This window comes from Coptis chinensis, chromosome 8 (genome assembly GCF_015680905.1).
Source record: "Coptis chinensis isolate HL-2020 chromosome 8, ASM1568090v1, whole genome shotgun sequence".
Classification (NCBI taxonomy): domain Eukaryota; kingdom Viridiplantae; phylum Streptophyta; class Magnoliopsida; order Ranunculales; family Ranunculaceae; genus Coptis; species Coptis chinensis.
This window is the reverse complement of record NC_141463.1, coordinates 48,723,260-48,795,348: the sequence shown is the minus strand read 5'-3', so window position 1 is coordinate 48,795,348 and position 72,089 is coordinate 48,723,260. Positions and strand designations below refer to the sequence as shown.

Below are 72,089 nucleotides of genomic sequence, written 5' to 3'. Positions count from 1 at the left end.
ACCCCCAAATAGAAATATGTTTTGTCCTCAAAGTATGAAGAAATAAGGAAAGAGATTACCATAGAAACATGAGCAAAAACGGCGATACACCTGTATTATGTTCTTCATGATGAAAATATACCACCCCCAAATAAGTTTGGGGCATGGGTTGTTTGATATAGAACGAGAAATACATGGTTTATTGTACTAGGGATAATTATTCTACTATGAAATTTTTGGGTTTTTGTATTTTTGAAAACATATGGAATGCAGAAAAATAATAAATGGAAAATTTTTGTATGATGTATTTGTATTACCTTCTACTCATATACCAAATTCCACATAAGAAACAAATAAAACAAGCAGACAATATTAAAATTACACTACTAGTCAAAATTATACATAAATGCGAAAAGAAAACAAACTAAAAAATAAAACATAACTATAACTATCTATACGGACAATAGGAAGTTGCCTAGTCAGAATCCGTTTGTGACTCGTCATGACGTCGAGAAGATCCTTCTCCTGGCTGAATTCAGGTCCTAGCGAGTCTATCACTATGCAGGAGTGCATCTTTAATGCTTTGCAGTGTTCTAGTAACACTGTGCTAGAAACAACGTTACTCCTGCTGGAAAGACTGCTGCTCCTCTCTGAGGTTTTGCTTAGCCTCTCTAATAACTTGCTGACCTTGCCTGAGGTGGTGGAAGTACTAGTGCAAAATCCTCTTGCCCTCATGGGGGAAATGAATTCCGTAAGTGAACTGTTGAGTGGCACCTTCATTGAAGTAGTCCACTAGCTCGGTAGGGCGTGCATGCTCGGCTGCACCGGCGGCAAGTGGATGCAAGAGTTTCTAGATGGAGTAGGCATATATAAGACCTATAGTAGTGTCTCTTACCTCCACTAGGGCGTCTATAGCATCGAACCACCAGTGCTACATAATCCTGGTGACTAGCACTAGTAGAGAGTGTTTTGTTGTGGTATAGTGGTGTATTAGGTGTGTTGTTCATCTTAGATCATTTGTTAGGATGAAAGGTTTTGATTGTTGGAAATCCTTTTTCTAAACTTTTCTAATCTTTCGTTAACTTGTTCTTGATGTTTAAATGGTGGAAAGTGAAGTTGTAGATTGTGGTGTGTAACTTCAAAAAGTATTGTAAGAAGTGAGGTTCATCATAAATTGTTTAGAGTTTGAGTGTGGGTGTTAAGAAGAAGAAGAAAGGTAGACTCTTGGTAAAGACTTGTTTAGTTTAAGCTAATGAAAACATTAAAACTCAAGTTGTTTGGTATGTAAATGACATGAAAACATTAAAATAAGTATTGATTAAAGATTGAAACAAGAACAACAAGATAAAATTGATTTTGATTGAAACAAATAAAGCAAAATAACAAGATTTAAATAAAAGGAGATGAAGAACAATAAAGTAAAAGACTTGAATTGAAAAACAAGACTAATTGCTACAAACCAAATGGGCTCCCTAGCTCTTAGATTATATACCCCTACTTTTGCATTTTACTGATTCGCCATCCTCCATCACTTTTGAGACACCTCACATTTCACTTTCACTTTTGTTTTTTCTTTTGCTTTTTCATTCCTTCTTGACCAAGGTAGGTTTTTGAGAATGCCATATTTTCAGATAAGGGCATCCATCTTTGGTCTTCTGAGTTGAAGGATTTTACCTTTGACTTTGACCATTGAATTTGACCATTAGCTTTGACTTTTTTTAGCACTCTTTCATAGCAGCTTCTGGTCTTCATAATAAGCGTGATTAAGGCTCTTTTAGGTGCTAAGATGTAGCTTTTTTGATAAGTGGCCTGAAATTCTCCGTAACCTGAAAAAGGCAATAAAAGTTATGAGTTATCTTTTCATTAAATATAAGACAGGCTGTAATACAGTAATATAAGGATAATAAAATGCACATTTAGGAGCTGATCACCACCCCCCAAATAGCATCTTGCTTGCCCTAAAGTAAGGATGAGAGAAAAAGTAAGTTCACAAATGAGTGATTTATTATAAGTTAAACTAATCTCGTTTCGCAAAGTGCAATTGCATTGACCATATACAACAAGGCCTTAAACCACTAGGAATTCCCTAGTGGATGAGCTTAAGCCTCGTGAGAGTTTTCTAGTAAAGGTACTCACAAACTTCTTCTATTTAGTATAAAGGGTCTTGTTTCCTTATTTATTCTCAAAAGTTCATACATCTCATTAGCAGAGAATACGGACAAGCTCCTTTGAACTTAGAATAACATATGTACACTAATTTAATCATCAAAAGATAAATGTGCAAAACATGAGCAATGAAATGTAAAAGCAGAGTTATTTCCGACACTTTTAGAAAGCGTCCTTAAGGTGGGTTCTCACAGGGGTGTGTTGCAATCACAACTCTCTGATAGATTCACTCAAGGTTCATTCTCTTAAGTGCAGTGGGCACTTATATTCCTTGCAAAATCAAATGACGTCAAAACAAACCGGGGTCGATTGATCACACTTGCCACTTACTATCACACCATCCTATTCCTAATCGAGCTAGAGGTCTTTTATTAGAAGTTACGGGGCTAGGGTGATGGTTTAGAAAGAAAAAGGAAGGGAAAAATAAAATATGATAAGTAGATAAACTAGGTCTTCAAGATACTTGTAACCAGAGAAGGACCTCGTTTTGTTCTTTTGTTTTTGAATTATGATACATTCTTTTTGGCTTTGTGACTCCATATAATTTTGAATTTTTAGGAGTTCTAACCTTACTTTTGTTTCTTTTTGTTTCTGATATCGTCTCCTTTTGATTTTGACTTTTGGGAGATTCGATTTTTTACTCTTTTGAATTTTTTTAGAGTTTTGGTTTTTGTTGGGTCTTTCTTTTCTTCTCTTTCTTTTCTTTTCTTTTTAAAGCAACTAACTGTTCTATTTTTGTACAAGGTCTTCTCTTTCTTTATTTTTTCTAATATCCATCTAGTTCTCAACTTGTCAGCTGGGTAAGTTTTTTATTGTGTGTTATAACGGGTTAGGAGTTTTTGGTGAAGAATAAAAAGACTTTTTAGAAAAGGGTTGAAAGCTCAATAGGGGTAACTAGAGGAAAACTATCTTTTTGGGTTTATAATATTTATTTGGCTATATCGATCCAAAAAGGGCCTAAATTCTTTCATCGGATATGGCGTGGTGATCAAGCAAGTGGACGTGTGGTCTTTCTATCCAGACATCCTTTGTGTCATCACTCAATAATCATTCAGATGAGGCTTTTGGCTAGATTCTCATAGGATATGAAACTTAATTGTTCTAACCTTGGCTTCGGAAACTCACTGCTATATACAAACAAATGTTAATGCATGCCATTTATGAAAAAATGCAGAAACTATTATACGTATATTACTTTAAGTACGAAGAATGAATCTTTACTCTATTGATATAATGAAACTTCTAAACTTTTTATTCATCATAGAAAAAAGAAACAAGACTTTTTAATACTAAACAGAAAAATATTTTTGGTCTTTTTCGAAAAAAATTTAGAAAGGAAGAAATATACTATTATATCTATTATATAGAAAATGTCTAGTTTTTGCAAAATATTACTATACCACCCCCAAATAGAACTATGCTTTGTCCTCAAAGTATGAAGAAATAAGAAAAGAGATTACCATAGAAATATGAGCAAAAAAGGTGATACACCTATATTCTGTTCTTCATGATGAAAATATGTCACCCCCAAATAAGTTTGGGGCGTGGGTTGTTTGATATAGAACGAGAAATACATGGTTTATTATACTATGGATAATTATTCTACTATGAATTATATTTTTGGGTTTTTGTATTTTTGAAAACATATATGAAATACAGAAAATCTAACATGCATGCATGATTATTATTACACTAAAAAGTTAGAAATGTAATGTATGTAAATAATTGTCTATACAGACATATATGAAATGTGTGTGTGTGTGTGTGTGTGTGTGTGTTTTTTTGAAATAATTGTTTTTCTCAATCTGAAGGTATCTCTAACCATATAGAGGTTTTGACAAGAAAATAAAATTATACGTTGATCCGATATCATTTTGTTTACTCCGGGGCGTATAATTTTCATTTTTATATCCTCTAGTTTTGAAAACTGTATAGAGATGTTATAAAGATACTCGTACTCAAAAGTCGTGATTCTAGACGCTAATTTTTGAAAACAAGCCATAACAGGTGATCTTATGCAACTTTCGTGTCGGCTCTTTATTGAACCCAATCCAGTCAGACTATGGCTTCAGTTATGTGTGTTGGGGGATTTACTGCGCAAAACATAATGGAAAGGTTTAGCTAATTGGACACTAGTGGGTACTGGAACTAGGTCTCTTTGGTGGATTTTGGTAGTTAAGGTTAAACTGGGATGGAACCAATGCTTTGTTCTGATTGTTATAGGTACCTTGTCCTTGTTTGAATGTATTTGGTGGTTTGGCCCTGGAGGTGGTTGGCTTTGTGAAATTTGGGTGTTGCCTCCATGGTGCATTTGGTACATTGAACGTGCAAACTTCTTCTGGTTGAAGTGATAATAGGTTTGTGATCATGGGACAAGTGGTATCTATATGATTTAAGCTTAAATAGAAATTGCATGGTGATATGTAACACATAACTAATCCTCAAACCGCCCTTAAAAGAATGGAGATTACGTATTTCTAAGGGTTGGTCTATGTTGAATCCATTGCCCGTGTTCTTGATTTTAGAAAATCACAAAACTCTTGGTGTATCGAGAACCTTTCATAATGAGAACGGAGAAAAACAACTATTTTGACAAAGAAATGTAAAATAAAGAAAAAGAAAATTGTATACTCGCTCCACAGGATCATACTTACTCAAACAACGATTAAAAAGTGTTTTACAAAGAACATGCGAGATATATTATGGACTAAGGCTCTGGCACTTACAATCACACCCTCTAAGTGGAGAGGTCTGGTTACCTTAAGGATGCACTCCCATGGAATGCATCGAGAAAACATAACATGAATCTTTTATAATCAGATATTCTAGACTATATGTAGGGTCGTTTTAAGTCAGATTCCCCAAGACTATGCATACGATGGATGATATGATGTTAACTATATACTAATAGTCTAAACAGTTGGGGATCTTTATGGAAAAATATATGAAAGCATACACCCTCAAAAAGAATGAAATGATGTATTTGGAGTGTAAGATGCAGAATGATAAGAGACTGCTTGTGCAACCCATCATGGAACTTATGCAATAACCCGTCATAGTTGACTTGTCCAAGAAAGTGAGAGGTTGGTAGTATACGTCCTTCCTGAGGCTTAATTGATGGGGAATTGGACATACCAGGTTTCTCAACTACTGAAATGATTGACTCTTGTGTTTGTATATTGGACAAAGTCTCTTTACTGGGAAGGTTTAGAAAATTATGAATGATCTCAAAGGCAATTGGCTTAAGCGCGAATTTGAGGTTTTTTTGAAATGGTTTTGTGGTGCTGTCCTCAGAAATTAGTGGATTTTTTATGAATGGAGGATGGATTTCAAGAGGTGTTGAATTAGGGTGGTGATGGTTAGGTAGTGGTTCTTCACATGATCTCGAGGACTCATGGAATTCTTCATTTAGTTTTGGCATTTCCACAAGATTGTGGTTCATATCTGCAATAGTAAGGATGTCACAAAGTTGTTCCATCGATAAATCTTTAACGGCCAAACTAATTTGAAGTCCACTTTCCACCAAATAATTTATTCCCTCTTTTCCAAGCACTTCATTTTCTTTGTCCTCTCTGCATAGATCTTCATAAATTTTCTCAATGTCATTTTCCAAGTGTGGCGAGTCTAATACATGCTCTTGAGTTTCTTCTACCAGAGTTTCCTCATTTATGGGTGATGATGTATTAAGGCATGTGAGAGAAATTGTGACTTCGGGCATATAGTCATCATCATAAAATCTAGAATTCTCACGATAGTCAGGTGGAGGTTGATGGGGTTTTGATTGGTCATGAGTATCAAGATGGGCTTTAGCAATGAACTTTGTTATAGTAACACCTTCTTTCTCTTATTGGATGGGTTCTGGACTGGTAGGAGGAATAATAGTCTCAGATGTAGCCTCTTTTGAACTAGATTGGAGAAAACACAAGGTAGCCACTATTTGCTGAGTTAGTATTGTTCGCTTGGTCATTTCCTGGTAGAGTTGGTCTGTGATGGATGGTGAAGTGGAATATAAATTTGATATGGATGGTGATATGAATGGTAATGGGTTTTGGGTGAAACTGTACTCTGACTAGTTATATGGATAATGGAATGGTGGTTGACTATTTATGGTGGAACTCCATGAATTGTCGGCATGACTAAAAAACTCTTGAGTGTATTGCGTACTCGGTAAGTTTTAAAATTGAAGTTCGTAATAATAAGGATTTCCCGTAGTAGACTCGAATTCGGTATATGATGGACAATGGGATAACCAGTGATAAGGACTACCGCAAAAAAAAACAAGGTTTTGGGTTTGCATTGTAATTCCATGATGGTTGCGATGCATATTGATAAGACATGAATGCTCAATCAATGATGGCGCACAAACAATAGAAATTTATTTTTTTGGATATTTGAAAGCTTTGTTTGGTCTATAATTATTATGCCCTGTTCAAGGGAACAATTGGGTGCGAGACTAGGATGGCTCTATTACAAGTCTTAGAAGAGTATGCAGTCACTTCACCATATGGTGTGCTACCAAGAATCTCACTCACGATAAATCTGTGGGAGGGGAGTGAGGAAGGTAGTTGGTCGAACGGAATCTGATAACTGATTACTCTAAATCCTTATGGCTATATTTTTGTCCTTTTCTTGAGGAGCGTGACTACTTTGGGCTCTAGTTGATTGATTTTAATTAATTTTTTTGGTCTAGGGCTTCAAGAATCAAGCAATGTCCAATTTACCTACATTGGGGAATGACTTCCCAATGGTTGTTATATGGCTCGGGTTTAGCCTTATGCATGAATGTAAATTGCAGAGTGGAAATTAAAATTCAAACAATCATGTAAGCATGCTTGAACACACAAGGTATCCTCTTACTTGGGCTTCGTGGAGGTTTAGAATTTACCTCTAAAGCCGTGCTTGCATACTGCTTAAGGAGAAGGCGACGTCGGTTGGCGCGTGATCTGAGAATCAGGCCCAATTTTTCGAGCTTTACCCTATTTTAAGTTATAATAAAGGGCCACTTAAAAAGCCCACAAGTTAGGTTTTTGATAATTTATACAACTTTGCCTTCAAGGGCCTTAGAGTGTTGATAACTAAACTAATATTATACTAATCTATTAGATTAACTAGTTTTAGATTGATAATCTAGATTAACTAAAGTCAAATGGACTTAGAGTGTTGATTACCAAGTTGATTCAAAGTGTGTGAGCTATGATTCACAGCTTGCCTCACACACTTGAACTTCCCAAGGTAATGAAAACTCTAATCCCTTGGTAAGTATTCGACTCCAACCAAGTTCAGCTCATGTTCATCCATAAAAATCAATCAAAACCAATTTTTTTTTTTCATTTTTCTTTTTATCTTTAACTATTACAAACAAGTTCCACTAATTTATCATACTCATTACAAAATTGGAGCCTGGTGTTCAACTATTCATCAAAAAACAACTGAACTGCCAAAAATCTGGATCCTTATGCCTGGAGGTGACTGGGCGGTCGCCCCGGACTAGGCCACGGTTGCCTGCTAAAGCTTTTAGATTGTATTGCGTATACTTCAAAAGAGTTTGTTTTAGAAGTTGAGGTTCATCCTAAGTTGTTTAGAGTTTAAGTGAGGGAGATGTAAAGAAGAAAGGTAGACTCTTGTAGGATTAGAATGGTTCTAAGCTAATGAAAACTTGAAAGCTTTGATTGTTGTATTGAAAACATGAAGGGGAAGATTGATTAAAACATTTAAAAAAACAAGCAAATAAAATTGAAGATTGAAACAAAGAACAAGTAAACAAGATTGAAGATTAAAACAAAGAACAAGTAAACAAGATTGAATATTAAAACAAAGAACAAGTAAACAAGATTTGCCAATGAAATAAAATAAAATAATAAGAAAGTAAAAACATGAATTGAAAAACAAGACAAGAAACTAAACAACCCAAATAGTTTGGATCCTAAGACAATGGATGGGTTCTCTCTCTCTTGCTTTTTTCTTATATGCCCCTACTTTTGCCTTTTGTAGATTTGCCATTCTCTATTACAAACTAGACACCTCACACTTTCACTTTTGCTTTTGCGTTTGGTTTTACATTTTGGCTTCTTCATGACCAAGGTAGATTTAGAGAGAAAGTCCTCATATTTTGAGATAAGGGCCTCCATCTCTGGTCTTCTGATTTGAGGGCTTTGACTTTTAACTTTGATCGTTGACTTGACCGGTTGACTTTGACTTTTTCAGCATTTTTTCATAGCAGCTACTGGTCTTCATAATAAACGTGATTAAGGCTCCTTTCGGTGCTAAGATGCAGCTTTTATGATAAGTGGTATGAAATACTCCTTAACCTGAAAAATGTAATAAAAGCTATGAGTTGTCTTTTCATTAAGCGTAAGAGGGACTGTAATGTAGCAATATACGGATAATAAAATGCACATTTGGGAGCTAATCACCCACTGGCTCCGGTAAAGTTTGGTCGTCTTCCGGTTGTAACTTCAGCTCCTCTCCAGCTTGTTGGTCTTGAACCCTAATTTTCAAAAAAGTAAATCAGTACTGAAAAACAACAAAATAAAACAACGAATTTTTTTTAAAATAATAGAATTTGAAAGATGGAAATGGTGTTTCCTCCTTATATTTTCAACCAAACACTCTTGCTCCTTCAATCCATGATGGAGGTGCCATTTGAAGCTGTTTATTGTGGTGTGTAACTTCATAGAGTATTGTAAGAAGTGAGGTTTATCCTAAATTGTTTAGAGTTTGAGTGTGGGAGTTAAAAAGATGAAAGGTAGACTCTTAATAAAGACTTGTTTAGTTTAAGCTAATGAAAACATTAAAACTCAAGTTGTTTGGTGTGTAAATGACATGAAAATATTGAAATAAGTATTAATTGAAGATTGAAACAAGAACAACAAGATAAGATTGATTCATTGAAACAAACAAACCAAAATAACAAGAATAATAAAAGGAAATGAAGAATAATTGAAAAACAAGACTAATTCCTACAAACCAAATGGTTTTGACTCTAAAACAATGGATGTCTTCTCTCTCTCTAGATTTTAGATTATATACCCTTACTTTTGCCTTTTACTTATTTGCCCTCCTCCATCACTTTTGAGACACCTCACACTTCACTTTTGATTTTGCTTTTTCTTTTGCTTTTTTATTTCTTCTTGACCAAGGTAGGTTTTTAAGAATGCCATATTTTCAAATAAGGGCCTCCATCTCTGGTCTTCTGAGTTAAGGGCTTTGACCTTTGACCTTTGACTTTGACTGTTTTAGCACTCTTTCATAGCAGATTCTGGTCTTCATAATAAACGTGATTAAGGCTCCTTTAGGTGTTAAGACACAGCTTTTATGATAAGTGGCTTGAAATTCTTCGTAACCTGAAAAATGCAATAAAAGCTATGAGTTGTATTCTCATTAAATGTAAGACGGGTGTTGTATCACACTCCTCACTCTTTCTCTCTCCTTTTCCTTCACCCCAAATGCGGCCCCCTCTTTTCTCCCCTCTCTTTCTCTTTATACCCCTTCCCACCTTCATCTTGGTCGTCTATCTGTCTTCCAATCCCTCGGTCCCCCTCCTTTCTGTACACATGCCACATCCGCGGTACGGGTTGTCGCTGCTCCAATCCTCTACTCCTCGAATTTCCTTGTTATGTTGCCTCCCAAACCTTTCCCTGTTGTCCCAATCCACTCTCCATTCTTTGGCCACTACAGATGTCCCTTCTTGACTCTGCGGTCATCTATTTGGCCCGAAGTCAAGAACGCCCGCCGCTCCTTTCTTTTTGCATCTGGTATTCCTCTGCATTGGTATGCACATGCTGTTAAGTGCAGTTATCACGCACATTTTCAGCAATTCTTCGTTCTCCGAGCTCCCACGTGTTATCCTTTGGTTGGATCACCTGACGACTTTGATTTTCCCACCTCCCCAAAATTACCTTTTTGCCCTTCCCTTATTTAAATCCTGCTCCGTCTCTTTCCTTCCTCATTTTATTTCCTCTCTCTCTCTCTCGCTTTCCTCTTACTTTGCCAGCTCTCCTTTTTCAGGTCACTCTCTGACGCACGTGCTCTCTAGTGCTTTCTCCGGTGCCCTTCTTCTCTTCCAGCCACTCTCCTCAAGATCATCACCTCCCTCTTCCCTTCATTGTGGTACTTATTCTTTCCTCCACTTTCTTTTGTTCAATAATTGTTCTTGAGTTTTTCCCCTCCTTCGAGTCTGTTCATCTTTTCTCTCCGATGTCGGACTCCAAATCTGGTGACTCCTCCTCTTCCCGGTCGGCTAGGATAGCGTCCCCACCTCCTCTTGCCCCGGCTGTGATCCCATCCACCTCTGGGCGCCTTACCGCCTTACTACCACTCCCTTCTCGGTGTCGCAGACCTAATTTGGACGCAATTAGGGCTGCCTATGGGATTCTAGCCGATATAATATTAGAACATGTGCCCTCCGTTACCCACTACCCTCATCTAGTTCCCCGCCCACCGGGGTATCTGGTTGTCACAATAGGCCTAATTGTTGCCAATCTACAGCTTCCCCTCACTCTATTAGACGTCGAGGTGTGTAACCATTTCAACATCCCTCATTGTCAAGGCATAGGAAACTTTTGGAGGATTATGTATGCTGCTTACTCTTACAATAAGTCTCGAGAACCCAAAATTCTAAGTCGCGATATCTTCTCCCACTACTATATAAAGACAAGTACCAAAGATGTCAGCATAGGGTATCAGTCCTTTTATGTTTGCCCTAAGAAGCAATCTTTTGTCCTCCATATCACCACCTCAGACAAAGTGTGACATCACTATCCGCTGTATGTATCTGGGAATTTTCTGTTTGCAAACCTTCCTTCCAATTTAATTCTTAATCATCTCGCCTTCCAAACCCGTGGTGAGTCTTTTAGTCTTTTATTTCGTGATTGATATACTCTCCCCATTATCAACTGACCAGTGGTTATTTTCCCTTGTAGGTTGGCAGCCGAACTCCAAGTCCAGCATCTATTCCAACATCTCTTGCCCTATTTTTGAAAGACTCCGCAACCTAGGCCGTGCTCAAGCTGATCACCTGGGTATCCATCCCACCCAAGGTACTCCACTTCTACAAGTCCCGACACTACATTCTATCAGCAGATATTCTGCCCCCTTTTATAGGCCTCTGCCGCCCAAGGAAAGGAAACCCCGGGCCTCACCTCCCCCCAAGAAAAGAACTCACACTAAATCATCCCGCCGCAACCGCCCCTGGACCTCGTCTCATTCCCTCGCCTCCTTTGAATTCTACGACCCTCCTACCCCCTCAGCACCAGAAGACGTCCCCTCTTACTGCTCCATCTCCACCTGGGAAGACCAATATACCTCCCCCCACTCTCCCACCGACAACATGGATGTCAGCAAGGTAAAACTGTTCGATAGTGATACTGATGAAGATGATGAAATGATGGAGGTGCCTGCCCCGGAGGTACGGGCTCCTGCTGACGATCCTCCATCCAAGAGGCAGGGGACCTTGGTGTCCGAGGAACCGGCCTCCTCCACCCTTGTTGTCCATTCAGCAGCCTCTTCTCCCCACATATGCCGCGAAGGCAAAGGTCTAGTTCTGCCTGCCAGTTTGTCCGTGATTGCAGTCCCTGAAGAATTTTGTCCCACATTTAAGGTGCACAATCGCAAGGTAAATACCGCAATTCAGCTTTGGAAAACCCAGCTGTGGCCTCTTCCTTATTCTATGGCGCCCATCTGCCCAAAGATCTGGCTTATACGGAAGGGGGGTCATTTGAGCAACACTGGACTTCTCTGTACACCAATTAAGAGAAGGTACGATTCTTTCTTCCTACTTTTCTTTACTTTGCCCCATCCCCCTCTTGACCCACCCTTCCCCCTGATCTCAGGTGAGCTTGGACATCTCTTACATGATCCGCGGCCTTTTTGGTGCCAAATCTAAAGTGGAGTCCTTGGAAAAGGAACTCCGCAGCCCTAACATTCTACGGTCTGTCTGTGCCCGCCGCCACCAAGAACTGGAACCTGGCAATCTGGACAAGCTCAAGGCTCAAGACAAACTGAAGTCCACCGAATCCTCCCACCAACAATACATGGATGGGGTCAACGACCACCTGAGTCGCCAACGGGAAGTGCTCCTCCAGCAGCACCAAGAAAATCTGGATGCCCTCACTCAGCGGCATCAAGATGCATCTGTGGGTCTTCTGTAGCAACACCAGGTGGACATGGGCAAGCTTTAAGAATGCTTCAAACTACTAGCAAGCAAGAGGGTGGCCAAGAAGATCCAAGAAGAACATGCACGACCCCTCCAAGAAGGGCGCCTTCTTCCCGAGAAGCCAGCTACCTTCGCACCTGAAGCCCCAGATACCGCTATGGAAGATGTGCCTGGAATGGAGGTGGCAGATGAGACCACCGTGATGGAGATACTAGCGGACAAGGAGGCGGCAGCTGAGCCCACAGTGACAGAGAGGTCAGTGGACCAGGAGGCGGCCGATGTTATTGAACTCGCTGAGTTAGTCTAGGAACACTGTTCTTGGCTTTGAGCCTTGTATTTTTTTTTTGTGTGTCTCTCTCAGTTGTTCTCTGTTGCTATTGTACTTTTGCGAAAACTCATGACCCGCTGTCTGTTATGAATGCTTTGCTTAATGGTGCTTGAATTTACTCCGCATATTGCGTAATTATGCTTAAATTTACAACTTGCCTTTCCCCAATGATTTGCATGCCCCTATTAATCCTCTTAGATCCTTTTTAATCATGTAGGTTTGGATGCATCCTTGATTAAGTTCCTAACATGGTGTTCTACCATATTCTTCTTATGCCTTAAGTTCCTGAAGTTCTCCTACCCCTCCTACCTCTTTTTGGTTTGTTATGCCACTTGCCGGGGACAACTCTCTTTGCCCCATGTGTAGTTTACATCTCCCATCCGCAAAGGGATCATCCCACTCTGCAGTGTTTAGTAGTCCATGGAGCCGATTGGGGGCAACTCATTTTGCCCCTGGTTCGATTTGGAACTTGTGTCAGCGAAGGGCTCGTCTCCTCCATTGCCTCTCTCTTTCATTAGCTGTACAACCTGATGGGGACAACTCCCTTTGCTCCCGGTGTACTTTGTATATCCCATCCGCGAAGGGCTCCTCCCACTCTACGGGCTCTGTTAGGCCATGAGGCCGGTTGGGGGCAACTCACCTTGCCCCAAGTTTGATTCAGACCTCTCATCTGTGAAGGGCTCGTCCCCCCTGCTGCCCCTCCCTTAGATTAGTTTGCATCGTGCTGGGGAAACTCTCTTTGCCTCCATGTGCTACTTGTAATTTCCGCCCGTGAAGGGCTCTACTAGGCCATGAGGCCGGTTGGGGCAACTCATCTTGCCCCAAGTTAGATTCGAACCTCTTGTCTGCGAAGGGCTCATCCCCTCCACTGCCTCAAGTCTAATTTGGAAACCTTTCGTTATAGGTGGTATTCTCATCTCAAAAGTATCGTTGTATTATATATTTACAAACAGCTCCAGTCTCTTGCTCTAGATCTCCATTACATTCAAGTGTAATTTTTTTTTAACATTCTCACATTCCACGGTTTCTCTATTAACTTTCCCCCCATCGTTCGTAGCTTGTAAGTGCCTGCACCTCCCATGTCCACCACTGTGTAGGGCCCTTCCCAATTTGGGCCAGCTTTCTGTCATTGTCTTTATTGGTGCTAGGGGTCACCCGGCAAAGTACGGAATCTCCTATTTGAAATTGTCACTGCTTGACTCTCCTGTTATACTGTCTTTGCAGGCGCCTGTGGTACTCCTCCAATCTGAAACGGGTGGAGTCCCTTCTTTCTTTGGCCAAATTCAAATCCTTAGCCAATATGCCCCAGTTTGAATCTTCCTCCATAGCCTTTATCCTTGTGGTAGAAGCTACCATCTCTGACGGGATCACGGCCTCAACGCCATAGGCAAGGGAAAAGGGAGTCTCTCGGGTAGTCATCCGAGGCGTGGTGCGGTAAGCCCAGAGGACCTGATTCATTTCATCGGCCCACGCCCCCTTCTTATCCTCCAACTTCCTCTTGAGGTTGTTCATTATGATTTTGTTAGAAGATTCTGCCTATCCATTGCCCTTGGGATTGTATGGAGTCGAGAACCCCTGTTTCACCTTGTAAGCTTGCAAGACCTCCTGCAGCTTTCCTCCTGTGAATTGGGTTCCACTGTCTGCGATTATAGCATAAGGCAGCCCAAACCGACATATGATGTTTTCCCATAATAACTTAATCACGTACACCTCCTTCACTTACTGCAAGGGCACTGCCTCTATCCATTTGGTGAAATAATCGGTGGCAGCGAGCATGAACCTTCTCTTGCCACTGGCCATGGGCAGTGGACCTACTATGTCCATCGCCCACATGGTGAATAGCCACGAGCTAGACACGTTATGCAATGGCTCAGCGGGTGCAAAGATCAATTGAGAGAATTTTTGACACTTACCACATCTCTTAGCAAATTCCATCGCGTCTCTCTTCATATGAGGCCAAAAGTAACCCTGTGTTAATAGTCGGTGTGTCGTGGTCCTTCCTGCTGAATGACTCCTACAATCTCCCCCATGTAACTCGGCTAGCACTTCTAGTGCCAACCGTGGCCCGAGACATTTCAACAATGGCCCATTGAAGTTCTTTCGATACAACTCCCCCTCCAGCAGAACGTACATCTGAGAAGTTTGTTCCAACCTTCTTCTTTTTTTCTTATCTGTTACCTCTTTTCTAGATAAAAAGCTCTTGATGGAATCCATCCAAACCTCATATTCTTCCGCGGTCTGACATACCTCTCTCGCCACCTCCGTGCTCAGTTTCTCCAACCTCCTTACTTTTATCATTCTCTCCTCAGACCCAGATATTGCCGCAACTACGTAAGCCAGTGCATCGGCATGCCTATTTTCGCCGCATCCTAAATGTATGAACTTGATCTTTGCAAACTTAGCGGATCTTTTATGTAACACCTCCAAGTACCTTGCTATTCGCGGGCACCGTGCGACGAACCCTCCATTTGCTTGACATACCACCAGATTCAAGTCCGAATACACTGTCACCCAAATTTTCAGCCATTCCCAAACCCACTATCACCACCTCATACTCTGAATCATTATTAGATGCCGCGAATCCCAGTTTCATGGTTAGTTCTATTATGTTGTTATCTGGGGTAACCAACACGACCCCTATTCCACTGCATGTATCCGTTCCAGACCCATCTGCAAACACCCTCCACCCGTTTCTTTTATGCCAGGGGTCTAAGAAGTCCTGCTCAATATTCCTTTCCAACTCCATGACCATTTTTTCCCCCCAAGTGGGATCCTCTGCTGGGAACTCTGCCAGAAATTCTGCCAACACTTGTGCCTTCTCCGCGGTCCTGATATGATATTGGATCTCATAGGAACTAAGCATCATTGCCCATTTTAACATCCTTCCAAACTTTTCTGCTTTTAACGTTTGTTTTAGGGGCAGATTTGTTACCACCACCACCGAGTGTGCTTCGAAGTAGGGTTTCAACTTCAAGGCCAAGAATATCAACACTAGATCATATTTCTCGACTCTACTATATTGGGTCTCGGCATCCAACAAGGTTTTGCTCTGGAAATAGACTGGCTTCTCTATCTTGTCAACGACCCGGACGAGGACTGAGCTCACTACATACTTCGAGACCCCTAGATACAGGTATAATTTCTCACCCTGTTATGGCTGTAACAGCAAAGGTGCCTTGCCCAAATAACTCTTCAACTCTTACAACGCCTCCTCGCACTCTGTTGTCCACAAGAAATCTGGAGTACTCCTTAGCAATCGATACAGCGGCCTACACTTGTCTGATGATTTTGCAATGAATCTATTTAAGGCAACGAGCCTTCCTCCAAGGCGTTGTACTTCTTTAACGTTCTGTGGCGATGGCATCTCCACCAAGGATCTTATCTGTTCAGGGTTAGCCTCTATTCCTCGGTGAGTAACAATGTATCCCAAAAACTTCCCCGTGGTTACTCCAAATGTACACTTCTCAGGATTGAGTTTCAGATTATGCATCCGCAGTATCCTGAATGTCTCCCTGAGACCCTCTAAATGCTCCTCCTCTGACATACTCTTCTCTACTATGTCATCTATGTATATTTCAATTCCCTTTCGGATCTTTCTCTCAAACATTTTCTCTCCCAATCGCTAGAAGGTAGCCCCGGTATTCTTCAAAACAAACGGCATCATTGTATAGCAATATGTACCCCTTTCCACCACAAAGGACGTCTTCTCCTGATCTGGCCCGTACATCGTGACCTGATTGTATCCCATTGATGCATCCATGAAGGAAAATATTTTGAATCTCGCTGTCCTATCCACCAGTTCATCCACGCGTGGCATAGGGTAACTGTCTTTAGGACACTCTGAGTTAACATCCGTAAAATCGACGCACATACGGACCTTGCCATTCTTTTTTGGTACCGTGACGACATTAGACAACCAGTCCGTGAACTCCACTTCCCGTATTATCCCTGCTCCTTTCATCCTTGCGACCTCCTGGCGAATTCCGTCGGCATACTTTGGCTTAATACTTCGCATATTCTGTCTCACCGGCTTAGCATCTTCCCTCATGTGCAAACGGTGACATGCGAAACCTAGATCTAATCCAGTGATATTCTCGATTACCTAAGCAAAGACATCCTTATTTTCATACAAGAACTGCACCAACTTACTCTTCCACTCATCCCCAAATTCACTATTCCAATCTCATCAAGGGTCTTTGGTCCCACCGTCACCTCCTCCTCCCCCTCCACAGAGGAACACTGTAATTGCTATGCTTGCCTCTTCCTAGGGTTTTAGGTTTCTCCTTCTGGCCCTCGAATCAACCTCTTCACTGTCCCCTGATGACTATTTTTTGTCGTCACCTAATCACCACGGACCTCATACATCCCGGTTGGGGTGGGAAACTGGATCACTTGGTAATAGGTGGATGGTACCGCCTTCATCTCATGAATCCACCACCTCCCTAAAATGGCATTGTATTGTGAATCGGCGTCTACCACCTTGAATCGAGAGAACACCATCAACGGTCCCGTTGTCACTGGGAGCAGGAGCTCCCCAAGAGGCTCAGTCATGCTTCCATTGAACCCATACAAATTTGTTTGCGAGGGTCTTAGCTGTTTCTTGTCTATCTTCATCTCTTCCATTGTCCCTCTGAACAACAAATCCACGGCGCTGCCACAGTCAATTAATACCCTTTTCACCATGTAATTACCCATCGCCACCGTGATCAGCAATGCATCCTCGTGTGGGGAGTCGACCGCCTTGAGGTCCACATCAGTAAACACTATGCTCCCCCTTCCATTCGCAGACCATAGAGTTGGTCGCGAATGTCCCGATGCCTCGTTGACTTACTGGATGCTTGCAGTTCTCCTTATCTTATCTTGGTGAGTGTTGTGACTTAAAACCTCTCCACTGAAAATTACATTAATCGTTCCCAATATTTTCCCCTGATTTGGTACTTGCTCTGCTTTCTCCTTCTCCGTTGTAAACTCCTTCAGCAACCCCTTCCCTATCATCTTCTGTATTAACCACCTCAGCGCGTAGCAGTCATCCATCTCATGGTTATGTATCTGATGGTAGGCACAATAAGGCTTGCCTTGCATTTTTGCTGGCTTGTTTCGCGGCCCTTCATACCCCTGCAAATTCTGAATCAGCAACAATATCTCACTCAGTGGCCTGTTAAACGGTGCTTGTTCCACTTCATGGTAAGGTTTTCTCTCCCTATTCTCCCTCCTGACTTCTTCTCTGCCCCTTTTAGACCACGATGAGTACCCACTATACCCACTGCTTCCCCTGTATGATGCCTCATATCTCCAGTCGCTTCTATCTAACGACAATACTGCCTTCCCTAGCCTTTTCATCTCTTTCTGCATAGTGTCCTCATACCTTATATATTTCTCCACCCTCGGGTATAGAACCTGTAAGGTCGCGATCTCATTCTTGGCTACGGACTCATGTACCCTCGTTCCCGAGCGTAAACCTCGTTCAAATGCTATCATCGCAGTTCTTTCATCTAAGTTCTCCACCTTCAATGTCTCTGTCTTGAATCTGCACAAGAAATCCCTCACTGACTCCGCGGATCTTTGTCCTACATTGAACAAAGCCGCGATATCTGTAGGAACCGTTATGGTTGCACCGAATGAATACAAACCGCGAAAACCCACGCGCAGCAGAATAAGTGGTTCTCACAGTTTTGGATAGAAATTTACCTTTAGATCGGCTATGATAACTCTGAGAATCTAGAATAAGCAACCTCTTGATCTTCTGTTGTATTCCTATACACATAGTGGACATTGTGTGGTCAACGATCTTCCAACCTCTTCTTTCTCACTTGGCCTCTCTCTCTCTTCCAACCTTATAACCGAATTGGATCTGTTTTTGCTTGAGTGATGTCTAAAAAAAACGGCCAGAGAAAGAGGTTTCTTTTTATAGGCTACAACAGGGACCATGAGGAGAAATTAGGGTTGGGCCTCCTAACGGGCTTGGACTTCCCATGTTCGCCAAGAACACACAGCCCAAATTCGTCAACAAATGGCTTATTCCACTAAAGGCCATTGTTGCACTACCGCCCTAATCCCAAATTACGTGTCAGCGTTTATGGGCTCCATATTATATGCTCATTGATTTCCTCGTGTTTAAGATATCGATTGCCCATTGATTAAGTCAAGTTACTGACAACTACATTAATCAACTTCTTATGTCCTTGAGTAGTACCCCTCAACCTCATTGTCATGTCAGAATAAATCCACCTGCAGGGTTTACATGACAATCTTTATGAGCTCTTCAAGGGGACATCATCAGCCCGACTTCTTGCGGGACACGGATTCCTTCTATAATCAACAGCACACCTTACATACAATGTCATTACCCAATCCATCGAGTTTGTTGATTCACAAATGAATCTCACTCATTAATGATTTAAAGGAATGTACAATGCACGTAAGTGCCCGTTATTATATCTAGATTAAGAGGACAAACATCCATACTAACAGAGGTGTTTGTTCTCTTATATAGTCAGCATAAAGAGAAAAAACCTGATCACTTGGTCATGTTCAATACACACAAAGTGTACTAGTATAATCCTATTGTCAAGATAGACTAATACCATATTATACTACAACCGTACCAATGGTTTGTCCAAATCCATCTAGGTTGTGAACGTTTACTTATACTTTATAAGGTACTGATGATATGATCTTCTGTGTGTCACCACACACCATATCAACTACAACATAAAGTATTAGACACATACATATAACTAATAACATATATAATATACATAACATTTGCCCATATGGTTCTCATTCAAAATATAAATAATTAGAGTTATTACAAAAGAATGGTTTTAGTATATAACCCTATCAATATCTACTGCCCGCCTTTTCTGATATATGAAGTGGTCTATAAAAGCTTGCTCTAACTCTTGAAAGTTGTTTATACTCTTAGACGATAATCGGTAATACCAGCCCGAAGCTCCCCCTTTTAAGCTTGCGAGGAACATCATGCATCGCAGCCCATCATACTGAGGTGCTTGCCATAGTGGCATCTACTATCAAAAGTGATGGATGTGATCCGCCAGGTCTCCCTTCCCATCATACCTCTCAAATCTGGGCTGGTTGAACCTCTTTGGAACCTCAGACTTCCAAATTGCGTCAGCCAACGGGTTGCGGTTTAGTCCCGCCACCATTTGGCTCGCCGCTCCACCTAAGCCTTCAGATCCTTGGCAATCATTTCTCTAACTTGCTCCTTTGTGAGTCCCACCACTGCGTTATCTGCCAGGTTCGGCCTCCCTTCCTCCTCTTTCTCCAACTCCGATGCCTCTCTCTCAGATTCCTCTATGGTTTCCTTCTCCCTTTGAAGCCCTTCATTCTCTTCCCTCAACCTTGCTATTTCCTCATGCAATAGCCTTGTTTCCTCTGAATTCGACGCTATTGTCTCCTGCCCGCCTTGCTCCCCATAGCTCCTCACTGACTCCACCTCCTCTTCGATAACCACTGCCTTTCTCGGTCTTCCTACTCTTCTCTTCACCCTTGTCGCCATTTCTTTATTTGCTTTGATCTTTCCCCACAGACGGCACCAAATGTTGTATCACACTCCTCACTCTTTCTCTCTAGGTGATAAGAGCTCAAAACTGTAGTTTTAACCCCTTTAACAATAACGCTTTTGACCAATTATGTGATTAATAAATAAGAGTTAGTACTGTTATCGTGTTCTTATGCATTTCAGGCATTAGAGTCGAATATATGCAGAAATGTACCCCTTTTACGAGATAATGGAGCAAGTGTTGGTTGTTAAGAAGTTCTATGATTAAAGGCCAAGATCAAGGAAAAAAAGCACATTTAAAGCCCGATCAAAGCTAAAAAGTCAAAGTCAACGCGGGCATAAACAACGCACAAAAGTCAGCAGAACTTCCAAAGGCCGTATCTTTGGACTCAAATCTCGGAATTGGGCCTACCTTACATCAAAACGACCGGCTTGGAAAGAGCTTTCTAATGGTCTAAGTCTTGACCCAATCAAAGGAGTAAAAGTGGATGAAAAGGATGCTGAAGGCATTTCCAACTGAAAAGCCCTTTGTGGACTGAAGAAATTGGGTTTTGGGCTCGATTTTTTGGCCCAAAACATGGCTCCTTAGCCCATGCACGAAAAAGTAGATCTAGCTCTTCAAGATCAGAAAAATAGAAGCTTAGCTCTTAAGCAATTCTAGATCTAGTTCAGAAATGGTTTTCATAGTGAATTTTTACTTAGAGATTGAAATAATTTTAGTTTAGACTTCATTTTAATTAGTGATTACTTGTTTTTAATTCAATTTTTCAAATCATTAGATTATTATTCATTAGATCAATAAAGTTAGTTAGTTATTCATAAATCTAGTTTTAGTTCATTAAATCACTTAAACAAAAATATTTTGTATATGGCCAAGTGAGGATACCTCCACATCGACAACCACTTTCATTTTCTTTGCAGACTCTGGAGGTGATTTAAACAGTTGTCTGCCTTTTTTAACAAAAGGAGGAGTCTTGAAGCTTTCCTTTTCGTAAGAAGAGACACTTATATTGCTAATGTCATCTTTCAATACTGGTGTCCCTTTGTATTTAACCAATTCAGAAAATTGTTTTCTCTGCTACGCAAACTCTGCCATCAGTTGAGTAACATCTTCCACCAGTTCACAAACCGCAGCACCTAAAGCACCTTTCACTTCTTTCAATTCGTTTTGGACTTCCCTCAATTTAGTTTGAACTGAGTTGACTCTATCATGTAGGTTGTATGTTTCAGTCCTCACTTTGTGTTGCTCTACATCTTTGATACGGAACATGTAAAAAACATAACAACTAGTCAAGATAAAATATTTATGCCATATATACGCAGAAGAGTTGCGAAAGAAACTAACTTGTTATCTATGCATAACAATCCAATATATGGTAGTTTACAAGTAAGAATATGAATTTTGTACACTAAAGTCTAGAAAAAAATTATGAACACTTCACCAAAATAAGATTTTGTCGTAAAAAATAGGTAGTGCTTCTCTACTAGATATGGTACTGAAACACATACACATATGATTCACACTTTGCTTCTAATTAATGTCACACTTTGCCAGAGATAATGAAGAAACATACCTAAAGGTTGTCACTTTAGTGTCTAAAAGCCTGTAACTAAAACTGTAAGTGTGAAACTTTTGTTGTTGTAGCGGATCTAGAAGATGACCATACGTGTGATGTAGAGAATATATAAAAATGAAGTAACTTTGCAATCATATGTAATAACAACTGCAATACGACAATAAATCTGTTCATCATCTTCCCCACTGAGATATGTACACAATAAGCTTATAAATATTAAATATTAACTTACTTTTTCGGATCGCCATTATTGATTTCTCTATTTCAAAACTGAAACTTTGATTTTGGAGTGTCATGAAGTACTGAAGTGAAGTTGTGAGAATGAGAACTAGTGTGAGAATGAGAACTAGTGATTAGTCAAGGATGAGTGGGCCTAAGAGGGGCACTTTTTACAAAGAGTTATATGGTTCAGATGATGATTCTTCACCCAAGGGGGAAGTCCACTGTGAGAAGTTTGTGAATGGATGTGGCTTTTAATGCTTGGCGCAAAGAAGAACAAATTTGATGGGAAGTGTTTGTGTTGGTACTGATGCAATGTTAATGGATGCACGATCTAACTTGATCACACTGATCTAAATGAAGGAAAATATGCCAGCAAACAATCTCATCTAAAGTACTTCCCATATGGTCTTCATATAAGTTACTAGGTCAGTAGATCATTTGGTGCCCATTGTAGCATATCATTCTATAATTTTGATCGTAATGATTACATGTCCAATTACATACTCTCTATTTTTTGCATATGTCAGTTAACTTGAACCACTTACCATGTCTTAACCTAACACACACCCAAAATGCCAATCCTTTTGACATACACTCTCCTCCTAGTTGAAATTGTACATATGAATGATCTACTCTTAGTATAGTTTCTAGTTTCTATGTTGGTGATGGCAAAATAGATACTCATGAGACTAGTCAAAATTAAGTGACCATTTCTTTAGATTAAATCGAAGTCATAAAGCGACTAAGCAAGAGTTAGGCATAAGAGGATCACAGGCATTATCTTAAGTTATGCACAAACATGCATTCCTTCAAAATTATACATACATGACAAAATTCAATTGATAAATTCATTTTGAGAAGTAATCGTGTATAATTCGATATCCTGCACAAAAATTATATGCTAGGTTTTCGGTTTAGGGCCTATATATAGTCTATATCCTATAGTTAAAATATCTATATTGTACCCTGATATTTCAGTAAATAATATCTGCAACGAGTGAAATGTTCCATCGCTCTCCTGAATAAACTAAGTAACAATTTCAACAAAAATTCCCCCCACCCCTAAAATCAAATCCATGCAATCACTCAAATTTCCCTCCAGTCTCTGACCACGTCAGCAAATTTTCATTTCCTTTTTTTATAATCCCACTATGAAACTTCTCCAACACTCCTCCTACTACAGAAACCGTCCCTCACTTTTTCGATAAACACAAACCCTCCCTTACACTCCACTGAGCACCACGTCCGCCACCACCAGCATCTTAGAACCCACCATCTCCACCGTCTAAAGTCACATGGTTTTGGTAACATGTTTTCCTCTTATATATCTTACATATTTTTACTGAAACTTGTATGCGAAATTCACGTATTGCCTATCAACTTTTAAATACAAATAAAAAATGTTTCGATCACAAAGTAATGAAGCTTCACAAGCATGCACTAAGCTGGAATTGATGGTACAATTGATAAAATTTTCAAGGTTTTTTGTGATTTGGCCACTAGGGTATGTGTTCAAATTATTAGTAGTTTTGTTGTTGTGATAATGTCTCGAGTATTTTCCCTACTATCAAATTGAGAAAAGAGTCACTAGCATCAAGAATTCAAGTATTTATGGAGAGTTGCTAACTTATGTCTGATTCATGAAGTAATATATCATATTCTTTCACACCGTCAGCTTCAGTCAAAAACCAACATTTTAAATAATGAAGTAGCATAGTTAGTGAACTCAAATGGACACATGGCAAAGTTATAAGCTCCGCTCACTTCATGGTTTAAATTAATGCAGTGATCCTCTTTAGAAAGACTGACTTATCTAAAATGGAGTGTTGCAACAATGAAATTTATTTAATAGTTTTTCAATCGTGCTTCCCGTTTGGAAAAGACTTCCAATCATCCTTCTGACACACATCGCTAATCTGAAAGAGGAGTTTTTGGGATACCTCTTTACATGCAGTGGTTGTGGTTGAAAGCGTGATTTGATTGCACTTGTCGAGAACTCGCTTTCGTTACCTCCACACATGTCTATAGTTCACTGTTATCTCTTACAAACATTCAATATATGAGAACGATGATTTTGCTACATAAACTTGGATAGATTAACGGAATATATGTCTTAGTTGTTTTATACATTGTAGACATTTGATTTTCTGAAAGGGGTTTACATTAATTGTCATCTGTGTATATATTGTCTTAGCTTGATTATACTTACTAATCTATTGCTTTATTTTAGTATATCTCCAGACGAGATGGGGACAGTGAGAGGGGCAACAAATATTCAATACTTGTATATGCAGATTCGCCACATATCTTCTTTACTAATGCATGGAGCGGTAATTTTTTGGTATTTGGTATTTATTACTCCGATTTTGGTTTGCTTATTTGACTTCACAACCAATAACAAGTGTAAGTGGTGAACAGGAGCGTCCGATTGTGTGGATTCATTAGCATAACTGAAAATTGAAAGAATGAAAGTTAAGTCATAGCCAGAAGAAGCTTATCTCTGCAATGGGTTTCAAACACATCAGGAAAATTAGACATTTCCAAGCTAATAGAGACCTGATTTCTGCTCTGGTTGACCATTAGTGGCCAGAAACAAATACTTTCCACTTCCCGTCATTTGAAATGACAATTACACTTCAAGATGTGGCCCACATATTGGGCTTGAATGCCTTTGGGGAAGCAATCGTCGACACCTCAGAATTGATTGCCGAACAAGCTTGTTTAAAATATTTGGGAGTATCTCCTCCAGAAGATAAAATCATAAAGAAATCCATTCGTGTCTCCTGGTTGAAAGATACATTTAAAGGCACTAGAATTGTTGTTGATGAGGAAAAATGCACAATAGAATGTGTTGTACCTCATTGGGAGCACAATATTTTCAGAAGGTGGCGGCAATTGCGTGCACACCAAGTACCTAAAATTCCTAGCTAATACAGAGGTGTGTGCTACCTATGCTTGGGCTGCTGCTGTTCTTGCATATCTATTTAAAGCGCTCAGTCGAGCGTCACTTTGCCGTAAATCCACAACAAAGAAAAGGAACAAGCTAGAAAAGGAATCTAATTTTGTGTAGAATATTTGTGGTTCATCTACGTTGTTGTTGGTACGTATAGCCCGTTTATATGTGATGATTTTTGATTCTGTATATCTTACTATTTTTTTTTATTAACTTTTGAAAACTTGCTTGTATGCATGGTTCTATGAAAGGTTCCGCATACTCCTACTAAAATGGGAACCGAAAATTGTGTTCCCTGCTGCTTGCAGATGGAAAAATCCCAAATTCCAGCCTTGTGCAAAACAAGTGTATAAGGTCTTAAGCAAAGAGTTGGATTCACTTGGTGAAGATCAGGTTAGTATAAAATTAGTACCCACAACTCATCAAACTGTATTAAACTATTGTCTACTTTCTTACTAGTATTGATTCTATTCTATTAGGTTATCTGGCAGCTGTGGGATAAATGGGTACATGCTCCTCATTTTTCCTCTTGCCATTCTCGCGTGCTGCCTATCTCTACATGGATGATCCATTTCGATTCCGTAGAGAGGTATATGCCTGATCAATGTATGCATCAATTTGGGCTTAACCAACACATACCAGAGCAGCCACTCAAGTGGGATCCTAAAGCAAATGGTTCTTTTTTGGAAAGATGTATTACAAAGTGGAATGTTTGGATGAAGGGTGGTTGTGAAGTTGAAGTCAACTTTCCTTCTACTTCAAATGAAGCTTATCTAGATTGGTATCAGGAGCATTGTATGAGTCGCACTCAACCATTTTCCTTAAGGGAGTTGTTCCTCATGAATCAGTGCAGTAAAGAGGTAAATTTGCAATGAATTGCTTATTTTGTTTTACCACTAATTTATTTTTTAATCTGTTGACTGTAATTATCCCCTCTATTTAGTTTAGACTTCAAAGTAATTATTGTAAGCGTAACCTACTGATGCCTTTTTGTTGGAAAGCTAAAAAGGTGGCAATTATGTCTTCTTTTTGCTAAATTTTTGACGGCATAGGTTCTCATCAGCTCAATATGTTATTTTTTGATGAAGTAATGTAATAAAAACATGTCGTTATCTATGTTTTCATAGAATTGCTTGTATTTAATTCAGCGGAAGGAATTTATTCTAATCAGAACGTACAATTGTATTTTATGTGGTGTAGGTGGATAAGAAGTTCACAAGATATTACTTTAGCCACCACCAATCTGCTGGTAGGAATTTAGTCGGTCTAAATTAAATAGACTAATCTAACCCTAGTTAAACCGCAAGCGCACAGCTATCGTTGAAAATAGTTGCGACAAACGGGTCGATCCCACAAGGATTGCTACTTCGAACAAACGAGTATTAAAATTATACTTAACTAATTCGAATAATATTCTTTTATGGAATTTGGAATTACTATTAACTAAAGCTAATTATTTTAACTACGTTTATGAAAAGAATAAATTAAACAATTGAAATTAAACGAACAATTGGAGAGAAATACTAGGACTTTAGATTCCGCCACTAAACCTTTTAGTCAATATTTTAAGATTAGGTTTCAATGTTTCAAATTAATACGAGAAACATCCGAATGAGAATTCGGTGTTTCTCGGGATTTTATCGTGACAACACTATTTTTTTCATAAAAGCATCTTTCAAAATTCAGCACTAAAGATCAAACGTAAAAGATTACTCGTCTTTTGACAGCACGAATAATATCTAAATTTAATATTTGCAATTAAATCAAGCTTTGATCAATAACAATATATATTCAAACGACTAAGGATGCATGACATACAAAGTGAAAGAATAAACTACTATCAATCGTGAATATATTGAACGAAGATTAATCGGTTAATATCTAAGTGAAATCATCAAAACCCAAACTCAAAATAATAACATCAAGGCTAGGGCTTCATCTTAGCCCTAGCTAATAGTTTAGCAATTCATAATAATGGAACTGAAAATAAAGAAAAGGTTAGGAGAACTCATGTCGACAGTGAAATCTCCTTGGCTTTCCTTTGTCTCTTTCTCAATTTCCGTGCATCTCCAATTCTTGCCCTCCAAAGATCTGGTGTTCTGTTCTATCTTTTGTGTTCTGGAGCCCCTCAACTCTCTGTCTCCACTGTTTATATATAGTCCTCTCCACCGAACTCAGCAGAGTTTAATTGGAATTGTGACTTTTCTCGCGATTTTCGTATTGGGCTCCGAAACAGTCGAATGGTACCATGGCATATAATAATTCGGTACTGTTTAGAATTCTAATTGGAAGGAAATAGAAGTGCATTGGGTTACCGTTTTGGTTGTGATGATTCGATTGTTTTGCCAAAATAAGAGGGGTTTTGGCCTGTTCTCGAATTGGAGGGAGAAGAAACTAATGTACCGATCCGGTGGTGCAGGGGTAGGATAGAGTTGGGCTTTAATGTTTGGTTATGGGCTGATTTTATTAGTTGCACATGGTCCTAATTTGGAAAGCTTGAATCGTGAATTTGGAAAGCTTGAATAGAGGATCGTTTCCTGCTCGTGAGAAATGAAAATGGGAGATAGGTGTTGGCGATCAAATGCTCCCATTTGCTAGGTAGAAAGTATAGCTTACGGTAGTTGGGCTTTAGTGGTTGGGCTTTGGTGTTGGGTTGCACATGGGCTGGTCTTTAGATCTTGGACCTAAACTTAAGTTTCAAACTCCCTTTTATGGTCACGTGCGCACTAAAGTTTATGGCCGCATTACTTTTCATTCTTTTATTTCAGCCCATCCAAATAATTAGCCAATTCTTCCATGCTCTTTCGGGTACCAACTAAAGTCATGCACTAATATCTTGATTCTTTCCAATATCGACATTATTAATCAAGTTACTTTAATTCCTGCAAAATCACTGAAATTACACCAACTTAATCAAACAAATAAAATAAATAGACTAACTGATATAAAATTGGGCGTAAATAATGTAGCATTTACGTGCTTATCATCTTCCTTTCCAATTCCCATAGCAATATCCTCCATGCATAGATTAAGTATTTATTGACAACATTATGAAAACATAGATGAGGTTTTTTTAGTTTATATATCTTCAATGTTGTTTTCATTATCTGCTTATTGTTAGCGTTGGATTTGTTGTAGAAGGTGCACCATTATGACTATCAAGAGTTGGTTGAACCATTACTGAAAACAATTCCTGATAAAGAAATCCCACAAGAGTTACAACTGCTGCGTGCAGAGATATTGAAAAATGGTCGACTAGTTGAAATGGGTGGTGGCAATGGTTTGAGTAATAATCACAATGAATTTGAACAAGAAGATCCATTTCAGGCATTAACATATTCAAGTGCAGATAGTGGCAGTGACTTGGAAAAATCTGGCCAAAAAGACAATATTGCGAAAGCTCAACCGGATATTTTTGAAGATACTTCACCATCTACAGGGACTCGGGGAAGACAAACCATGCCTTCAGGTAATGGGGTCCAACTATAAATTTGATTCATTGTTGGTGGTGTATGATAGTTTGTTCAACAGTATAAGTTTTGTAGATTGACATGATTTATATTGTCATTGTAGTTAAATCTTGGTCGGTACGTATACTTGAAGAGAAAAATGGATGGAGTGGTATTGTTAAAACTTATCATTCTAACATGGTTTTTTCCTTATTGTTATGTAGGAAGTTGGTCTAGTCCGAGAGCTATGCATTTTTCTCCTTTAGCTGATAATATTGTCGTTACTGTAACAGAACCTAGTCTTTGCCCTGAATATGGTAGGTGCATGCCGACAACCAATAAATGTTGGAATTGCTCACCTTTTCTTTACCGTATATGAATTAAATTTTATTGGTGTAGATAATATTAGTGGAGGCTGTGCAAATGGCATAGAAGAAGTCGAGGAGGAGGTGATCGAAGGTAAATTAGTCAAGAATGACTATGTTTTGACGTAAATGTGTTACTTGTAATGCACGTTTCTCTCCATTAGTTATGCATGTACTTGTGCTAGCCCGGATGCAAACATGTTCAAGTCGGTGTTTGAAGGAACGGAGATCATCTGTGCAGGTAAACGGGTTTTTATTGCAACTATTTGGGTACATCTATGTTAATGCAATTATAAAGAAAAAATTATACACAATGGTATTTCTATGCTATATATCTATTAAATTAGGAAAATACTCGTAATTGTACTAAATACTTGTAAATTAATAATATTTGTGCTAAATACTTGTAATTGGTATATAATGGTAATTGCTTGGTGGGTAGTTTATTTTAGAATCAAAATGGAACACGATTCTTCGTAGGGAGCAAACCACCAAAGGTAGTGCGCAACCATATCTAATAACCTTGAGACTATATATGTGATGGTAACCGATGTATTAGTACAGTTTTGTGATATGCAACCTAGACCTACATAGTACTATTAGGTCTTATAATCTACTCAACAATGTTTAAATTTAACATCCACGCAATGTTACCATTTAATATATGTTGTGTGAGTCTGATTTTTTCTTGATTGGTTATGCAGGTAGTCGCGCTGGCCCGGATGTAAATATGTTGAACTTGGTGCACGAAGATAGTGCGAAGAGGGACATGCATGAAGGTAGCAAGTTTCATTTGCGTTATTTTGGTTTATATCTCAATAATATTACACCCTCACATCCGTGTTATCTTTCGGGGTAGCATGTTGACATTAGCAGTGTTCGTAGATACATGAATGAGTTTGTTTGTAAAATTTGAAGTACTTTAATTTGTATATTTGACATAAGTCCTTCATCTTCATGTACTTTGGTCATCAAAAATCATCCACTGAAATAATGTACTTTGGTGAAAACATGAGGATTAGGAGACAACTCTGTGACGGCACAATATTCTTAAAAAAGGTTGAAAAATAGAGAGGGAACAGAGAGAATACTTTTTCTTGCGTATTAAATGTGAACTTCCCATGTATACACAACTTAAGTTTTCTTATATTCTTACGGGGTATGACCATGCTACGCAAAAGAGCCAAAGAGCGGTAGCTCGCTAGCATTTCTCTATTATTATATTATATTAACTAATTTGCCATAGTAATTTTATTGTGCATAATTTCGAATATTTGACTTATAAATTTGTTCTGTATGTGCATAAAATAACGAATTTATGTGTAGACAACAATAATGGAGGTGGTGCGAGGGTGAATGTGATCGAGGATAAAGGTAAAGGGGTTACCTTTGCTGTCATTGCATTATTGTACTTGTGCTCAATACTGATATTTGTCGTTAAATAATGTCATAACCATAATAGAACATCGTATATTCCTAGGGCGGACTCTATCACCAAAAAGTAGTTAAGAAACGTTGTATCAAATAACTTTTGCCGCCCTTCATATGAGGTGATGGTTAATGATATATTATTAACACCATTTTCTTTGTGATATGCAACTATTCCCGTTAGACATTGTGCTAAATTAATAATTAATAATATAGACAAGATTGTTCAAATTTTTATTAAAGGTGCATTGAATCACATATACGTTGTGAAAATGAGTCATAGCATTTAATATATATGATTTGTGTGCTTATAGATGTTCCCATGAAGAAACGTTTTATAGAAGGCCAATAGCTCAAAGCTGTCATGTTAAGCCTCCCATCTTTAAGACAACAGTCGGGCTTTGTAATCAAAGTCAAAGTTCACCTTGTTGTACTCCACAAACTCTAGCTCCTTTTGTGGCTCAGGTTCACAGCAGACTGAATTGTGTAATAGGTAAGTCGACTATATATTGATCACATTTATCTTATCATTCACCTTTTCCTGTGTCATATCGTCCTGTAAAGTAATTTTTCACTATGTGTTTTTATTTTGTTCATTCATATTTAGATGGTCCAATGAAAAAGAAACCAAAGAAAGACCTGCAGAGAAAAACAATTACTACGGTTAAAGTAGCTCTCCCCAACAAGATTTGCCTTCACCGACGAGCGGGTCAAGTTTCTGATGGCGTTACTCCAGGTAATTTTTGGTCTAAAAAACCCTATATAAATCATCCTAAATGACTGTTATTTTTAGTACTAACTACTTAGGGCTATTATATGCTACATCAAACTTCCTGGGCATCCATATTGGTAGATTTCTTAACGTGTATTCCAAATCCATGCAGAATTGATTATACCTGACAACAACATCACTGTTAAGTACCATCATTTTGGACATACTTACGATCGGAAACAAGTTAGAAAAGCAGGGGTAAATGGAGCTTATGAGGGAACACAATCAGGTGAACTATATTGAAACACAATTAGGTTATGAGGGTTTTTAACCCTTTTTTGTCAATTTTTGATTTTTCTGTTTCTCCTGTGTAAGAATTGACACTACCAAAGTTGAAGTGCTTGTAGAATTGTAGGCATTCATCTGTTACTCTAGCATAACAGATTTTGAAAACTCCTTAATCTAACATACCAAGCTGCCTTATGGTTTGTTGGTAGTTTGGTTTGATTGGTTTTGTACGTTTTCTGTTTTAATAATTTTTTCAGTATATCGATCAAAGGCATACATAGCTTCTATAGTCGTAAAGTTGATATTCAATTGTTCAGAGATTTATCATGGGCGTCGGTATGTACCTGGATCTGAAGCGCAAGAATAGCTACTGCAGCAGCAACTACTATCTCCAATGCAAGAGCCATCTAATGTGGACAAACAAGTACGACCGTCACTTCAAAAACAAGAGACTATACGAGTGCAGCGACCACAAAGAGGTGAACTTGCAAAAAACGAGACCCATGCTGTGGAAGATGCACAAAAGAGCAGGCCCAAATGTCAGAGTAACCAGGTGGAAGAAGAATATGCAAGGGACATTTGAAGTAGGCACTCAAATTGTTGATGAGTATGTAGATTAGATGTAATATATGTTCTATTACATGAGTACCGACACGCTGTTGTAATGGTGTGATGGAAGTTGTTGTTAAGGGGAATGAGGATAACTTCACTTTTTTTAGAGGAGGAGAAGGCGACATATGTAGGGGTTGTTATCGACAATGTACCAAATTTCGCCATCCTGTTAGCATCAACTGGCTTCATGTCTATGCCCATGTAAATATGTAATGGTTGGTACATGTTCATATAAACGATGTGTATTGTGCTTCTAGCCTTTGATGTAGGGGATGGACTTGTAACAAGGTTTGCCCAAATACTTCACTATAGTAAAAGCCCCTATCAGCTAATGATTTACCATGAATTGGATATAACCAAGACATGGCCCATCTGCCTAAGAATCTGCGGGTCTGGCTTAATTAATATGTTAATTAAAGAGGCACTAATTAAATGCAATTGCTAACTTAAATAATTACACCTACTTAAAGTATTGCACCCATACATTACTACTACACTAGTGAGTAAAATTTATGGCTTACTTTATTGCTATTTATATCCCGAATCAATTCCATATCATAGTTTACAAAATAATATATGGGATCAAAGTTGACCGAATTAAAAAAAGCCCTACCAAGTTGAGATTTTAAAGTTGTACTTTCCCATATTCGGATTTTGTGTTATTGCTTGATCCCAAACCTCGTTGCTAGTTATGATCTTCTGTTCATCATAACTCCATTCAAACCCTTGGTGTATAGTTACACTAGCAATATTGCATGTTATTCATCGTAAGGTCTTCATTTGCTAAGTTACATGACTAATAGTCAAGTTGATCCTTTGCACGCTCTTTTGGTATTGGAAGAAATCCATTCTCATTCTTATCACCTAGAAGTAGCTCGCTATGGAATGTATCGATAAGAACACTATCCATCTCATTTGTCCATTGCATTGCCATATCTATTTAATAAGCATACAAGTCGAGTTAAGTGAATCAATATATTCGAATGAAAAATAAATTGGCTTTTGAAATCAAATAGTATATAATCAATGTTCATAGTCCAATTGTAGTATGAACAAAGAATATTCATAGCTCATGACTATGAACATTGATTGTTCATAGTACGTACAATATAGACTATGAACACTCATTGTTCATAGCTACTTTCCGGTATGTTTCTGTTCACACTCCCTATAAAGAAATGATAGAAATGTAGGCCGAAGGAACCCTTCATCTTGGGCTAGAGCTGGGCTTTCGCTTCGGGAACCTGCCAAGAAGCACTCGTTATGCTTCAAACAAAAAAGCGGTGATCCAAATCTTCAGCCCAAAGTACATACATCTTTTGGGAGTCTATTTGAATTCTCAGCGAATGGTAACTGGTAAGTGGCTAAAGGAAATGAACAGGAGTAGTGGACTAGTCACCCCCTCACTAGGAATTAGAAACGGTTTGAGTATCCCCAGGCAAGATAGCTAGGCACTCATCTCAAGTCATTTTGTTCCGTTTTCAATGCACCAATAGTGCGTTTCTTTATCTTATCCTGAACTAGAAAAGAGAAAATTCACTTTGTTTCTGAGCTTTGATCTTGATTTTCTAAGAATCATGGTGAGAATTCATAAATCAAGGATCTCCAATGCCTTTTCCCTCTGGGTGATGGTAATCAGATTGAAAAAAATACGAGATGGAAATGGAGAAACACAAGGAAAGAGGAAAAGATAAATAACGAAACAGTGATCAGGCGCGTTCTTCTGGAAACCATGGTGAAAAGAGAAATGCAACGGAAGATGACAAAATCTCGGTGGTGGACTATGGAAAGGATGAGCGGAATTTTAAAAGCTTGGCTTTCACAGGTAAAATAGAATCTTTTCAAGAAACAAAGGTAAAAATGGTTACTGTCATCAATCTGCTCACAAGTGATGAGGAGAGTAATAGTGAGACGGAAGAGGACAAAGTGATGGCAAAAAAAGCTAAAGGGAAGGTAGTGGTGGATGATCCTAATACCTGGATTAATAAAGAGGGGGAGTCTAAGGAGGAAGCTAGGAAAGGGTAGCCGAAGAGTGAAAAATGGGGAGACTTTTACTATGGCTATTCCTCAACAACCGCCTTTGTTTTAATGATGGCCTGGAATTGTCGTGGGATTGGCACCAACACAACGGTTCAATCTCTAGAAGGCCACATCTAAGAACACGAGCTAGATGTTATTTGTTTAGCAGAAACAAAGGTGGGTAGTAGAAGGATTGTAGCTATAATGAAGATGATTAAATATGGGAGAAGCTTTTTTGTGGATGCTGATGGTAGTAAAGGGGGCTTGGCAATTTTTTGGAAGGAGGACTACGATATTGAAATTTTGGGATGCACAACAAACCAAATTATAGGGATATTAGGGAGGGAGCTGCTGGAGCCATTCTATGGGATGGAGATGGGAGGATAGTGGTAATAGCTTGGAATGAGTTCAATGCGGGATCTCCTGAATAGGCTGAGTACATGGCTGCTAAAGTGGGTGAGATGCTGGGAAAGAAAGAAGGGATCAAGTTTGTCAGACTATAAGGAGATTGCCAGCAAGTGATCCTGGGATTACAAAACCCAAAGAAAGTTAACTAGAGGATGCAAGCGGTTGTCAAGGCCACCATCAGTGTTCTAGATAGTTGTTCTCCCTGTAACTTCTTTTGGATTCCTAGGAATCTTAATAGCCAAGCCCATGAACTAGCAAAATGGGCAGCAAAGCATTTGGCAATGGAATATGTCCACTGTTCTAAAAATTAGTCTAGGCGGCGCCTAGGTGGTCTCTAGGCGCTAGGTCTTCATTGTGTGTTATCCATCATAAGGTCTTCATTTGCTAAGTTACATGACTAATAGTCAAGTCGATCCTTTGCATGCTCTTTTGGTATTGGAAGAAATCCATTCTCATTATTATCACCTAGAAGTAGCTTGCTATGGAATGTATCAATAAGAACATTGTCCATCTCATTTGTCTATTGCATTTCCATATCTATTTAATAAGCATACAAGTCGAGTTAAGTGAATCAATATATTCGAATGAAAAATAAATTGGTTTTTGAAATCAAATAGTATATAATCAATGTTCATAGTCCAATTGTGGTATGAACAAAGAATATTCATAGCTCATGACTATGAACATTTATTGTTCATAGTACGTACAATATGGACTATGAACACTCATTGTTCATAGCTCATAGTATGGACTTGGTAAACACATGTATTGTTGGCGTCATTTTCTATGTCATACTACTGTCAGGTATTAAGGTTATCAACTAATCGATTAAGTAAATATGTCTTTTATTTAGAATGAAGGCAAAAAGCGATGAAGAATGTTCAAGTCCCATCAACTAATGCTAAGAGGAATCAATCAACGCGATCAAGCAATCAATCCAATGCTATAAAACTGCAAAAAATCACTAGAGATGGTATGGAAGAGGCAATTCATGGCATGGAAACTATTGAAGTTTCTAAAAAGGGTCGTAATATGAAGAAACAAATTACTGGTTCTAGTGTTAAACATACAGAATAAGCAAAGATCATTGCTATATTAGAAAATGTGCCTGACCTAGATAGCATTACTTTCATTAAAGCTTTAGAGCTCCTTGATGATGACAAAAAAGCAAGGGTGATCATGGCGTTAAGGCTGGAGAGGCGTAGGGAATGGTTGCTATATCATCTAACCAAAAAATGATTTCGAATGTGGGAACTAAAGTGGTGATCCATTTTGTGTTTGTTACTGAAAATGCATATCTTTTCAGGGGTCATTCGGTGCTTTAGTTAGTTTTTTGTCTATAAATTTAGAATGTGGATACTGGATGCTAATGTGATTATCCATTTTGTATATGGTGCTGAAAATGTATATTTTGTTTGGATTATTAGTTGTTTTGGTTGCTTATGAGTCCCATTTAGATTTTAGAATGTGGGGACAAGAGTGATGATCCATTTTGTCCATGTTGCTGAAAATGTCAATTTTGTTAAGGATTATTTCATGAGAATTTCATTACTTATTAGATGCTTTGGTTTTTATGACTATGTAATTATTGGGAGATACTCATGACTTAATGAAGTTACAATTTATTTTGGATTTGGTACTTCTTGTTGTTATGTTCTCTCTCAAAGACCTCAAAGAAACCCTCGAAAGTTTTCTCTAACTCTCTCACAAAGAAAAGAAAATGTCATATCTAACTCACTCACAACGAAAAAGTCATTTTTTCACTCTCTCTCTTGATCTCTTACGGGTCGATGATTGGTAGTGTTAGTTAGGGCTACGACAGTGTTGTGCTCCTTGACTTCTGTGGTGCCATTGTTGGCGTTGGAGTTGGCCTGTTCTCGCATTGTTTGGTTTTCTTGTTGCAAAGTGATGAAGGCTTCTTGGAGTGTCTTCATCTGGTTTGCTAATGCTTGTAGGTTGGCCTCCATTGTGGTTTTTCTGACCAGCTTCGTGGGCTTGAGAAAATAGTGGTTGTTCTTTTCTTAAGGAAACGAACCGGCAGACAGCGCCAATGTAGATGTTGGTTATTTTGGGACTACGACCTGATGATTTGTTGGATAGGAAATGGCTAGACTCTTCTTGGGATAAGAGTTGCCTACGTATCAAGTTTCTCAGGGTAAACTTGAATCAAGCATTACGTAGTTCATCTCTCTCTATTTGTAGATGTGTGCTTGAACCGTTATGGATTGCAGATCCACCTTGTGTGCTATATTGATGATTCGTCATTAATGTGCTATTACAAAGTTAATGTTTCCTTGATTGTGGTGTTGATTGAGCTCCAAGATTGTGCTAGTTGATATCTATCTTTCCATGAATGGCTGTAACTGCTGCTGGTGACGACCTGGGTGCTGGGTCGTTGGTACGATCTGATGTTGTGGGACGAGCTAAAGTAAGACGTCCTGCCATGTGGACACGTGCTCTGTAGTGTAGAATGGAGAGTACTTACAGTGATTATAAATATCATACATAGTATAGTATATCATGAAAAATATCATAGCATACCGTCATACATAACAAAGTACATACCCAATGCGGTACGAATGTATTATGTAAAAATGATTGTATATGTGCTTATAAATAGCATACATATTATAGTATGTTATGCAAAATTTTATAGAGTACAGAGTACATAACATTGCATTGTAAAAACATGGATATATGTTATAAAAAAATGTCATATAGGCTGTAGTATGTAATTAATAGTTGCATAAACAGAAAGTATATCATACTTTATGGGTGGTCCAATTGTACAATGTAAAACAATTGTTTAAGAGGATATCGTATGTCAATAAGAGTTTTATACGTTTGGTAGTTTGTCATAAGCGCTACAATCATTGGTATATATGACTATAAATGTCATACTCGAATGTTATGTCACTTTTTATAATATATGTTAATAAGAGTTTTATACGTTGGGTAGTATATCATAAATCATAGATAGATATGACATTATATATGTCATACTCGAATATTATGTCACTTTTTATAATATATGCTAATAAGAGTTTTATACGTTGGGTAGTATATCATAAGCGCTAGAATCACAGATAGATATGACACTATATATGTCATACTCGAATGTTATGTCACTTTTTATAATATATGCTAATAAGAGGTTTATACGTTTGGTAGTATGTCATAAGCGCTACAATCACTGATATAAATGACACTATATTTGTCATACTCGAATATTACGTCACTTTTTATAACATATGTCAATAAGAGTTTATACGTTGGGTAGTATATCATAAGCGCTAGAATCACAGATAGATATGACACTATATATATCATACTCGAATGTTATGTAACTTTTTATAATATATGCTAATAAGAGTTTTATACGTTTTGTAGTATATCATAAGCGAATCACTGATAGATATGACACTATATATGTCATACTTGAATCTTATGTCACTTTTTATAATAATATATGCTAATAAGAGTTTTATACGTTTGGTAGTATATATTATAAGCGCTTGAATCACTGATAGATATGACACTATATATGTCATACTCGAATGTTATGTCATTTTTTATAATATATACGTTTCGTAGTATATCATAAGCGCTAGAATCACATATAGATATGACACTATATTTGTCATACTAGAATGTTATGTTACTGTTTATGACATATTCCTCTGCAACCACTCCAACCTTCTGTTATATTCATAGTTCAATTGTGATATGAACAAAGAATGTTCATAACTCATTACAACAATCATTGTTCATAGTCCAATTGTGGTATGAACAAAGAATATTCATATCTCATGACTATGAACAATCACTATTCATAGTATGTACAATATGGACTATGAACACTCATTGTTCATAGCTCATAGCTATGACCAATGAGTGTTCATAGCTACCGAACTATGAACAATCACTGTTCATAGCTCATGACTATAAACAATCATTGTACATAGTCCAATTGTGGTATGAACAAAGAATATTCATAGCTCATGGCTATGAACATTGATTGTTCATAGTACATACAGTATGGACTATAAACACTCATTGTTTCATAGTTATGAGCTATGAACACTCATTGTTCATAGCTCCCAAACTATGAACAATCACTGTTCATAACTACTTTCCGGTATGTTTCTTTTCACACTCCCTTTCTCCCCACGCATTACAATTAAGAATTCGTTTCTTAATCTCATTACTATCATTAGTACTAATCAGGCAAGTCCTCACCCTACGAGGAGGAACTAGAAGGTATATTCACAATAATGTTAGATCTTCCGAACTCCTAAGATTATCATAAGCGCTAGACTCACTTATAGATATGACACTATATATGTCATACTCGAATGTTATGTGACTTTTTATAATATATATGTTTGGTAGTATATCATAAGTGCTAGAATCACAGATAGATATGACACTATATTTGTCATACTAGAATGTTATGTTACTGGTTATGACATATTCCTCTGTTCGGTGCTGTAAGAACGAACAGATCCATTTATGAACATATCAATGTCACACTAACTAACATATGTTTGATGATGGTCTTGTCTCATGGTGAGGGACAACCCCAACATCCCAACAATAAGAAACAACATAATATACAATGCTTGTCAATATAGCGTATAGAATATTTCTCTATTTCATTGATTAAACCAAAGAAAATAACACCATAGATACCGCTACAAAATAATTTAGAAGCCAATCTTGAAATCTTCACCATTGTGCGACAAATAGCACATGCTCCACTTTATCTAACTATTTCAAAAATGCTTACAAAAATCTTGTTAGAAGATTGGCAACAACTGCTCTAAAGCTTAGCAGCATTGTACTCCTCTTTCCTAACGTCAACCATCCATAATACAGAAAAAGACTCTCCCGTCGTCACTATAAAACTTTCCAACATTGAATTTCTCCGAAACCTTGCTCCCAACCTCATCCACGGGAAACGTTATAAGTTCAACTGGAGAAAAATAGTCACTCTAATGGTACAATCTAAGTTTAGTTTACTCCCTACTAGAAAAATTACGTCGGTAAAAATTGTGTCATACCTTCCAAATCTGGACACCTACACTTTGTGTGCTCCGTAGATCGACACTTGCTACATTGCTTGGTCTTTCGAGATCCTCCTGCTTCATTACCAACTTCCACTACGCCCACCAAACAAGCAACATTACTTTGAACCCCATGAAAATTACAAACAAGAAACATTTTCTTGCGTTTATAAAAAGAAGATAACGCGCAAAATTATCACTTACATCCAAAGATCTCTGTTTAACCGTCATCATCCTCACTCACATCAAGAAACTCCTACGAAGACGCTTCGACATAGTTAAACTTTAGCACTTGGACACGTAAAAGCGATTGCACCATAAGAAAGATATTGACAAATACAAATCAGGATCAACAAACTTTCGTAACTATTTAATGTTAACAAACAAGTGAGAATATGGCAACAGTATAAGAAACTTACCCCTATCCTTTGGATGCAAAAGTGTACATGTGGGCCTTGTGTGCCCAACGATACCACAGTGGCCACACTTATTTTTTCTTGTCTTATTCTGACCTTTCAATCTACTAGGTTTATGCAGTCTACCCTTCAATTTTACATGTGGTAGATCATTAACAAATGGACGATGGGTGGTTTTAGGTGGGGTGAAAGGCATCTCTACCTCGGCGGTGCCTTTAGAAGAAGGAATGCCATCCATTGCGCCACTTTCTGGTGGAATATAAGGCATTTCAAAGGGAACTTGTGGACTGCCTTCAAAAGCTCTAGAAAAAGATGATAACATGGATTTAAAAGCTTCACTATTTTTGGCTGTTTGAGAGGCCCACAAACATATCTTCTTGCATTTCCCTATAAGCTCACCGTGACGAATAATAGAAACAGCCTGCGAAAAAAAACTTGGATCGTTATTTGGAACGACAAATTTCACAACTCGTGTCCATCTCCTTAAAAAATAGCTCTGGGGTCTTTTTACGAAGGTCCTCGTGTTTGTAAACTGAAATGATATATCTACATGGAAATCTAAACGACTGAAATAGCCCACATGAACATCTAGCATCTTGCTCTAAAAGGTTGTATTCCACACTCGTCTTTTTTAGTCTGTTCTATTGACGACTGATGGTGTATACACGAATATTGTCACCCACATCATGTTTATCTTCTGCAGTGTACATCGCTTCCTCCTATAAATGCTTCATAAAAGCAAGAAAAGTAGCTCGAGTATAGATGGATTATGCCTGCTTTGCATATTCAATCAAGTGGCTACCAATGAAAGGCTTCGTCGTTGCAGTCCTTACCTCTTCTTCGTGCTCTCGTTGACAGATATTTGCAACTGCCAATTCTATTTTCCCAAATAGCTCAAACAACTGCATCCCGGGATTAACATGATGTCGTATAATAGAGTTAATAGATTCGCAACGTTGGTTGCTTCTGCAACTACCAAAGAACTCACTATGAAGATACGATTCTCCCCACCTCGCCCGTTTCTTCTGTACCTTCATCACCCATGTGTTATGACTAACTTCGTATTTTTCCACTAGCTGTCTCCACCTTTCTTCAAACTCTCCCCGAGAACATTTCATAAACATAATAGAGCTGAACTCTGTTGCAAATCTAGGGATTTTGACATTGGTGATGCAATTTTTCAATCGTGCCAAGAGCACAGCCGGTGTTTCGAATCTAGAAGAATAGATTTCAAAGCTTTACGAATAGCTAGGTCATCATCAGTAATGACTGATTTAGGGTGTTCACCACACATTGCATCAATAAATGATTTCAATGCCTAATTATAAGCGTCGTCGCACTCACTTATGATCAAAGCAAAATCAAAAACTATAGTTTGTAGGTGGTTATTGATTCCAGCAAACACATCGATCGGCATATGGTACTGATTACTCCTGTACGTTTAATCAAACAACAATACATCACCAAAGCTATAGTAATCCAGGCGGGAGGTGGAATTCGACTAAAATAGCCCAACCAACTGCCCACTCGCATTTAACTCATAGTTGTAATGAAATAAATGATCTAACTTCACTTTGTCCTCCAAGTTGGCAAGTAGTGTGTTAGCATAGCCATCAATACAACGACTTCTCATCTCTTTTCCCATTTTGTTATACAAGTCTTTTTTTGTAAAACAAACATTAAGGAAACCTCCAGCTATATGTGCAAAGTGACCCATCACTTGACATTTACGAACACCGACATCATTTAGGCACGAAGCAAATTCCAACGCTTCTTGACTCACATTTCTATGTGACCGAAGAAACATTGAACTCGGATACGGTACAAGTGGATGTGTGTTCCCCAATAAACTCTTTCACACTCCACAACTTTGCTTCAGAATCAAAAACAACAACAATGCGGGCTTTACAATTGAACCTAGTGACCTGTCTGGGTGTTCTTTTGGGTGTCATCGATTGGAGTTTATCTGCATGTCATTCACCTTGGGCTGAACACACAAATCTCCGCTTAATAGCAACTCCATTTGAATGAATTCTATAAACAACTTTACGAACACCGAAGTCAACTGATTTGGCATACTCATTATAAATAGTGTAGGCCTCGTCCCAAGTTTTGAACTGCATAAATAAAAATGTTGCTTTGTCTTCTATATAAGCCATATATGTATTAGACTCTTCAGCATCGCTATCACTACTGTCAATATTTTCATTTGATCTCCATCAGGGAAACAATTGATTCCACATCATACACAAAACTTTCGAAACATAGACTTCTAAGAAACTCTTCGTCATCATCGAGCCTTATTTGATTCGTCATAGGTTCCGCCTACCTAAATAAAGAAAACTTTTTTTTTAGTAAAAACAACCTAAATATGAAAAATTCTAATGTACCTTAAAGAGAAGAGAAAAGATTAAATCGACTTCAGTGATTAGATGATAAACTAACCTCAATGTTCGAATGTATTCAAGCCGTATAGTGTCGTTGGTTGCTGTCACTCTTTTTTGCTCTACTTTCTTGTTGTAAACTTTAGAAAGTGAAAGAAATAAATGATTAACCATGAATTTAAGAAGAGGTGAAAGGGGTGAAGATTTGGGCGTGCAATCTAATTGAGAAGAATAGAAAATACGAGAAATTGGGGACGAATGAAAATATGTGAAATGCCAACGCTACTCCTAGGTGGCCACTTCGGCTACCGATTATGGGTTGGAAAATATGTGGTCAGGAATCGTGTGTAGCCATACATCACTCGCACTGAAAAAGCCCTCATTTGTTATAGGGTGATTTTGGACATACCCAACAAAACACTTCCGTACCCCAACTTTAAAATAAATAAATAAAATGATTTTAGACATATTTAGCTTCTTAAATTACCCTTCTTTTTTTTATTAGACGTACCCAATATATTTATTGACTAAAACAAGTCATTTACTTTACGTGATTCAGAAGAAAAAGACCGCGTTTTTTTTTTGTTTTTGTTTTTTTTGTTTTTCTCCAATAACCTCTTATTCTTTTATCTCATCAATAAACATGCAAACACCCACTTTTGATTTGAATCAATCATACCAAAATAATGATAATGAATACCAACCGAATGAGAATGAAGAAAAAAATTCAAAATCAAATTTTGACGAATGGAAAACGCAGAAAACTATTATACTTTGCATTCGTGTTTTAAGAGGTACACTGTCACTGATATAGTGCCGATTAACAGCTCTTGCATAACCAAATCTAAAACGATCATAAACATAATCATGTCAAAGTACATAAGCATTTGGCAAATAACCAAAATAAAGAGGACAGGGATACCAAACAATTACAGAAATGTTAAGACCTAGTTATGTAAATGAATACAGACAAAACTTTTACAATGGGCTTGTGAATGGATAACCATACACAACATTTTGATCATCCTTCCATCACATACATACGGCAAGGTTCGTATATTTTTACGTGTCACTCTTTCATATCAACTGTACCACATACATATATATCAATATATCCTCTCTTGATTTTGTGTCTTACATTATAGAAGTATAGATTAAGAGGGTTTAATTTTCAGCACTTTGATAAATAAAAAGTACTTCGAATTTCAGCATTCAGCAGTAAATTTGGTACTAAATGCTGAATGCTTAATGCGACACAAAAAGGTTCTTAAATGCTAAATTATCTATATTCAGCACTGATGAACGCTGAAAAGTAAACAGCCAAGCATCGAGAAAAAATACTCTGAAAAGTCATGTAAACAATTTAACAGTTAACTTTGCAATATTAAATAAACAATGACATATTCAAAGGTGAAAACTTGTACAAAGACACTGTCAGCCAAAAAATTGAATCATGAAAGAACCTGCTTAAAGTTAAATAGAAATGTTGTGAGTATAGCTAATGGCTTGAGTGCCTAACTACACCCCCATGGTATTCTCAGAAACTTGTAATATAGGGAGTAAACGGAAGAAACTTAGTTATAGTAGTGTCAACCACTGTTGTAGGGAGGCCAACAGGGCTGCAGATTTATTAGCTAATAAATGTGTAAAAGACTCTCTGGAGACTGTTTTGTATATATTTTTTTCGCTAAAGATATGTTATTATCTTGAAATCATCCTTATAGTACAATCATTCCTGATATCATGATTAATCCAGCCCCCTAAGAAAGGAGGTGGAGTTACATTCCAGACCGAAGAGTACTTAGGGAGCCAAAGCCTCCATCCGTGTTGTAATAGATTCTCTTGATCTATTGCAGTATCCCAGTGCATTGTTTCTGCATTATGAGCCGCAAAAGTCGCCAATGCATCAGCCTCATAATTTGCTTCTCTGTAGCTCCATTTCAATACAAAGTTTCCTTCTAAAAATAATGCTCGAATTTCCTTTATCAACTCCTTTGCAATTGCCGGTATTGGAGATGACATATTGGTAACGAACTCGTAAAGCATTCGACAGTCTATTTCCACCTCTAGATACTGTTTTGTATGTTATACCGCCTCTAGATGAACAATTGTCTAATACCATTGAGGAGGGTATAAGAGGAATAATCTAGGTTAGATTTTGATTAAGGAATGCAGCTAGGGGTCTGCCTAACCCCATAGCTATTGTTCAAGAAAAGAAATGTGTTGTCATTACACAGCCATTATAATCGAATAAAAAAGATGGGGAAATTATTGTAATTACTTACCCACATAACAAATGGCAAATCGGAAGAACCGCTAAGGAATCAAGATCATATGCTAATGCATACAAAATATTTCCCATGAGAAGAACAATACTGCTAAAGACAAGAGGTCTGAAGTATGACTTATTCGACCACGCACTAAAATACACCAAAGAGAAAATTTGTGCAACAGCCATTGATCCGATCACGACACCACAAACTGTTGCTGCTGCTCCAAGACTCAAGGAGTAATTGTCAGCTGTTGGGACAATTATATATGTGTTAACCATATACAGGAAGGTGTTCGCTAAGTTCAAGAGAAGAGACATTAAATGATATCTCTGGTCATTGACAATGTCATCAATTGGTCGAGGTATCTCTTCTGCATAATAAGTGCATGTTGCCCTAAAAAGTCGAGGAAGGTTGTCAAGTGCGTTAACCTGTCTACAGCTGCTTTGATTGAATCAATGACTAGATCCTGCAAGTGCCATTTTTATACACCATCTCTACGTATAAGCAAAATTCTTCAACCAAACGGACAACAAAGAAAATAGAGAAAACCTGTAACGGTGCATAGGGATGGTCATAGATTGATAAGTAGCTTCCTGTACCATCCTGAAGCTCGGCAAAGTTACGAGATAAGGCCCCAACCAAAGCCCCAATACCCTGCATGTTACAGATTTGTGAATATTGTTTTCTTCTATTTGTAGAGAAGACTATTACTGTAAATGTAACCCTGTATTGCATGACTACACTCTTCGTAGCATGTCGACTGTTGCAGAAAGTCATTATCAAGAGCTATTATTTCGATGGATATACTTGAAAGATGTAATAACAATATCTTTAGCTCGGATCTGGATATATTACCACATGCTTAAAAACTTCTTGTAGCTGAGAGTAAGGATGGTTTGCACGAGAACTGACGTAATAATCTGTAAATTTGTACCCAAAGCGTTTATCAAATTTCTTCAGGATCTTACGTAGACCAATAGCATTCATCTCTACAAAATATAGAAGCTTTAAAAGATCTTGTCCAGCTGCTCTATATGCTTCACGGAGTTCAGAGATTTGGGATATATCTGGCTGCTGCAAAAGCTCGGTATACCCAATTCCTTTTTGCAACGCTCGAAAGGTTTTTTTTTCTTCTTTTTTGTTTTTGACTTTGTGTAGAAGATACATCGAAGGATGAAAAAGAATGTGAAGAATGCGAAAGAAACTTTCACTGATAAAAGGATACAAATAGACGTGTGGTTATTTTGTTTTTCTTTTTTTTAATCCTTTTGCCCTTATGGAAAATACCCCCAAAAAATATATGGGAGATATTATTGGATTTAGGCGGTTACTGGGTATGACAAAAATTTATGTTAGTTATGGGGTATGGGAGTGTTTTGTTGGGTATGTCCAAAATCACCCTTCTTCTATCTATATATATATATAGGGGAGGGATAGAGGCACATTCTATTAATCTAAGCAAAAATCATGGGACGTAAAAGTTGAATTAAAGGCTAATTTTTGTAGATATGATCTCCCCACCATGGAGAACATGCTCACAAAAATTCAGCTCATTCAAAGAAATCTAGCATTAGAACATGCTCACAAAACTTTTAGACCGTTAGATGAAAAGTTCAAAATAAACACAAATGAACACTAATTTTTTTACATGGTTAGACATATCCAATATATATGATTTTTTGTGAGAATGATCTTCATAGGGAGATCATCTCCACAAAAACTAGGCCATAATTCATTTGTATGTCGAAAATGTGGCTATAATATGCGCATAATGAATGTGCCTCTATCCCTCTCCATATATATATATATATATATATATATATATATATATATATATAAAAGCTCGCACACATTCTCTCTCCTCACCATATCGCTCAATTTTGCACCTCAGCAATATGATTGGCTCCTAAAAAATCGGATAGAATAATAATTAGTGACACCTCCCCAAGTTTGTTTAAATTTCCCTAATGCATTTTTAATTTTGTATGGACTCCTCCAATTTTTTTTTTTTAAATAACAAATTAAATAAACCTTATACCTAACTTTTCTCCTGAAACTATGATTGTCTCTTATCTTAAAAGCTAGCACCTCACATCTCTCCTCACCATATCACTCTATTTTCCAAACTGCGCATTCTCAAATTCCTAAAAAAAAAAGAGGTGCTAATAATTAGAAACACCTCCCTGCATTTGTTTAATTCTCCTTCGTTATTCTCAAATTATAATCACCTCCCTAACACATGAAAAATTTCGGCCAATTTCAAACATATCGGAAGAAAAATTGGATCGGATTGGAAATAACAAAAAAAAACCTACGTATTATAAATCCTCCTTTTATCTTCTTCCCAAAATATTGCAAATATAATCTTACGAAAGGTTTTCTTCCTTCTCGTTCCTTCTCTTTCATATTCCTCTCTCCATACCAGACCAGACCGTGACTCTCTCTCCCTTAATTAGCGAGCAATATTAAACAAACAAATTCAACAAATTGGATTGTGTTTTCTCTTCTCAATTTTCTCCAAATCAAACCAAATTCAAACCGATGAATTGGAAGTTTTTGAGACGATGATTGAGAAGGTGTTCATGCCTAATGAGGCAACATATATTATTATAGTGGAAGGAATTGCTCATGAAGAAGAATTGGAACTGGCAGCATGTTCTAAAAGAGTTGTATGTGAGATATACTAACACCCATACAATGCGTAGCCATTCCTCTGATTCTGGTAAGCTTTTCAAGTGTAAACCAAAGATTTTACTTTTCATGCGAGAGTGTGTTTGATTTGTGATTTTAACTTTTCAGCCAATTTGAGGCGAGACAAGTTGTACTTGGACTATTCATTATGTACTTCATGCTTCAATCGGATGGTGTCTATATTGGCTTAAGCTGCTGGGAAATGACAAAAATGAAAAACCGAAGCGTTTTCAAATTTCAATCTTAAGGGCAGACTCACATAATGAAGGTAAGTCATATACTACGACTAATGCAAAGCATTATGACTTAAAGCTACTCTAGTAATTAATGGTACGTGGTGAATTCGTTGAGGGAACATAATATCCTCAATGCCCTCCTAAGCGGCCTATTGTGCCTTGATCAAATTTTGTTCGCCTTTTGAAAATTATTTCATTCTGATCCTATGATGTGGAGGGAAAGCTCAACTTCAAGATGTTTATTACCAATAATAATCGTGCACAACTTTCAGTTCTTTAAACATGAGATCCTTTTGAAATCAAGCCCAAACGCACTTATATAGATTGACAGAAACAAAATCTTCTTCGAAATGCATTACGAATAGTATCATAATTAAAAGTGCATCTCCATTTTGGTAAAAGAGGACTTTTTCGTTCTATTGTTTCTGACTATGTATTATGGATTTATGGGTTTGTAGACTTAGAAGGGTCTACAAATCTCTCTCTTTCTCTCATGTCTATCTGTGAATTATTTATCAACAAAATTCAACCAGTGTCAATTGATCATCAGCATTGCTTCAAGAACTTAGCTTAACCACACACTCGGTCTTTGATAATGGTAAGTGTTGTTGGCCTACTTATACAATTTTTTTCTTGGTTTGTACTGTTAGTCCACATTGTCTCAATTCATGAATTTTTGTGTGTTTATTTGGTTCATCTAGGCGTACTCAATGTTGGTTCCTCCATGGCTAGAATCATTATTATCAATGGACTTCTTTTTTGTATGTCGTATCCATGGGGATGCTGCAAGAAGTGAATTGTAATTTTTTCTTTTTGCTCAATACAATTGATCATGACTCTTAGTCGATCATGACTAATTCATGAAGTGAGAAAAGGACTAAGGAGAGGTTAATTCGACTTAGTTGATTACAACCGAAATGTCCATGACCCCAAAGAGGGGTGATCGACTATCAGTGAGACCATGTTTGTGGACCCACACATGTTTATCACATTATATGCAGTTTATGAGTTTTCATAAAACAATTGCAAAATAATTCCATTGAACTCACACACTAGCAGCATCAAAGCACTGAAAGTTGCATATAAACACTTCTCCATTAGCAACATTTTAGCTTGAGTTGGTGGGATTCCGAAAGGAAATCCCTTAAAAAATAGGAGTATGCTGCTTTATGCAACGAGCACACGATATTCTTTAGTAAAAGGTGAAAGAATAGTTCACTCTATGCTCATCAGGCAACTGCCTATGTTTAGACCTTTCTTGGCTGCAACTTTACATAAGTGGTTATTGGCTAAAACCGTTCATAGTTTCATTTGCTTGATATGGGACTAAAAGCTTTAACGTGTACCTGATTTTGTAGATGTGAGGTTGAGTTGAAATATATAACCTGACACAACCCTGGTCTTAGACCCTGAAATGAAGTTCTCATAATAAGCTTGGGTCGTCATGGGAGCCCAACAGGTTTAGGTGTCGATGGACTACTCACAAAACATTGCCCCCTAATGAAATATCCAAGTCTAGAGTGCACTGGACTTGAAAGTTGCATCAAATTTTCCTACACATGGTTGGGTTATTGAGGTAGAGTGGCTGATTGTTTGGTCAGAGTTTGATAAAACAAATTCGTACACAAGAGTTTAATTATATGAGATTTAACTGAAATTAAATCCTCGGAGTTCCCTGCAAAATATACTGTTGATTTTGTTTTTTAAAAGTCATCATCTTCACTAACTATTTGTGTAATTGTGTTTATATGTGTAGCATCCTAGCTTTTATGTGTGAAGGTATAAGAATGATGTCCTTATTATTATAAAATAATGAGTAGCTAAAATATTTACCTGTTTGGCAGTGATCTTCCTCCTTTGTCGTGGAGGCAAAGATTAGATGCATGTATAAGTATTGCTCGGGGTCTCTATTACCTTCATACAGGGGTAGAGAGGCGGGGTATAATTAATAGGATATGATGTTAAGACCACAAATATTCTATTAGATGAGAGTTTTGTTGCAAAGATGGCAGATCTCGGGTTGTCAAAGGATGGTCCTGCACTTGATCATACTCATGTGAGTACTGCAGTAAAGGGAAACTTCGGATATCTTGATCCAGAATACTTCCGTAGGTAACAATTGACCGAGAAGTCTGATGTGTATTCATTTGGTGTGGTGTTGTTTGAAGTTATGTGTGCTCAACCTGCTATCAATCCAAGCCTACTGAAAGATCAAATAAACCTTGCATAATGGGCAGTCCGATGGCAATGACAGGGACAACTAGAAACTATTGTGGATTGACGTCTTGAAGGGTACTCACTTGATTCGTTGAAAAAATTTGGAGAAATAACCGAGAAATGTCTTGCTGATGAGGGAAAGAATCGACCAACAATGGGTGAAATCCTACATTCCTTCAGACATGCTAGCTGCAAGATTGCACGGCGCGTTGGAAGTTATTTATGTTTCTGAGCATACAAATTATAACGGCATAAAAGTTCATCATCTTAACACGTTATATATATTAGATGTGTTTGGGCTATGTTACTCAAACCATGGTTTGTGCCTGAGCTAACTGTGCGGGCTTAAGGCATCTAGCTATAATTTGCTTTTCTTTTTTGTGTTTTCTCCCATTTGACATTTAGTTTTGTTAATGGCCGGTTTGAGCCAAACAGAACCATCCATAGTATTGATTGTTCCAATTATGTTTTATGTTTTGAAATTTCAAAAGAATACATTATGGGTTGCCACAACGTAGAATATCTTGGAGCGAAAAGTTACAACTTAGGTATTAGATAGTCTTCAATCAATGGATTTGGGTTTCGATTTCCATTCTTCAATTTTCATAGGTTTTTATATTCTTTGTATTTCCATTTTTTGTTTTCCCAGTGGTTTAACATATCAGTGTTTTGATTATATTCCAAATTAATGCAATGCAGTAGCCACTGTCTTCTTTAAAATTACATGTGCTAATAAATTTTGATTATTTTTGAATAAGTTTAAGTGTCATCTGTTATATTAAGATTTGAACTTACAAGTTTGATTAATTTTGCTGCAAAGTTGCCATGTTCGAATTTAGTTTGACTGTATTATGATTCAATTGAATTGTAATGGCATATTTGGTTTGCACTACTGTATTTATTTAGAAATTGTTCATTTTTATGATTAATTTTAATCAATAACAGGTAAATCATTGTGAGGCTTCTATGTCGAGATTCTAGATTGTCATGTTTTCTATTTTGTACAAGGTTAGTCCAACAAGTAAGTCTGTGATTTTTATCCTTTAAATGGTAAGCCAATTTTATTCAATGATGATCTTCTAAACTAATCCTTTAATTTACAGTAACTGGAAGGTCGTCATGTACAAGGTTACATGGATGTGCACCATCATTGCGGAATGCTAACACTGATTGGATTTATGGATGTTATTGCCACGTATGATTTTTAAGGTCTAAGGTAATCTATTCCACTACCTTTATATGCATCAACTGCAAATTGGGTTTTGATATTACTTACAAAATAATCATCCACCATAAAAGTGTTTTCTTTATTTATTGCAAAGGGTTGGGTTTTTTTAGATGATTAATTAGATTGTGTTGTTGGCCACCAACCACCCTTTAATTTCATGTCATAGAACAAACCTAATTAATCATTTGATTAATCATGTTATGACTCTTAAACTTGGGTTGTACTTTTACGAGTATTAAGAATTTGATAATGGCATGTTTAGAATGTCTAAATAGCTTTATTAGAGTTTCCACATAAGTTTTGGCTTATGTAAAAATCAGGGGAAAAAAAATTAACAGTCATGACAAAAATAGAAGCAGATCATATGAAAAATGAGTCCCAAACAAGAAACACTTAGGTCTTAGTGTTGGGATGACTTATAAAGTGTTCTTGATGATAGTGCTCTTTACATTTGGGAGCGTAAGTAGCTTATGCGTAGGCTCCAAAACAGGAACTTATGGTTGTCACGTTAGCATACTTGATAAGATTAGTTGGAAATATTGCTATGTCACTCAAATAGTAAGATGCCAATTTGATTTTATGTGTAGAATAAAACATGACTATACTATACTAATGTATGTGTAGAATATAAAGCTAATGTTGTAGATGAGGTATGACAAAACATGATTTTGATACATTCTTACTATTGTTGTTCTTACTAAAATGACTTCTATGAATCAACACATGCAAGATTGCAACACAATCTTACAACTAGTTTTGATTTTCATTATTAGTGCAAATTGGATTAGATGGGTGCTCTTCAATCTGTCGAATGAATAGTACTATAAATAAGGCTATGGTTTTGTCAGTATTCCTTATTTTTTTATTTTAAACAATTGAATGACTTATTATTCTTGATTTTGCTAAAAAGAAATTATTTATTTAGGTGACTTTTCATGATCCCGGAGCTACCAAGAGAGTTGTTTATATATGTTAGTTTAGGATAATATCATATAGTTAAATCAAAATACAAAAAAATTAATTAGGATAAATACAAAATACTTTAAGTTTTGAAAGTATAGTCTTTTGGTTTAAGTTTACTTACCAAGAGTTGGGAATTCAACCAACTTTGACCGGTTGAATGCGCGAGGCAAGTAGTGTGATATCACGCTCGCGCATCTCAACCCAACTTGGGGGTTGAAGTTCCAATCTTTGACAAACATTTTCTAGCTTTCAAAGTCAAAATAATATTTCATTTAATTAATCATCAGTGAATAGTTAATTAGCTAAACGTAGTTACTTTTCGTGTTTACTGCTTTCATTTCACCCACTCTCCCTCATTCAATTTATCTAACTTCTGACTTTTTTCCTCTATATATTTTTACTCTCTTCTTGGTTACAAATATGGTTTTATCAAATGATTATATACTCAAGTGCCGACACAATATGATTAAGGAAAGAACAAAATATTATCATGGTAACTATTTTGTTTTTATTTTTTGCAATCTCTTTTATTTGGAATTATGTGTTCCTTCATTTTCTTTCTTTGCATTCACCATAGTTTTATGTTTATGACGTTTGATTGTTTCCGTGGTTTAATATATCTCTTTTTTTTTTATTGTCTTTGACTGTGAGTACTTCACTCTCTTTTTGGAGTACTAATTGGGAAACTTGGTCTTTCTGTATAATGAAATACGTTGATTTGGTTATTGACGATCTTAAGTCTACTGAGGTGACAAATTTCTCCCGCTCTACTAATCTTCTTCACTCCCTTTTTGGAGGCAGGCTTGATTATTGAATCAACAGGTAAGTTACGTTTAATTACTCTTTTCTATTTTAAGCAGTGGTATCCTGCTTTAGATTTCAGGAAGTTAATAACATGTAATGTACCTAGATGATGTAGACAGTAAGAACAAACTATTCCATTGCAATCATAGATCTTCAAAATGAAATTTGCTCTGAGACATTTTTGTCTAAGGTTTGCTAATATTACAAATTTTGAAATGAAAACTTTGTTCATATTTTAAGTTGGATGGCATTTACGTGTTTGCTATGGCACCAATTGTTTTCTCTGTCGTCTCAGTCATCTTTTCTGTAAATCCCGCTCGATTAAATGATTTAATTTTAGGTAGTAGGAGTACTTACGTGTTTGCTCTGCTAATACAATTAGTATATTCGGAATATGCATTATATTAAACCAAACACCACATCTTCTACTGCTAGAAGTTGAGTTTTAAGTTTTAAGCAAATATCTTTGGCTCTTTGTGCCTGTTGCAATTTTACGGGTTACCAACTAATTTTTTGATGTCCTGGTGTTGGGTCAATAAGAATTATCGTCCTCAATATTGGCATGTAGGAGCTTTACTTTTTTCGTCCTTCTAGGTTCCCGGTGGTACCATGTGGGATTCTTTTCTGGTTGATGGAGTTGCCTTCAAGAAGATGTTTTCCTATGCCAGATTTGAAACAACAGGAAAAACAAAAACAGCTGTCTCTCACTTATTCGATGTCATATCCGTTGGAAGCATGAATTTAGCAAAGATGTTGCTGTAGTTATGGCTTATATGTTTCTGTAGTTATGGCTAGCAAATATATGTTTCTGCATAAGCTGTATTTTCTTATATGTACATATATGTTGATAAATTATATTGGCATTCTACATTACTACTATAGTGAATAGTTAACCATGGTTGTAGAATTTCAAATTCGCTGATCAGAGTTTACATTCTTCTGGGCTCTACCCCCTCATTTGTGAAGTTATAGGTCTTTGTTAGGCCATAATTAAATTTAGCCTAAAACTCCTGGGTCTGGGCAGTGATAGTTGCATCCTCTTGGACCTCTGACATGGAATAAGAGTTTACGAGTGTGATTAGCACTATGCAATTGCATGTTTCCTTTTAGTTCTATTAGAGATTACTCTGCAAGTACATGCTTATTCAGATTATGCAATTCCTCTGTTTTTTGTGGATACCTGGATGAGCAATGATTTCAATAGATTTTCGGTATAATTTACACGTTTTTCTATTTAATAGATATTTATCCTACTTTTCGTTTCTTATATCAGAGAGGGAAAGTAAGTTGGGGAAAGGATAATAATTGACAATATTTTACACAAGTTATACTCTTGAGCACAACATTCAGCTCACGTAGGATAACTTCAGAAACAAACTTACACCCTACATATAGCTCCTTATCCAACCTCACCTCCTGCAAGAAAGCAATAGAGAGTACAAACCGGTAATAAGCCAATACCAAAGAGAAACTAACTTTTAAGGAGAAATATTATCCACAAAGTGGTATGCATACTAACGAGAAACAAACACTAAAGGGAAAATGGTATACACTCCAAAATTAGAATGCAATATTACATGCATGTCGTAGAACAAACCTAATTAATCATGTTATGACTCTTGCACTTGGGTTGTACTTTTACGAGTATTAAGAATTTGATAATGGTGTGTTTAGAATGTCTAAATAGCTTTATTAGAGTTTCCATATAAGTTTTGGCTTATGTAAAAATCAGGGAAAAAAAATTAACAGTCATGACAAAAATAGAAGCAGGTCATATGAAAAATGAGTCCCAATCAATAAAACCCAATCATCTTCTGACCACCAAACCTATATATTGTTTCTCTATTCGCCGCGTGTGTATAGTAAAGCCCTAAACCAACCCTTATTTTACTTCTCTATTGTGACAATTAACCTTCTTCTTCATGTCTGGTACGTATGCTTCTCCTATTCACTTTCTATTTCTTTTGCTTCTTTTAATTTTGTATTGTATTCTTAATTATTTGGTTATATATATTTTCTTATAATTTCTTAAGATCTATAGCTTCAGGAACTCTTTATGCCAATGAAACCTTCAAGTTGATTTCCATTATGTTACCCTATGAAAGCATCACAAGTACTGAAAAATTCAGTTTTTATTGAATGATTGTGTTTTTGTTTCACATTTTGTTTGGGGGATTTGTTATGTTTTTGTTTTTTTGTTTTTTAGTGATATTTTGATGTAAAAATTGGAGGTATCCAAATTCAATCAACATGCATTTTACACATTATTTCTTCCTTTCATTGATATGAAAGTAGAGCTTAAAGTACTATAAATACATGTTGCAAATACAAAGTCAAATGTAACAAAAAAGGCTAATAGTATTTTGGCTCCATAGGAAATATGGAAGCGAGTCAAGCGACATAAGAAAGAGATATCATGTTTTTTTAACCATATTTAATAGTACATATTTCAGTCTGGCCACATGGCCATACCTGCTTTTGGTTTACTTATTCTTATTTTTATTTTTTGAAGCAGTAGCACTTTCTGTTGATGATATTGCTATATTGAATGGGATCCCTATTGCACACTACCCCATTGCTATAGGTACTAACTCATGTTCGTAGCCAATGTTTTGTTGAATGGCGTGTTTAAACTATTTGTGTGATGATTTTTCCTAATCAAGAAACACAAATATTTTGTTGATGATCAAAGAACAACTAGAAGTATTGAATCAATAAGAAGATGATGAGTTGAACCACGTTCTTTAATGGCTGCCTACGTATCCTGTGTATAGGAATCAAACTCCAAGCGTAGTTCAACTATTCTATTTATAAGAATAGATGAGGTTTCCCAATTAGTGTTTAACTAGGAGACCGTCTCTTGTTAAGTATTATCTTGATGAATAGATGAGGTTTCCCAATTAGTGTTTAACTAGGAGACCATCTCTTGTTAAGTCTCATCTTGACTCTTCTAGAAGCCCCATGTTTCCCAAGTCAAATAGGTCTCCTTTATTGACTTAAACAACAGAAAAACATGTTTAGGTTCGGATTGGGAGTTGGAGTTTCATACTTAGTAGTTCCGGATTTGGTGTTCCTAGTCAGGAGTTGGTTCTCCGAGCCTACAACTCGAACTAGATCCGAACCTCCAGCTTTCCGAGCCTACTACTCTAACCGGTTCCGAACCTCCAGTTCTCCGAGCCTACTACTCCAACCAGTTCCGAACCTCCAGTTCTCCGAGCCTACAACTCGAACTAGATCCGAACCTCCAGTTTTCCGAGCCTACTACTCTAACCGGTTCCGAACCTCCAGTTCTCCGAGCCTACTACTCCAACCGGTTCCGAACCTCCAGTTCTCCGAGCCTATTCCAACCAATTCCGAACCTCCGAAGTAAGAGGATTTGGACTTTAGGTATGTTCTGGTACTTTTACCCACACCAAGACTATATCCAAGCCTTAAGAAGATACTGCCACGTGTTACATATCTATTTGCTAAAATATGCACACACACTATTGATAGCTAAATCAGTTTCTTACCCTTATGTTAAATAGTTTTTGTTAAACCTCATGTGTAGAATACCCTACATATTCTAAATCTTACTTTTCTTTTCTTCCCTAATAAAAATGTATTCAACTAAAATAAAAATTCACACACATCTCTCCAACAAAATTCTTTCTCAATTGAAAACAACCATATTTACTGCAAATTGGAAACCATTTTTACCAATATTAGTGTTGATTCTCTCTTTCCACAGTTGAGTTGTTGAAGACCGACACTTAATTCTTAAGTTGCTACTATGAAGCAGCACCTGTTGTTGTTGCAAGATGAAGGAGCAGGTTTGATATTCATCATCTTCTTTAATTCTTTTATTACCTATGACTTTTGAGGTCTAAGATAATCTATTCCACTACCTTTATATGCGTTAATACAAGTTGGGCTTTCAGCATGCATATAGAATATTCATCCACCGGAATAGTGTTATATTTTTGGCAATGAATTGGCCAGGTTCTTTGACACGATTAATAAGATTATGTCATTGGTCACGTACTACCCAGCCTTTTTACTGTACATCGTGGAACAAACGTAATTATTCATTTAACTAATCATTCAATGATTCTTGAATTTGGGGTGTACGTAATATATGGAGATACTCCATGTCGTCTCACATGGAATGTATGAATTGTATATTCATATTCTATTCAAAATTGTTGAAGCATTCATCATTCATAAATAAAAATAGACCTTAGTATCCATAATTAGTCATTCTAAGGTCTTTTTGTAGTTTAAGAGTGACATTTCATGGGTGGCTGGAGGCCATCCAATTTTGTTCAACTCTATATTGAGTCACAATAGTAGGTTGTTAAGTAGGCCTGAGTAGCCCTGGGTAAATATGCTTCTTAGTTTTCTAGATAATCTAGGTGGTATAATATTTTTAAGCAATCCATTCAGGCTACTTAGTTTCTTACTGCTTTCAAAATTTTCAAATGATGTTCCTCAGGGGTAACGATTGAGTTACATGAAAGAGGTGGGAGATCAAAGTTTAGGATTTGGCTTCTTCCATTGAAAAACAAATATGGGATGCAACAGTTATTGGATACTCATTAAGATAATCTATCTTCAGTTTATTTTAATAGTTGTTACCATTCCATTTTCACTCCATTTCCCTTAGAGTTAATTACTATTTTTTTTTAAGTGTTGGTAAAATATAACGGATCATGAGGTTTGGTAGTAAGATTGCATGAACACAGATGTCCCAACATGCGGTTGAGTTCTATATAATATTACTGATAATTTACCATGTTCTGTTGCCTTGGTTTGCAATCATCATATACATTATTTCTTCGATTTTTTATTGATTTTGTGTGGCATTTAATTACGTCACCGGAAATAGGTTTGGAGCGTGTCTATTATAATGCCATATTAAAGTGTTAGTTATATATTAGTACATCTAGATTCTAAAAGACATTTTGTTATTGGAACACAAATAGCCTCAGACAAATGTACTTTGCACCTGCAAGTCATATATTTACAAACTAATCTCACATTCTCATTTAGTACTATTTTTTCCACCAATGCACGGGACACATGCACGCCGTTTACTTATAAAATTCTCATAAGCATGCCCTTACCCTTTGCATAGACTTGGGAGATCATATATGTGTATATACCATATTCTCTTATCTCTTAATCTACTTACTTGATAGCTTCTCATAAGCTAACAATATCTTAATCGACATGTACTTTTTGTTTAGGTGAGTATTGGATGCACAACGGGGAGGAGAACCTGAGTTCATAATGACTTCACATCATCTCCGTTTGTTTTGATGCTATATAAACTTCCTGTAATTGTGTTACATACCTTAAGTGTCACAAATGTTGTAACATACGGCAGAAACAGAAAATTGTATTTATATTAGTTGAGTGTCATTGCATATTCATTTTATTCTATGGATGCGAAATCCGTGTTTCTTTATGATCAATAAATAGAAAATCGGAAGATGTATAACTTACAAAACTATGTTCATATATAAAATTCCTGTTTCATGGCTATGGTCATTAGTAAATTACCAGATTGAACGATAGAAGTTTAGAGTGAATTGAATATGAGCTGTATAAAAGTCCTATCTAGGTAGTGTTTTTTCACAGTTGTGGTTAAAAAAAGTACCAAATTTTATATTTCATTACGTAAAAAAAAAATACAAAAATATTAACGTTTTCCTCATGTAATAATAAGATTTATGTATAAATAAAAATATCATCATGTATAATCAATAAATGTTCATTGGCTTCAAATATCCCAACAATTTCCCACTGCCCTTCAAAGCCACATTTAGCAACTACTCTAATACCCATATTATCCATGTAACTCTCAAAAGGATTGATAGGCAAAACTTTAGTAAAAGGGTTTGCAAGATTCTCAGCTGTAGGAATCTTTGTAACTGTAATATTACCACGTTGCACAATGTCACGTATCAAATGATACTTACGCTCCACATGCTTTGACCTCTTATGATACTTAGACTCTTTGGATTGAACTACTACACCACTATTGTCACAAAATAATGTTATAGGAATCTGTATGTGCTTGAGGCACTACTTCTAATTCCATCAAAAACTTCTTAAACCAGACTACCTCTTTTGCTGTTTCACTAGCAACAACATACTTTGTCTCTGTAGTCGAGTCTGCAATACATTGTTGTTTTACACTTCTCCAACTAACTGCTCTACCACCAAGTGTAAACACATATCCAGATGTAGACTTTCATCAATCGTGATAAGATTTTACCAACTATAATTGATGTATAAATACGGCGCACATAGAATTCTTAAAAGCAATAACCAACTAAAGTTCTAGGCCAAATGATCACCATGCACAAAAAATGCAATTCTTGGATGTTACAAAATAATAGTTTGGAGTAGATACATAAACTAAAGTTTATTTGCAGTCTATGATATAATTTGTTTACTAAATTTTGAAAGTATACCCGGCCGACCACGTTCCAAATTATTGTTTGTTAATGGGTAATTTTTTGCTAATGTTAATTAAGATGAAATACTTCGGGACATTCAGCAACCATGATTGTATTATAATGGCTTCATGTCGATTATTATTTTTGAGTACGTTCAATCGAGAAAAGAAAATAATTTTGATTATTAAGAAGAGATTCATTGCCTTTTAATAATATGACTTTTGGAGAAAGGTAATCTTACTCCCACGAATGAAATTGTTTAAATTTTTGTTGTTTGAATTTTTTTAATTCATGTTATGTAGAAAATTTTAAGTAAATTCAAAATGTTTAGCAAAAAAAAATTATTTCATTTAACAGCACAAATTATGGCTAAGTTCAAGACGAGGAGAATATGGGTAGATCAGTTAGATCACTTTCTTGGTTTACACTGAGCTTAATTATTTAGTAGTTACTGCTATATTGCTTATCATTAGCAACTGTTGTAGTGTGGACTCAAGAACTTCCTCTCTTAAAGCATAAATGTCTTGCATAATTTTTTATTGCTTATCATTTTCTTTATTGTTTGAAGTCTAGAACAAAATCTGACAAATAATTGGCGCTGGGAACTTTGATCAATTAAGTTACTGTATGAGTTTTAATATAGTTTAGAAATAAATTTTTTGATATATAATAATAAAATTAAAAAAATTATATAAAAACGGTCTCCGTTCGTTGAACGGGTCCAAAAATCTAGTATTATAAGTTATTATAACTTCTTTTACCAAGAAATGAGGCTCAGCCCCTTGGTTCTAACTTGGTTGAGTATAAACTCCCTCCCATCGACCCATATCACATAACCTCCCTATTATTTAGGTCTCGTTAAATAACCTCCCTGTTTTCCAAAAAAGAAATAAAATTTGGTATGTTTTTATTTCCCATTTTATCTTATTTCATTTTTTACCCTTTTGGGATTGAAAATTTCCCGACTATATGTAAATGTATTTTTACATAGTCATATATATATGTAAAACTATATTTGCATAGTCATCGGAGCTATAAAAAGTTAAATTTACATAGTAACTTTTAGGATTGAAATTTTCCGACACCTGACAGAATATATGTAAATGTATTTTTACATAGTCATATATATGTAAAACTATATTTATATAGTCATTGGAGCTATGAAAACTTAAATTTACATAGTAACTTTTGGGATTGAAAATTTTCCGATGACACCAGACAGAATATAAAAATTTAAATTTTCCTATGAAAAAAAATTTCATATGAAAATTTAAATTTAAATAGGTTAAGAAGACTGTAATTTTATATTGTCATATGTAAATACAAATTTACATAAGATGACGTCAGCCCGGTTTGTCCTTAAGCTAAAATTATAAGTAAAGATTGATGACGTCAGCCCGGTTTTCACAGGGGTATTTTGGTTTGTTTTGGCTTTGATGTTATGTTTTTAAATAATAGGGAGGTTTTATACATTTGTTCGATTACAGGGGGTTTTTGTGCAACTATTTAAGTACCAGGGAGATTAAACCCATTGTCTGCTTCTTTTACTCGGTCATTAAAGAAACAACAAATTTTAATAAGTTATTTGTTCCTATCTTATTTAGGGGTGTGCATGGGTACCCAATTACCCGAACCCAAACCCGAACGGAACTATTTATAGCAGGTCTGGGTCCTAAAATGTTAGACCCATTTAAAGTGGGTCTTCAAGAACCGACCCGATAAAAAACCGAAACCGTTAGAACTGAATAGTAAAAACCGATGAGTACCCGAACCGAAACCGGAACCGATTAGTTTGATTTTGATATATAAAATTTAGTATTATATTACACTAAATAAAGACAAACCCAAACATTATTATTATATATAGTCTATATTTGTTAGGTGTAAAATTATACTAAATATATATAATATTTAGCATAATAGTGAATATGTGTTATTAAATGCATATTTTATAATATTACATTAAATATGTGTATTATAAATATTAATAGTAATGTTTACGTGTCTACGTCTATATGTATAGTCGTATACTATGAATTAACTAATGCACTGTCTATATTAACTAATGCATGAATGTGTAACTATATTATTATTTATATATATATATATATATATATATATATATATATATATATATATATATATATATATATATATATATATATATATATATATATATATATATATATATATATATATATATATTAAATATATATATCTAAATATATATATATATTATTTAGATAACGAATACGTGCAATACTAACTAACAATTGTAGTACATGTGGTATTTATTATATATATGACGCATTACGTATAGTATAATATACATATGTTCGATTTAAATATATACATGCGTATAATGTATGAGAATGTATTTAAAATTTTTAGATAACTTTCAAATATTATTATTGAATTTAGGACTATTACTTCTTATGAGAGGACAAAAATATTGTTGACAAGTGTTATAGTCGCTGTAAACCAACTTTTATATCGGTTATATAACTAAAAAAAATAATTTTAGCAATAAAAATATATAACCCGATAAGAAACCGAAATCGGAATTGAAACCAACTTAATTAATGGGTATGGGTCAGGATTTTCAAAATATAAGAAAAAACCCAAAAGAACCGAACTTGATAAGAACCGCTAAAAATAGACCAAAAACCGAAACCGATAAAAACCTACCATAAACACCCCTAATATTATTGTGCATCCCTAAGTGAGTGTATGTGAACGTTTTTCTCTTTTGGAGAGGGTGTAAAATGACTCTTGTCCCTTCTAGTTTCTCTCTTCTCATATTTTACTCTTGCTACACCCGCTCTCACTTCTATACAGTAATTCTAGTAAATAATAGACCGGGCCTCCTCTCCTCTCGTCTGGTCGTCTGGTAGTATGAAGTCCATAATAATAAGGTGGCCAAAGTTGCTGAACCCGACTCAGCTGTCTCAGATCATCCGAGTCCAGAAGAACCCACTCACGGCCCTCCGTCTCTTCAATGAGGCCACTTCCAGGTACCCGAAATACAGGCACAATGGCCCCGTTTACGCCACCATGATCGACATCCTTGCCGACTCTGGTCGCGTCTCCGAGATGAAAGACTTAATTCATCAGATGAAACGAGACTCTTGCCAGCTTAGAGACTCCATCTTCGTCACAGCTATTACAACCTATGCCAAGTTTGGCTTGCTGGACGACGCCGTTTCGCTGTTTAGAAATCTTCCACGCTTCAATTGCGTTAATTGGACTCAGTCTTTCAACACCCTTTTGCAGATTATGGTCAGGGAGTCCGACTTCCAGACTGCTCATGAATTATACATGGACAACTCTACAGGTTGGGAGGTAAAGAATCAAACACGCTCTATCAACTTGTTCATTGAAATTCTTTGTCGCAATAATCATTCTGATCTAGCTCTTGACATTTTTCAAGAGATGAATAATATGTGTTGCTATCCGGATAGAGATACTTATAAAGTGTTAATGAGGGGTTTGTGTCAAGACAAGAGACTAAACGAAGCAACCCATGTGCTGTATTCAATGTTTTGGAGAATATCTCAGAAGGGTAGTGGTGAAGACATTGTAGTTTATAGGACCCTTTTGGAAGCTTTGTGTGATAATGGCCATCTGGAGGAGGCTGTACAACTTCTCGGTAAGGTTTTGAGGAAAGGATTGAAGACTCCCAAGCAGCGTCTTCAAGGTTTCACTTTAACCAGATTTCTACAAATTGAAAACGTGGAAGGGATTAAAGGTTTGATCAATGAAGCTCTCATAAAAGGCGCAGTTCCTAGTTTGGTTAGTTATAGTGCTATGGCTATTGATTTGTATTCTCAAGGTAGAATTGACGATGCGAACCGAGTTTTTGATGAAATGCGAGGACAAGGGTTCAGCCCGTCCGTTTATATGTATGAAGCCAAGCTAGAGGCACTCTGTAGGGAAGGGAGAGCGGATGCAGCTGTACAAGTGATTGGAGAGGAGATGCTGGACGATAATTGTGTTCCTACTGCTACCACTTATAAAATAATGGTGAAGGGCCTCTGTGATGAAGGGAAGTCTATGGCTGGGATTAGATACCTGGACAAGATGGCTAAGCAGGTGGGTTGTGTAGCCGACAAAGAGATTTACAATGTTCTAGTGGATGGGTTGTGTCGTGAAAGTCGATTTGTTGAAGCTTGTAAAGTTTTTGAAAAGATGTTGGGGCACAGATATTGGCCATCTGCTGCTGCTTTCAATAGGCTCATTGGAGGGTTGTGTTCCGAGGGTAGGAGTTATGAAGCTGTGTTGTGGTTGGAAGAGATGGCAAGCCAAGGTAACTGCCCAGAGGTTTCTGTATGGAATTCATTGGTGCAAATCGTGTGTTCTGAGTCAATTGAGTTCTATGCTTCTGCTGAGATGCTTCGACGTCTTACCACTCCTTCTGAAGTTTGAGAGAATAGATATATCATGTTCTAGTACATATTCAGGGAAGTGGGACTAGAAGCCTGAGATAGGTTTGATGCACCAAAAGTTGAAGATAAGGGAAGATAAAATAGGTTATGAAAATGGAGCAAGCCATTGAGTGTTGGATTTAGGAATAATGTTCAGATGCAGTTCAAATTCCTACAATACAAATTCATTTATTAACAAAAAAAATGTATAATTAGAAATCTTTATTAAGGGAGAAGCGCTTCTAACTTTTGAAGGAGTTGAAGGCTTCAGTTAAGGCCTGCAATGTGGCATTGAGTTTTTTTTTTTTTTTTTTAGTTGAGCCAATCAAGGCTTGTTCCTTGCAACAGTGATGAAGTCTCCAAAGCTGCTGCTATAGTGGCCTATTGACTCTTTAGCCATGTTTCGCTGTGCATAAAATGTAGGATGCTTTTTTCTTTGTGCTTGTAGCTGTTAGCACAACTATCACCTTCTTAATTCTTAGTTAAAATATGTCTTAGTTGTAGGCCATTTAGGTTAAAAGAAGTGTATGGACTATGAAGTAGGATTTGGTACCTATATCGAATTTAGTTAATATTAGGGTACTTTGAAACACTCAATTTGTTATCCGTGAGCGGAGCGAACATTTTGGGAAAAAGGGGGGGGGGGTTATGCGGACAAAACCAACTTGGTTGGTTTCTGTCTGTCTATCCTCATCTCTTCCTTTCTGTTTTTTCTTTTCGTCTCTCTCACTCTTCTTTTTCCTCTCCCTCTCCAGACACTCTAAATCTCCACTCCATCTTCCTCTCCCACTCCGCTCACCCCCACTGCTTAGCAGTATACTAGTTATATATGTCCAGCTAGCCTTTGTCCTATTTTGAGTGTGTTAACAGGTTGGCAGATTTTTATTTTATTTTGTTTATCCCTTTGGTTTATATTGAGAAGTCGCCATTCTTTGTGTGGTCAATTGGGTTTTTTTTTGGGTGAATTAATATTACCCCCCACTAGATGAGCCAATTAGGATTCCTCCCCCCCACTAGATGGGAAATTAGGGTCTCCTCCCTAAATACACACAAAAAAAATTCGGTCAACCCATTTTGACTTTTTTTTCGTGTGTATTTATGGGGGAGACCCTAATTTTCCATCTAGTAGGGGGGAAATCCTAATTGGCTCATCTAGTGGGGGGCTAATACTAGTTAACCCTTTTCTTTTTTGGAGAGGGTGTAAAATGACTCTTAGCTGCTGTCTGTCTGTGCCCCCTGTAGTTTCTCTCTTGGTATGCTTATCTTTTCATCTTCTCCTCTCACTCTCTTTGTTCTCCGCCCTTCTCTTCATCTCCCTCCTTCATCTTCCTTCTCCTCTCATCTCCTACCCTACACTCACTTCCCCATTGCTATACAGTAATTTTAGTATTTTGTGTTGAGGTCTGCCATAAGTCCATAAACTCTTAATGATTTAAAAAAGTAAAAAATAAAAAAGTTTCAGGTAACCCGACCAGTTTGAGGTCTGCCATTACGGACTGTTTTGCACAAATTTTTTTTCTTCAAAGTCGACTGAGCTTTCTCTTTGCACATACCAAAAAACGTTTTTTGATGGTGAGAAACCAGATTGAATTCATCTCTATAATAGTCTTTCTCAAGGTTTTCAGGAACCGAAAATCTCTTGCTCCCCACCGCTCACACAGTCACACCCATAGTTATTCTAATTTTACAGTTATACTTACCTTTTCATAATCTAGGCTTCTTTTTTCTTCCATGAGAAAGTAATCTCTAGTTTTACTTTAATTGACAGGTAAGATTTGGGAATAAACTAATCGAGATGGACAACAAACACACAGTCGAGATGCACAAGTAAGTTTCATATATTTCTTTTGTTTGTGCTATTTGTATTTTCAGGTAGAGGCTCACCAGTTTATATTGAATTAATGAAGGTACTTAGAGAAGCAAAGTGAGGTTCTCATGGATGCTTATAGATCAATGTCTCATGAGCTACACAGGCTTCAGGTTAGTCTTGAAGTTGTTGCTGTTTCTTTATTATGTAATATTTATTTTGGTTTATGACTTTTTTTCTTGGCTTTTGGGTGATTTGTAGGTTGAAGAAGAGATGCTAATGCGGAAATTTTATGAACTTATGTCTGCCCAAGGCCTTACGAAAAAGGTACAAGCACTTTGTATGTCTTTTGTTTCTTTTTATTTTTGTTTTGACAAGCTAGTAGTTATGATCTCAGTACGGACATTCTGGTGGCTGAATCCATTTTTATTTATAGCTGTTGTTCTTATTTGTCATTTTGGTCTTCCTAGAGAGCTTTTTAGATTATAGAACTTGTGGTCTTGGGCTCCTGGAGACACTTGGGACACTACACCATTGTTTATAGAGACTAATCATTGCAAACACCTTTAGTTGCTCCTGTAGTGATGCTGAAGGTACCCCTCACATGAGGTAGTCGTCTGTCTTTATGATTGATGAATAGGCAGTTGAACAATGTCCTGCTATTCTAATAGAAAACTTATATATTCAGGTCTCCCTTCTCAACTCATCAACCACCCACACTTGACCTGCCCGAAACTTGGTCTACTTACCACTGAACAATTTAGTCAAGTTTATTAATTTCCTTAGCAAACTTAGAGATTTCTGTCCCATGCATCCAACCATCTCTTACAGTTAAAGATTTCTGATATTACGAATTATGTAGTGTGAACTTGGTTTAAGCAATTTGTAAGAAACTTGACGTAATACCCAAGTGACTACAATAGCCAACTATCCGAGCATGCGTACTCCCATCATTGACTAAGATACTATTCAGGTGTGGGAAGGAAAAAATAGGTGGAGGTTTCAGGCAGTTTTTTCTTTGTGAGTGTATGATTTCCCATCTTCATGACTGGTCTTCTATTGCTTACACTCCATGGATCAGAACAGTTTGTTTAACAAGGTTGATTCGTTTTGCACTAACTGTGGTACAAATGAATTTGCACATGAAAACTTTTTAGAAATGTCAGTCTGGTGAATTCCACTGAGTTATGGGGGGTCTGTCTTCCCAATTTATCTTAAAAATCCATTTAGTATAATGAACTCGTTTCTCGCAAATTTGTTTCCACGTGGGGGCATTGTTGGTGAGCCATGCATTTGTGCTTGTGGCTGTTCTGCTTAAGTTAACTGTCCTTTATATTTGTAATCTAAACCAGGTGGAGGAAATGTGCTACATGATTATAGTAATGTAATAATGCTTTTTTCCACATCAATTTTCTTTGTTAGTGTCCTGCAAAGTTACACCATATTCTTTAGATAGCGACCAGTAGTCTATAACCGTGCATTTGTAGTAATAACTACTGAGAACCTAAATGAAAAAATAAGTACCTAAAGACACACTCACGTGACAAGTGAGAATGACTCACTTTTTCAGTTGTTATTATACCCAAGTTTCTTTGGTCTTGCTTTCTGCATTTTTATTCGATCTTATTCATATGTTTTGCAGGATAAAAATGGAGAAGATGCTTGTAATGATGGACAATCGGGTGCAATGGTTCCTCACGACCTAAGCAACTTAAAGTAGGGCTGTTGTCAAGGTGTGAAAGTCCCTGTTGGCGGTTTAGTTTAACTTCCAGTGAATGACGTGCAGATCTGGTGACATGAGTTTGTTGTGTCGATTTTGTAACATTTGAACATACTGTAGTATGTTACAACTTTGCAGCCGCATCATAGCCAATTTAATGAACCATTTTCATAATTTTGAATCAGAATGGATATAAATTATTTAATTTTTTGTTCATGTATATGGGCTTCTAGTTACAGACATAGTTGCTTCAGTTTTTACGAATGGCTAACCGTTCGCCTTATGTGGCCCAGAAGCAAATTCTCATGTATTTTCAGTATTAACTAGGGGTGACTTCGGATCGGATTAACCTCTTTTGGAATTTTTCCAAATTTTTTTCGGAACCTAATATGCTAGCCAAATCCGATCCAATTTTTTTTCGGATTCAAAATATATTTCCAATTTCGGAATACTTGGTAAATTTTCAAAGATCTCTTTACTTTCAATTATTTTTGGAATATCATACGTCAATGTTCATTGTAGGAAGAGAAAACCATATCCACAACACCAATGTACCAACAACAATACGCACTTGTTTACTGAGAAAACTCATTTTAATTTAAACAAGTAATTCAAGAAAAAACGAGAAAAAGAACCTGCAGCCACTAATACCAAACATTGCATTCTGTTGAGGTCTAGGTATTTGTAATGTTTCAATCTTTTTTCGTGTGTGGAAATTGAAGCGTGAAGTGTCTGCATAAATAATGGATTATGGTCTTGGACTCTAAGTAACTTTACATAATATTCTATCTATTGGAATTTGGCTTTTGGATTGGTATGGAAGTCATTGTATGACTCAATGACATTTTTTTTCATATCATTGTTGTTATGGCAAACGGTGTAATGTGATTATCCAATCCAATCAAGTGGGGAAGTAGCGGCTAAGTTATGTTTTTGTTTTGTTTTTGGAAGTAAAAAACTAGAAAATGAATGAACGGTCGAGATCTAATCAAGTGGATAGTGAGAGAAGTATATATTTTCGAAATAAATTGGTAATAATATCGGAAATTTCAGAATTTTCGGATCGGATCGGATTTTAGAATTATATTCAAATCCGATCCAATTTTTTTTCGGAATTTTCGAAAATCGGAAAATCGGCCCATGAAAACTACACCGAGAACCAAACTAATTTCGGATCGGATTTCGGAAAAATCGGAAATTCGGCAAAAAGAGACACCCCTAGTATTAACAGGCAACCTGTTCTCAACTGTTTAAATTAATAGAGTTAGTATTCATCTGTTTTTTTAAAGCAAAAAACTACGAATCTAGATGGAAAAAGCAACAAGTGCAGCGGAAGCAAAACTTAAAATTGCTGAATATAATCTATTAATGGTGGCAAATACAAAGAAAATCCTAAAAGAAATTAGTAGAAAATCGTTATTCCACAATTCCTAACATTAATTAATCATACTTTATCAGTTTATTGGTTACACAAAATCTTATCTGATTTTTTTCGTTTTGCAACTGCATGCGTTGATATAAAAGTTTATCTGGATTTGCAGCAATAAATCAGAGTGGCGCAGCGGAAGTGTGGTGGGCTCATAACCCACAGGTCCCATGATCGAAACCTGACTCTGATATCTAGAGCATGGACCAAAATATCGCCGATATATATCGGTATTTTGGTACACCGACATCGATATTTCCGATATATATCCACCGAATATAGAACTTTTTTTTTCCGATATATATCGAAATTTCCGATATGAAACTTTATATTGCCGATATAATCGATATTTCCGATATAATCGATATATATCGGTTGACCTTTTGACTATTTTAAAATATAAATCCGATATTTCTAATATATATCCGATATTTCCGATATTATATTTTCGATATTTTCGATATTTTAAATAGTTTGAACTGGTTACCAAAAAAATGGATATATCCGAAATATCCGATATATCCGATATATATATCGGTTTTTGAGTACACCGATATATTCATCGATATGGATATTTTGGGCCTTGATCTAGAGTGACTTCGCTCCCGCACCAAATGTGTTTTTCCTTTCCACTCAGCTCGCCAACCCTACCCCCGCATTTACAACCAGACCACACCATTAAAGCATTTGAGCTATAAACTATGAGTAGGGATTAGAGGCCCAAACTGGAATTTGTGATTAGTCATTACATTGTAATTTAGATACGTCATTTGAAGCCGTTGACGAATATAAAGTGTTCTATTTTGTTTTTCTCTCTATTTGTGATGTGGCTACATTAACTAATTTGATTATTTACCAAAAAAAAAAAACTAATTTGATTAGATTTATGATGCTTAGAGTTATAAATGGGTAGCAGTTTTTATCCGTCTCCCCTAGCTTACAAATCAGTTATTCAAGAGCTAGTTGGAACCGATATATGTGTGTTTGGAAATTGACAAATTGTAACTTCGTTTATGTAAACATTATGCTACTAAACAAATTGTTGACTACAGTTTGTCACATGCTTCTTCCTTAGCGAAACCTTCTTCTCCACAACACAACAAAAAACGAATGGAGAGAGCAAGAGAGAAAGAGTAAAAGAAGTTTAAACCAGTTGAATAGATGAGAGAGAGGTATAGTATCTAACTGGTTATGTTGTGCAGAGGCCTCTTCAGAGAATGAACTATGTTGTTTGGAGGTTTTTTTGGCGTTATGTGTGTCACGTGTGGACGTGTGGTGTTATTGTTAACGATGTGTCAGCAGTAAATGATCAGTCATAATGTACTTCTGCAATATTTTTTGGTATATGCTTTGTATGCGTTCAATTAAATGTATGTTTTACGTTTTAAAGATTAAATTTGTTTAATCATGTATCCCTTTAAAAGTATAATTTGTTTTACGGAATTTAAAGATTGTCAGTGATGAAATAGATCGATTACGTGGCTCTGATTTGAAGAGTTTGTTTAGAAACAGAAAGCTTTTTGGCCACACATTACTCAATTCAACTGATTTTTTGATCTCTCTTCTGAGGAGGATTATTTAAATAACCAAATAGATTCCTTGTAAGGTGAGATATATTTAACAACTTTCCTACCTACTTTTAAATTTCTCATTTTATTTTATTTTGTAATGTTAATTCTACCTGTTTGTGTTAAGGAATTCATTATGAACCTATTATTTTGAACTGAATTTCATTGTATGTAAAGATATCATAAAACATTCAGAATTCTGGGCGTGTTTGGTTTATAGGGAAATATTTAGGAAAACAAATGTACATAGTAAAATGCAATGACCGAATGTTTTTCGCTGCAATATCTCTGACATCTAAAAATACCAGTAGTTTCTGAAACTGAACATCTGATAGTGCTACTTACACATATTGCATTTTATGGCACTGATTTTTGTAAGTCCCCCTACCTTTCTTAATTTTTTTTTATTAAAATTTCAATCAGCTTAGTAAACCGTAGCAATAATTCTTACTGGGTTGTTGATCTTATGCCTTTATTTGTGGTATCAACAAATAAACTATGAGATTGAATGAATTATATTTCTTTATGGGTTTGATGTGATAGCTGTATTGCAGCTTGAATCCGTTAAAATGATGCTAAGGTGAACTTTATCTTGCCCACTCATGTGGAACCTACGCTTCAAGCATATCTAGTGAAGCTTGATCGTTCAAACTGCTTCGAGCATCAACTGTCCCTTGTCCCAAGGGACTAAAGCACTTACTCGTTTTTTTTTTTTTTTTTTTTTTTTTTTTTTGTTTTTTTGTGTTTTTTTTTTTTTTTTTTTTTTTTAAGTGGAAGTTTTATTGATATTGATAACGAATTTTATAAATAATTAAGACAAGCGTGCAATAAGCTGCGCCGCAAGTCCTTTCTGAATAGCAAATCATATCCTTCTAAAAACAAACTCGTTAGAACCAAATTACTTTTTTTTTTGTTTTTTTTTTTTTGTTTTTTTTTTGTTTTTTTTAAGTTTTATTGATTTCTTTTAAAATCTCTTGAGAAGCTCAACAGATAAAGAAATCATTCCAAAAAATCGAAAATGTCGAAACTAAACGGAATGAAACAATGTTGGTTAGCCTTGCAAGCTTCCTCATACTTCTCCATCTTCCCTATCGCTACTCTCTTAGTTGGTTATCCCACCTCAAAGTCACCATTCCCCAACCCTACCAACGGAGAGACTCCAGTTATATCAACACATGCATGTTCTCTCTCAGACCAACTGTAAATCAAGACATCTGCAGGCTGAATAGTCGATCTTCCCTCATTCGGATCAGTGAGAAAGTTAACAAGAGCTTCTTTCTTCACTTGTACCCCAGCCCTCCAAAATGCAACACATAAAATGTCTCTGACATGATCATGTCAGTATTTGAAACTTGAAAAATGCCGACAATGTACTGTATGGTCCCCGAAAGCATCTAATCTACTCTTTTTGCAAACAGGGCATAAACCACTATCAAAGTACAAAAGAATCAGGAGACGGAACTGAAGAATAAAACGATACTCCACCGACGACATACGCTGTCCAAGTCTTCCATCGGAATAGCAAGTAGAAAATCTTTTGCGTGTTCCGACTGCAAGCATCTCATGACTGCCTTTTGACGAACAGATAAATCAAACTCCTTCTCAAGACCAGCAACAATCTTACCATAAAATAGTTCTGCCAAAACGTTTTGTGGTTTTGAGGGGACGGTAGCATTCGCAGCCAGAGAATTGAGGTCAAAATCGGGTAGGCGGAGACTTAATGTACTGCTAGCAAACATCAAGAATTTCATCCAAAGGCATTGTACCATAACTTCTAAGAATGTGGTCCTGAAGCTCAGAAGTCTGAAAACGGGATGCCACAAAAGCAAATGTAAAGACATCACCACAATAAATACCTAAACCACCCAGACGTAATGGGAGTGTCGATAAACGCCACAACAAATCACCGAAGCTAGGACCATTAGAAACCACAATACCCTAGAGAACACTACAGAGATGCCGGTCAAAAGTCTGAGCTACCTCTCTAAAAATGGATGGTAGACAAATATAAATCGCGAAAACCCACTTAGAGTGCCCAACACATGCTCGTAAGAGCGCTAACTCACACTGCGGATCTTCCAATACAGCTAAACGGTCCATCAGAGTCATAGCCTTGTCAATACGCTTGTGAGCAAAACCCATGACAAAAGATGCATTAGTGTTAACTGCACCTCCAAGCAACCTGACCCCCTGCTGAGGATGGGACAAATATGAAAGAAAGAGACGGGGAGTATAGCGA

At 36.8% G+C, this 72,089-nt stretch overlaps 1 protein-coding gene, 1 non-coding gene and 1 pseudogene across 3 annotated transcripts; 2 read left to right on the top strand and 1 right to left on the bottom strand.

Annotated features, from left to right (window-relative positions):
- Positions 1–48,370: 48,370 nt before the first annotated feature.
- On the bottom strand, positions 48,371–48,486 carry LOC147481770 (U5 spliceosomal RNA). The gene has a single exon (XR_015207065.1). It is a non-coding gene; the product is annotated as a U5 spliceosomal RNA (small nuclear RNA).
- Positions 48,487–49,083: 597 nt separating this feature from the next.
- Positions 49,084–49,696, top strand: LOC147481769 (putative receptor-like protein kinase At1g30570 pseudogene; annotated as a pseudogene).
- Positions 49,697–61,710: 12,014 nt separating this feature from the next.
- On the top strand, positions 61,711–67,072 carry LOC147481768 (pentatricopeptide repeat-containing protein At1g05600-like). Of its 2 annotated transcripts, none has more exons than XM_086578338.1 (5): positions 61,711–62,247; positions 65,098–65,156; positions 65,237–65,309; positions 65,398–65,463; positions 66,779–67,072. In XM_086578338.1, exons 1-5 carry the CDS (start codon positions 61,801–61,803, stop codon positions 66,854–66,856), a joined length of 723 nt encoding a protein of 240 aa, XP_086434464.1. In that variant the 5' UTR covers positions 61,711–61,800; the 3' UTR covers positions 66,857–67,072. The 2 variants fall into 2 exon arrangements, with proteins under 2 accessions (XP_086434464.1, XP_086434465.1); XM_086578339.1 differs by lacking the exon at positions 61,711–62,247 and adding an exon at positions 64,501–64,582.
- The last annotated feature ends 5,017 nt before the right edge of the window (positions 67,073–72,089 follow it).

Coding starts and splice junctions, on each gene's coding strand:
- LOC147481768 (XM_086578338.1), top strand. CDS start 61,801: ATGAAGTCCATAATAATAAGGTGGCCAAAGTTGCTGAACCCGACTCAG. Junction 65,157..65,236: donor CACACAGTCGAGATGCACAA/GTAAGTTTCATA, acceptor GAATTAATGAAG/GTACTTAGAGAAGCAAAGTG. Junction 65,464..66,778: donor CCCAAGGCCTTACGAAAAAG/GTACAAGCACTT, acceptor TATGTTTTGCAG/GATAAAAATGGAGAAGATGC.